Below are 72089 nucleotides of genomic sequence, written 5' to 3'. Positions count from 1 at the left end.
AAAGATAGTACTTTTCAGAGGTTTTAGCCAAGCTCTTGTCTACAGGCTCAATTTGATATGCTTTATGTTTTAAGGCTTTATTCAATGGGTTTGGTGAACACAATTCTGATTAATCCATTTGGTTTGGTGCTGGACCCATGCCACAATATCTGTTTAGTTTTGCTGCTGGTGAAATGACACCTTGTAATGACCATTGCCTTCACATCTCTTTTTCTGGAAGTTGTTCTCTGACCTTCCTTGGCAGACAGACAAAAAGGTTTTTGCCTTTGTGCATAGCATGATGTGGGAGGTAGTTCTCAGTTTGTCCAAACTTCCAAGTGGTTGAAAAATTCTCATTTGAATTCAATACCTAGTTCTTAGTCATTGACTCCTTCAACTTTACAAATTAACCTCAGATAATAAATGACACAATGTTTCAGAGAAATTGCTGACTTTGTACTTTAATGTTACATTCAGATGGACATCAAAGGTTAACTTGTGCCTTCCTTGAACTTGCAGATGGATATTAAAATTAGTTTGGAATATTTGTGTGTATTATTCTGACTCTCTTCCTCATTTTACTCAACATGCAACATAGAACAGTACAGCACAGGAACAGGCCCTTCGGCCCATGATGTTGTGCCTGCGCACATTCCTCCATTTCTTGCTTATTCATATGTTTATCTACAAGTGCCCTCAATGTCGCTATCATATCTGCCTTCACTACTTCCTCTGGCAGTAGGTTCCAAGCACCCACTAGACTCTGTGTGAAAAGCTTGCCCCTCACGTCTCCTTTGAACTTTCCCCCCTCACCTTAAATGCATGGCTGCTAGTATTAGACATTTCAACTCTAAGAAAAAGATTCTGACTGTCACCCCTATCTAAGTCTCTCATAATTTAATGAACTTCTTTCAGGTGCCCCCTTAGCCGCTGCCACTTCAGAGAGCACAAACTCAGTTTGTCCAGCCTCTCCTTATAGTGCATGCCCTCTAATCCAGGCAGCATCCTGGTAAACCCCTTCTGCACCATCTCCAAAACCTCCACATCCTTCCTGCAGTGTGGCGACTAGCAGTGAACACAATACTCTAAGGGCAGCTTAACTTTTATAAAGTTGCAACATGAGTTCCTGACTCTTGTACACAATGCCCCAACCAATTACAGCAAGCATGGCATATGCTTTGTTTACCACCCTATCTACTGTGTGGCCACTTTCAGGGATCTATGGATTAGGATCCTAAGATCTCTCTGTATATCAATGCTGTTCATGGTCCTGCAATTAACTGTACACTTTCCCTTGACATTTGATCTCCCAAATTGTAGCAACTCAGACTTGCCCAGATTAAACTCCATCTATCATTTTTCTATCCATATCTTCAATTGATCTATATCCTGCTGTATCTTTTGACAACCTATTTCCCTTCTTGAACAGAGGAACAACATTAGCTATTCACCATTCCTCCGGAACCTCTCCAGTAGCTAGTGAGGATACAAAGATCTTGGTTAAGGCCCCAGCAAACTCCTCTATAATTTGGGGTAGATCCCATCAGGCTCTGGGGACTTATCCACCTCAATGCTGTTCAAGAGAGCTAATACCACATCTTTCTTGACCTTAAAATGCCTTAGAATAATAGCATTCTCTACACAAATTTCACTATCCTGCATGCCCTTCATCTAGGTGAATACCGACGCAATGCACTCCTTTAGGATCTTGATCATATCCTCTGCCTCCAAGTAAAAGTTCCCTACTTTATTAGTGAATGGTCCCCATCTTCTCCCTAGTTATCCTCTTACTTTTAATGTATGTATAATATGCCTTGGGATTCTCTTTAACCCTCCCGCCAAGGACATTTCGTGTCTCCTTGCTCTCCGAATTTAATGCTTGAGAACTTTCCTACATTCTTTATATTCACTACAGACCCATCTGATTTTAGTTTTCTAAACCTTACACATTTCCTTTTGCTTTTTGACTAAATTCACAAATTCCCTCATCATTCAAGTGCCCCATACTTTGCTATCCTTGTCCTTCCTGCTTACTAGAACGTGCCGGTTCTGAAGGCATTTAAATAACTTCCACATGCCAAAAGAGGATTTGCCTGTGAACAGCTGCTCCCAGTTGAAGAGCGTGGTGCTGGAAAAACACAGCCAGTCAGGCAGCATCCAAGAAGCAGGAGAATCAACGTTACTTGCAAAAGTCTTCATCAGGAATTCAACAGCTGCTCCCAATTAACTTTCCTTAGATCCTGCCTAATTCTGACATAATTTATCTTCCCCCAGTTTTTGGACCTTCCCACAAGGTCCTGATTTATTCTCATACATAGCTATTTTAAAACTTAAGGAATTGTGATCATTGTTTCCAAAATGCTCTCCCACTGAAAGATAATAGTGACCAATACAAGATCCCTCCTCTAGTTCGACCATCCACATATAATTTCAATAAACCCTCTTGGATGCACTTAACAAATTTTGCCTCATCAAAGCCTCTTGCTCTAAGGAAATCCCAGTCAATGTTGAGGAAGTTAAAGTCACCAACTATGACAACCTGTTTTTTTTTGCATCTTTCCATGAGTTGTCGACATAGCTGTTCCTCAATGTCTCAGTGGTTGGTGGGAGGGCAAGAGTATATTCCCAGGTATGAACAATGACTGCAGATGCTGGAAGCCAGTGTCTAGATTAGAGTGGTGCTGGAAAAGCACAGCAGTTCAGGCAGCATCCGAGGAGCAGTAAAATCGACATTTCAGACAAAAGCCCTTCATCAGGAATACAGCTGCTGTATTCCTGATGAAGGGCTTTTGCCCGAAACGTCGATTTTACTGCTCCTCGGATGATGCCTGAACTGTAGTGCTTTTCCAGCACCGCTCTTATCTAGACTAGAGTATATTCCCATCATAGTGATTGCATGTTTCTCATTTTTGAGGTCTACCCATATTGCATTGCTGAATGAGGTCCTGAACCAAGAATTCAGGAAGTTAGGCAGTAGGTTAAAGAGCAAGCCCTCAAAAGTTGTAGCCCTCTAGTGTTTCCTCTCTGAGTGCAGTTGTGACATTCTCCCTGTTTAGTAATGCAACTCCTCCACCTCTTTTACCTCCCTCTCTATTTTAACTAAAACATTAAAACCCTGGAATGTTGAGAAGCCAGTCCTGTCCCTCTCTCAACCAGATCTCTGTGATGACCACCATAGCCTTATGTACTGATTCAGGCTGTAAGCTCATCTGCCTTACTCATAATACTTCTTGCACTGAAATAAACACACTTCATCCCATCAGCCCCCCTATGTGGTTCCCAGCACCCTGCCACTCTAGTTTAAACCCTCCCAAGTAGTACTAGTGAAACGTCCTGTGAGAATTTTGGTTCACGTCCAGTTTAGGTGTTGGAGGCGACTTCCTCAAATTCCAGGAGCAGCAATTACTGTTTTATATGCTGTTGCATTGTTTTGGAACTTTGGAGAAAAAAAAGTCACAACAACAGCACTTTTAAAAGGGAGAGGAACAGACAAAAGAAGGACATGGTGAGGTCAGTGCAGGAGACAGAGAGAAAGAAATCCACACTGCTAACTGACGAGCAGTGAACCTGCACAGTTATTGCCTTTGCTGTTTGAATTCATGTATCACTGGACATCAGAGTGGGAAAATGAACAAACAGTGAAATTCACAATTAATCTTGAGGAACCTGTTTGGGAGAGGTCATAGCACAGAAACAGATAATTGAATAAGTGACCTTACAGTAAGTCTGCAGTAGCGCATAGAGTGGTTTCTTTTTTGATTATATGTTTTATTAAGATATGTCTCTTGATTACATTTAAAATATAAGCCATAAGTATTAATTTAACTTGGAGCAGTGTTTTGTAGAGGAATAAGACAGTGCTATTTTCTGAGTCTGTAGATTGAATGAAACAAAAAGGGCCTTTAGTAGAGTGATGTGCTCTTCTTGTCAGATGTGGGAGTTTAGGGAGAGTTTACGGGTTACTGAAGGTTATATCTGCAATAAATGCCATTGGTTGCAAATCCTATCAGATCGAATGGATCAGTTGGAGAGACAGTTAGAGGCAGTGAGGAATTTACAAGAGCAAGGGGATGTGATGGATGGCAGTTATAAGAAGGGGGAAAATTCGCAGATACAGTCACATAAATGGGTTAACTCCAGGAAAGGTAAGAGAGGTAGGCAGTTTGTGCAGGAATCTTCTGTGGCTATCCCCATTTTAAACAAGTATGCTGTTTTGGAAAATGTAGGTGGTGATGGATTCTCTGGGGAACATAGCATGAACAGCCAAGTTTCTGGTATTGAGACTGGCTCTAATGCAACGAGGCATACGCCGGGTTCTAAGAGATTGGTTGTGTTAGGAGATTCTCTAGGCCAAGGTACAGACAGACATTTCCGTGGCCAGCAGCGAAAAATCAGAATGGTGTGTTGCTTCCCTGGTGCCAGGATCAAGGATGTCTCAGAGACAGTGCAGAATGTTCTCAAGGGGGAGTGGGGAGAGGGGATAGCAGGAGGTGATTGTACACATTGGGACTAATGACATAGAAAAGGAAAAGGTTGAGATTCTGAAGGGAGATTACAGAGAATTAGGCAGGAAGTTAAAAACAAAGCTCTTGAGAGTAGTAATATCTGGATTACTCTCAGTGCGACGAGCTAGTGAGGGCAGGAATAGGAAGATAGAGCAGATGAATGCATGGCTGAGGAACCGGTGTATGGGAGAAGGATTCACATTTTTGGATCAATGGAAGTTCTTTTCGGGTAAAAGTGACCTGTGCAAGAAGGCTGGATTGCATCTAAATTGGAAGGGCAAATATACAGCAGGGAGATTTGCTAGAGCTGTTCAGGAGGATTGAACGTAGTAAGGTGGAGGGGCTAGGACCCAGGGAGATACTGAGGAAAGAGATCAACCTGAGACTGGTACAATTGAGAACAGAAGTGAATCAAACAGTCAGGGCAAGCAGGGACAAAGCAGAGAACAAGGTAGAACTGATAAATTAAACTGCAATTATTTCAATGCAAGAGGCCTAACAGGGAAGGCAGATGAACTCAGGGCATGGTTAGGATCATAGGACTGGGATATCATAGCAATTACAGAAACATTGCTCAGGGATGGACAGGAAGGATAGAAAGGGAGGCAAGAGAAGAGAGGAAATGACGTTTTTGATAAGGGATAGCATTACAGCTGTACTGAGGGAGGATATTCCTGGAAATACATCCAGGGATGTTATATAGGTAAATGAGAAATAAAAAAGGAATGATCACTTTATTGGGATTGCATTATAGACCCCTTAATAGTCAGAGGGAAATTGAGAAACAAATTTGTAAGGAGATCTCAGTTATCTGTAAGAATAATAAGGTGGTTATGGTCGGGGATTTTAACTTTCCAAACATAGACTGGGACTGCCATAGTGTTAAGGGTTTGGATGGAGAAGAATTTGTTAAGTGCGTACAAGAAAATTTTCTGATTCAGTATGTGGATGTACCTACTAGAGAATGTGCAAACCTTGACCTACTCTTGAGAAATAAGGTAGGGCAGGTGACTGAGGTGTCAGTGGGGGAGCACTTTGGGGCCAGCAACCATAATTCTATTAGTTTTAAAATAGTGATAAAAAATGACAGACCAGATCTAAAAGTTGAAGTTCGAAATTGGAGAACGGCCAATTTTGACGGTATCAGGCAAGAACTTTCGAAAGCTGATGGGAGGAGAATTTTGCAGATAAAGGGACAGCTGAGAAATGGGAAGCCTTCAGAAATGAAGTAACAAAAGTCCAAAGACAGTATATTCTTGTTAGGGTAAAAAGAAAGGCTGGTAGGTATAGGGAATGCTGGATGACTGAAGAAATTGAAGGTTTGGTTAAGAAAATGAAGGAAGCATATGTCAGGTATACATAGGATAGATTGAGTGAATCCTTAGAACAGTATAAAGGCAATAGGAGCATACTTAAGATGGAAATCAGGAGGGCAGAAAGGGGACATGAGATAACTTTGGCAATAGAGTTAAGGAGAATCCAAAGGGTTTTTACAAATACTTATGGACAAAAGGGTAACTAGAGAGAGAATAGGACCCCTTAATCATCAGCAAGGTGGCCTTTGTGTGGAGCCACAAGAGATAGGGGCAGATACTAAACAAATATTTTGCATCAGTGTTTACTGTGGAAAAGGACATGGAAAATATAGAATGTAGGGAAATAGATGGTGACATCTTGAAAATTGTCCATATTACAGAGCAGGAAGTGCTGGATGTCTTGAAATGCATAAAAATGGATAAATTCCCAGGACCTGATCAGGTGTACCCTAGAACTCTGTGCGAAGCTAGGGAAGTGATTGCTGAGCCTCTTGCTGAGATATTTGTATCATCGTTAGTCACAGATGAGGTGCCAGAAGACCGGAGATTGGCTAACGTGGTGGCACTGTTTAAGAAAGGTGGTAAGGACAAGCCAGGGAACTATTGACCAGTGAGCCTCATGTCGGTGGTGGGCAAGTTGTTGGAGGGAATCCTGAGGGACAGGACATACATGTATTTGGAAAGGCAAGGACTGATTGGGGGTAGTCAACATGGCTTTGTGCATGGGAAATCATGTCTCACAAACTTGATTGAGTTTTTTGGAGAAGCAACAAAGAGGATTGATGAGGGCAGAGCGGTAGATGTGATCTATATGGACTTCAGTAAAGCATTCGACAAGGTTTCCCATTGGAGACTGGTTAGCAAGGTTAGATCTCAGGGAATACAGAGATCATCATTTATATATATGATTTGGATGTGAGCATAAGAGGTAGAGAGTCATAGAGTCATAAAGATGTATAGCATGAAAACAGATTCTTCAGTCCAACCAGTCCATGCCGACCAGATATCCCAACCCAATCTAGTCCCACCTGCCAGCACCCAGCCCATATCCCTCCAAACCCTTCCTATTCATATATCCATCCAAATGCCTCTTAAGTGTTACAATTGTACTGGCCTCCACCACTTCCTCTGGCAGCTCATTCCATACACGTACCATCCTCTGCGTGAAAATGTTGCCCCTTAGGTCTCTTTTATATCTTTCTGCTTACACCCTAAACCTATGCCCTCTAGTTCTGGACGCCGCGATTCCAGGGAAAAGACTTTGCCTATTTACCCTATCCATGCCCCTCATAATTTTGTAAACCTCTGTAGAGGACAACAAAATTTGAGGTGTAGTGGAAAGCGAAGGTGGTTACCTCAGATTACAACAGGATCTTGATCAGTTGGGCCAATGGGCTGAGAAGTGGCAGATGGAGTTTAATTCAGATAAATGTGAGGTGCTGCCTTTTGGGAAAGCAAATCTTAGCAGGACTTATACACTGAATGGTAAGGTCCTAGGGAGTGTTGCTGAACAAAGAGACCTTGGAGTGCAGGTTCATAGCTCCTTGAAAGTGAAGTCGCAGGTAGATATGATAGTGAAGAAGGTATTTGGTATGCTTTCCTTTATTGGTCAGAGTATTGAGTACAGGAGTTGGGAGGTCATGTTGGGAAATAGATGGTGACATCTTGAAAAATGTCCATATTACAGAGAAGGAAGTGTTGGATGTCTTGAAATGCATAAAAGCGGATAAATCCCCAGGACCCGATCAGGTGAACCCAGAACTCTGTGGGAAGCTAGGGAAGTGATTGCCGGGCCTCTTGTCTGTTCTCCTGACTAAAGAATCCCCTAACATCCTGAAACATCTTTGCCAATTTCTTTGTATCCCTTGCCTGACATTCATTTTCCATTTTTCAGTGTTATAACACTTTGCCTTATCTTTGTGACATAAGTAGATGAACCTCATTCTAAGTCTTTTTCGTTTGTATGTAATATAAGTTTGATCCTAGTGCTCTGTAACTTTTCCTATTCTTTCTGGGGATGTGAGTGTCATTGGTATATCTCGCATTTGCCATCCACGAAATGACTGTGCTTAAACTGAGTGGTTTCCAAGACCATTAAGAGTATAATTAAGATTTACCCACCTTGCGATAGATCTGGAATCACATGTGGAGAACAGGTAAAAGTGGCAAGACTCATTGTAGAACCTAATTTAATGTTAAAACAAGATCATGTTAAAACATAGCTATGTACTGAAGAAAAATACTTTAACTGATAAGCCATTGTTCTGTATCTTTCATGACAATGTTAACTTGGGCCATCAAATAGGTATAAAAGCATAAACAACCTTGTTTTTGACTTGGGCTATCTGCTTTCTTCCTTACAGAAACTGATCTTCAACTCAATTAAATGTGGCTTAAGTCCTCTCTAACTTGATCATTATATGTAAAGAAAGGATGTTATTTTCATCATGACAGTGTCTTACTATCAGATAGTTGTGAAACATTCAAATGAAGAATTTTGAGGTCATGGATTCTTAATAAAACAATCATAAGTATTTATTAAAATTCAGTTCTATTTCCAGTCATCAGATATTTTTATTATATTGCAGTTTAGTAAGAGCATTCACAATTATATCGATATGTATCACACGACTAAAATAGTTTAAGTCATCCGCTTTAATTAAGACATTTATAACTTTTATAATGGTCTAATGGAAATCCAGAACAAATTGACATTTAATGAAAATATGCCCGAGTGAAGAATGATGCTGGTGTTCTTCACAAACTATAGCATGTAAATAGAAACCGATTGAAATATACTATAATTCACTGAAACTTACTTATCCACTGGCACCGCAGGTGAATTATTTAATGTACAGTATAGGTGCTCTGTTGCAATGTAAATTACAGCATTCCAAATGCTGTTATATTTGTTTAAAATTCCTCTGATACAGAAAGATCAATTAAAATGAGCATGTTCACCAAGAGAAATCATGTAGCTCTTCTATCTTTTCAGAAATAAAAAAAGCTTGATCAATGCCAGCAATCCTTTTTCTGATTCTTAAAGTATGAGGTTTGAGTGAATTAGTCACAATGGAAAATTTCTGAGAATGTCTATATTAAAACTTTTGCACGTTAAGCTATGAAGTAAATTTCTAATCATTAGTTTTGTAAGATAGCTTTCAGAATCTATAAGCTGTGTAAATATCTAACTTTGAGGAGCTATTGGATAAATGAAAGTGTCATTTTTTGTGGAAGGTTTGAGCTGGTTGAATTTAGATTGAGAGGCGATCTTATTAACTATGTGAAATTTTGGAGGACTTGACTTGGCAGGGTAGATATTGCAAAGATGGGAGAGTCTAGAACTAAAGGACACAATTTAACAATAAGGGGCTGAATTTTCCCAGCCACTAAACAATGGAAGCTTTGGCGAGAATGAAGAGAGAATCGTGTGAGATCAGCAGTAAGGAAACTCCCGAGGTGGCATGCAGATAGACCCACTTTCTAACAAATCACTGGTGTGTTGAGATTCTCACCAGTGAACAGCGAGAGGCATATTTCCATGCAGTAACAAGCATTATTATTTAATTATTTGTTAATTTCATTTTATTGATATGCAGTTTTCCATTCTCTCACCTGTCAAACAGAAGCTAAATGGTGATAATTCCCAATATGAAAGTCAAAGCAGGAACTGAGCCACTCCAGCTCGCAGTTTGCTCATCTGGCCCTCCACCATAGCAACCACCAACTAATATCTTAGGCCTTGATCCATGGGCAGTGACTGGATGCAACCCTATCCACCAGTGCCGCAAGATCCTTCTCAGCAAAGCTGTGTGTCAATTTTCCTCGATCTGCCGTGTCTATGGAACCATGAAGGGCAGTTCCAGGTTGCCAAGCTTTGACTGGGTGCATGGCTAGACTTTAAAGATGGTGCTGGTGCCAGGAATCCCAGGAATTCACGGCAGAAGTCAATATTTCCCCTGTTGTGATCCAGAAGAAATAATGCATGGTGCATGGGTAAATAAATGAGTTTGAGAAGATAGTGTGTGAAATTTCACTCAGGCTTACTGAAAGAAACCGTCCATCAAAATAAAAATAAATGACGCAGCCAAAGTTTGGTAAAATCCATCTCAAGGTGACTGCCATTTAAGATTCACATGGCAGAATGGCCTGCTGCAGGTCTTAATTCTTGAGTTCTTTTGCCCACATTTGACTATTTAAGATTTAAAACATGAAGAATAAAACCTCTCGAGTGACACTGCAGTGCAGCATCGAGAGAGAGAGGAAGAGAGCACTAAGTTGATATCTTTTAGATATTGTGTTTACCCAAGACACACCTTCTATATTTTATAGTATTCATAAAAGAATCTGAAGGACTACTTATGGAGAGGGTTGGGGAGGCGTTCAAGCCACTTGAAGACAGATTAAGACAGGCTATCTGGTTATTACTTAAATGCTAATTCTGAGATTAGTTTAAGTGCTTTGTTAGCTGTTTTATGCTTTGGACCTAAAAGATAATAATGCAGTGCAATATTAATGTGCTTTATGGTTATACCCCTCATTTAAACTCTGTGAGATGACTTTCTTTAGATTTCTAATCCTTTTAAAACATTACAGCCACATACTTGGTTAGTCATCACTCCTGCACTATGAATGCTGCCTGACCTGCTGTGCTTTTCCAGTTTCTGGATTAGTGGTGCTGGAAGAGCACAGCAGTTCAGGCAGCATCCAAGGAGCAGCGAAATCGACGTTTCGGGCAAAAGCCCTTCATCAGGAATAAAGGCAGTGAGCCTGAAGCGTGGAGAGATAAGCTAGAGGAGGGTGGGGATGGGGAGAAAGTAGCATAGAGTACAATGGGTGAGTGGGAGAGGGGATGACGGTGATAGGTCAGGGAGGAGAGGGTGGAGTGGATAGGTGGAAAAGGAGATAGGCAGGTAGGACAAGTCCGGACAAGTCATGGGGACAGTTACTGTGCCATCCTTTTTGACTCTGACTCTCCAACATCTGCAGTCCTCTCTTTCTTCTGGTCATCACATTGATCACACTACCTCCACTGTAGAGCCAGCTAAAATATGTGAAATTGGAGGAGCGTAGCCTCCTTACGCCATAGCAGGTACATGCATTGAAGTAATCTAAGATACTCGGTTGCCTCAAGCTGATCACAAGCCTGGCCTTTGCTAATACAATGGAATAACACTCAAGCTCAGCCATTGATACTCCTAGATATATTAGGAGCAAAATAAACACACTATAAATTATTTAATAACAATTCCTGAACCATTATGGTGATTGCCAGCTGTATCCGGAACTTTAAAATGTCTGATTTGGTAACCAAGTCTCTGTTCTTCAGCTTTAATCCTGCAATGTCCATGGATAGTCTTGTCAACTTGCCACTAATTGAGCACCTTAAGTGGATAACTTAAGCTGATTTTAATCCAACAGTGGGCTATGGGCATATCATGTAGGGAGCCAACAAGTGAAGCTATGTAGGATTGCTTGCTGTTTTACTCCTTCAAAAGCACTCAGTGCTTGATCAAGAAACACGTTGAGTATGTGGGAGCAGCTGAAGCCATTTCCCCTGCTCTTGATTTTTGGCCCTCAAATGTCTTCCCTCCAACCTCACCCTGTGTACCCTGCCTACCTTCAATAGCCAGTGATCTGGGTCCAGGACAATCCTGGACCTCAGGTGTATGGTGTACTGGCAGCAGCCGCTGCTACACCCGAGATACAATTGTTCAATGGAGATGTACGCCTCAGGTTGGCTAGCAGCACTCAACAAGTAGGACATCTGCCCCAGTCTCCTTGATTCCAAAAAATATCTGCCACTGTCCATTTAAGTGACTGATTGAGCTTTAATACAAGGAAACATCTCAAAAAGAGAAATGTAGACTCTTGCCAGCTCACCTGTCAGTGAGTAAGACTCACACCACCTTCATTAAATCCAACCTGTTGATCTAAGTTGCCTCCTTTGCTGCTGTGCTCTGATATATTTTTATGAGATTATGAGGAGTAGTTTGAGAAAGGATGTCCTGTTGTAACTCGACAGAGTCATAGAGTCATAGAGATGTACAGCGCAGATGTACAAACCCTTCGGACCAACTCGCACATGCCGACCAGATATCCTAACCCAGTCTAGTCCCACCTGCCAGTTCCTGGCCCATATTCCTCAAATCCTTCCTATTCATATATCTTTGGTGAGCTCATATATTATGTGCAATTTTGTTCTCCTTAATTGAAAAAGGATATATTTGCCATAAAGGAGATCCAGTGAAGGTTGAAGTGTAAGGTGATACACTTTGGTACAAAGAACATGTACTGAAAATATACCACAAAGGATAATCTAAAGGATGTGCAAGAGCAGAGAGCCCTGTGTGTTTTTATGCATAAGACCTTAAAGGTGGCAAGATAGTTAGAAGGAGTCGTTAATAAATATTCCTTTGTTACTGAGAACACAGAGTACAAGAGCAGGGAGATTATGTTGAACTTATACAAGACATTGGTTTGACCTCAGATGAAATATTGAGTACAGTTCCAGGTACCACACTTTAGAAAAATTGTGATTGTATTGGAGATAATACAGATGATGTTTATCTGAATGATTCCAGGGATGAGAAATTTCAGGTATGAGGATAACTGAGAAGTTGGGGCAATCTTCCTTGGAGAAATGTATTTTGAGGGAAAGTTTACAGAAGTTTTTAAAATGACAAGGAACATGCACAAAGTAGATAGGGGGAAAAAAACCTCCTAAATGAAATAACTCCAAACACTGGAGTTTAAATTTCTGCAGCTAATGATACGTGCTGTACAACTGATACTGGATGCTATTCTTCAGCCCTGAGGGCAGTTGAGAGTCAACCACATTGCTGTAGGTCTGGAGTCACAGGCCAGGTAAAGATGGTTGATTTCCTTCCCTAAAGGACATTAATGAGCTACTTTTTTTTCTCTGATCATCGACAATGGCTTCATAGTCTCATTAGATTTTTTAATTCCAGATTTTTACTGAATTCAAATTCCACCATCTGCAATCTCCAGAACATTACGTGGTTCTCGAGATTACTATCTAATGATATGCCATTAGAACATTGTCTCCCCCTGTACTCACATTCAGTACAACTGAGTGGCATACATTTCACTTACATGGATCCTTAACAGTTAACTTGAAATGATTTACAGAATTAGTTTCCTTACAGATTACGATTTCTATTGCAATGGAAAAGGGAACATGCCTTATCAGCAACATCCCAACAATTATAATGATAAAGAGACCTTTGTGCTTTCTTTGGAATTAATTGAGGGTAGGAACTTGTCAGTTGTTGTTCAACAGTTGTTTCATTTCTTTCATCCAAACTGTTGTCTAAAAACAGAATCCAATGCCTTCAGCCAGGCAACAAAGAACAGGCCCTTCAGCCCATTAATACTGTGCTGACAACATGATGCCTTTTTAAACTAAAAACCTTTTACTTCCAAACCATCCATATCCCTCTTTTTGCTGCCTATTCATGTTTTAGTCAAGATGCCTCTTAACTGTCATTGTTGTATCCACTTCCATCACCTCCTCTGACAACATGTTCCAGGGCCTTCTGTTTAAAATATCTGCCCCCTCATGTCTCCTTTCAATCCATCCACTTTTACATTAAACCTGTGTCCCCTAGTAATTGACATTTCTACCCTACTATCCATTCTATTCATGCCTCCCATAATTATGTAAACTTCTATCAGGTCACCACTCATCCTTCAATGTTCAAGTGAAACCAAACCAAGTTTGTTCAATCTTTTCTTATTGCTAATATCCTCCAAACCAGGCAATATCCTGATAAACCTTTTTGGTACCCTCACCAAAGCCTCCATATCCTTCTGATAGTGTAGTGGCCAGAATTGTATGCAATATTCCAAATGTGGCCTTAGTAAAAGTTCTATACAACTGCAACATAACTCACCAACCTTTAGACTTTGTGCCCTAACCAACGAAGACAAGCATGCCATTTGCCTCCTCGATCATCTCCAACTCTGTGTTGCCACGTCCGGGAACTGTGGACCTGTACACCTAGATCGCTCTGTATGTTGATGCTGTATGTTCTGCCATTTACAGTGTACTTGCCTCATGCATTAGACCTTCCAAAATGCATCACCTCACTTTTGCCTTGATTAAACTGCATCTGATATTTCTCCGCCCATGTCTCCAACCTATTTATATCCTGCTGAATCCTGGCATTCCTCCTCATTATTTGCAGCTCAGTTCCCCGAATCGTTGTGTCAGCAGTAAACTTAATAATCAAGCCATCTATATTTTCCTCCAAATCATTTATATATATGTTACAAACAACAGCATTAATCTGTGCAGAATACCACTGATCACAGATTTCCAGCCAGAGAAACACTCTTCCATTGCTACTCTCTGTTTCTATGACCAAGCTAGTTCTGCTTCCATCTTACCAACTCACCGTGGGTCCCATGTGACTTCACCTTCTGTATCAGCCTGCCACGAGAGACTTTGTCATGATCCAACAGGTTTATTTGGAAGTACAAGCTTTCAGAGCACTGCTCCTTTGTCAGGAAACCTGAAATCCATTCTAAGTGATTGAAAATTTAACAGCAGTCTAGGTTTGTTCAATACATCACATCAGTTGTAAGAGACTTTGATCTTTTACTCTAAATTTTGTGTCCTATGATCCTGCCCCGCTAGCCATCTAACGAAGGAGCACCGCTCCAAAAACTTGTACGTCCAAGTAAGCCTGTTGGATTATAACCTAGTATTGTGCTATTTTCAACTTTGTCCACCCCAGTCCAACACTGGCACCTTCACATCATGAGAGACCTTGGCAAAGGCCTTGCTAAAGTCCATGTAAACCAAACCTGCCGGTCTGCCTTCATCAATTGTCTTTGTCACTTCCTCAGAAATCTCAATCAAGTTTGTGCATCTCAAACTTCCCCACAATATTCAAGATGGAGGTGGAGTAGCTAACATTCAGGCGGCAACAGCATCGGTGACAATGAGGTGTTCCCAGCACAGACTCATGGCAATCGCATCGGAAATGAGTTTGGGTTCCTGGTGGCATATGCATTGATGAGATAGGCCCAATGTGGGCTCATGGCAGAGGTGACAGAGTCAAGTTTGGGCCTAGTGCAGACCCAGCAGAATCAGTGGCGGTCACATCAGTGAGATTGGCGCAGCACAGACTCATGGTGGCAGTGGCATCAGCAGAGATGAGATGCTGCCAAAGAGTGGCCAATGTGTTCCAGTGGTGGTGGAGAAAATGTAGAGAATCACCAGGAGACGCAGAGATTTCTTCAAGGAGAAGGTCTTTTATTTGCCAACAAAAAACCATGACACTCAGAAAGCAAATTCTTGAATGCCCCTGAACCTCAGCATCCGTGGCTCTTTATATTTTTTTTATGTTTTTGTTAGCTTATCAGCATGTCCAACTGTGTTAATCAAAATTACCTCACTCCAGCTACACAATAAACCAATGATGTTAATTCCCATTATCTCTTTAGTTCTGCCACGATAGTTTTTTTTCCCACATTCTACTTAATGCTTTCTAATGTCACAATTAGACACTTTCCTGTCAGCTCTGCAACAATGGTCTTTCATCCCAGACCCTACTTAATATTTTTCTAATGTCATGATTAGATATTTTACTGTCAAGGATCTCAAGCAGGTGAAGAGATTCGAGGCTGGCTGACTGCTTTGAGCTGTTGGAGGAGCTCAGATCCAAGCCCAGTGGAAGGACTGTAAAATTGCACATTATTTCTTTATTTTCTGCCTTGATATATGTGTTAATCAGTACTGCTGATAAGAATCTCCTACATTCCAAAGAAAAAAGTCTGAGCTTGTCCAACCTCTTCCTATAACTCAATCCCTTAAGTTCTGGCAACATCCTTGAAAATTTCTCCTGTTTAATAACATCCTTCCTAAAACAAGGTGACCAAAACTGAACACAATACTCCAAGTGCAGTCTCACCAATATCCTGTACAACTGCAACATTATTTCCAACTTGCTTTACTCAATGCCCTGACTAATGAAGGCTGATGTATCAAAAGTCTTCTTCACTGCCCTGTCTACCTGTGACTCCACTTTCAGAGAACTGTGAACCTGAACTCCAAGGTCCCTCTGTTCCACTGCACTCCTTGAAGGTCCTACCATTCACCATGAAATTCCCACCTGGATTTGACTTTCCAAAATGCAACACCTCACAGTCATCTATATTAAACTCCATTTGCCATTTCTTAGCCCACTCCCAACTGATCAAGATCCTGCTGCAATTTCCTCACTGTCCATGATACCTCCTATTTTAGTGTTATCTGCAAACTTACTGCCAGGAGCATCCAAAATAAGGTGGGTGAATTTTCAGCATGGGTTGGTACCTGGGACTCCGATGTAGCCATTTCGATAGAGCAGGGTCAGGAATGGTTGTTGCAGGTTCCAGGATTTAGATGTTTCAGTAGGAACAGGGAAGTTGGTAAAAGAGGGGGAAGTGTGGCATTGTTAGTCAAGGACAGTATTATTGTGGCAGAAAGGATGCTTGAAGACATATCTACTGAGGTATGGGTTAAGGTTAGAAACAGGAAAGGAGAGGTCACCCTGTTGGGAGTTTTCAGAGATGTAGAGGAAAGGATAGCAAAGATGATTCTGGATCAGAGCAACAGTAACAGGGTAGTTGTTATGGGAAAGTTATATTAACTGAATATCAACTGCAAATCTGATGGGTCAGCTTTTGTCCAATGTGTGCAGGAGGGTTTCCTGACACAGTATGTAGACAGGCCAACAAGAGGAAAAGCCATATTGGATTTGGTACAGGGTAATGAACCAGTCCAGTTGTTAGATTTGGAGGTAGGTGAGCACTTTGGTGATAGTGACCACAATTCGGTTATGTTTACTTCAGCAATAGAAAGGGATAGGCATATACCGCAGGGCAAGACTTATAGCTGGGGGAAAGGCAATTATGATGCAATTAGACAAGATTTAGGATGCTTAGGATGGGGAAGGAAACTGCAGAGGATGGGCACGATTGAAATGTAGAGTTTATTCAAGGAACAGCTACTATGTGTCCTTGATACGTATGAACCTGTCAGGCAGGGAGGAAGTGGTCGAGCGAGGGAGCCGTGGTTTACTAAAGAAGTTGAATCTCATCTCAAAGGAAAAAGAAGGCTTATGTAAGGATGAGATGTGAAGGCTCAGATAACGTGCTTGGGAGTTACAAGTTAGCCAGGAAGGACCTAAAGAGAAAGCTAAGAATGCGAGGTGTTGCATTTTGGGAAAGCAAATCTTAGCAGGACTGATACACTGAATGGTAATGTTGTAGGGACTGATGCTGAACAAAGAGACCTTGCAGTGCAGGTTCATAGCTCCTTGAAAGTGGAGTTGCAAGTAGATAGGATAGTGAAGAAGGCGTTTGGTATGCTTTCCTTTATTGGTCAGAATATTAAGTATAGGATTCGGGAGGTCATGTTGCGGCTGTACAGGACATTGGTTAGGCCACTGTTGGAATATTGCATGCAATTCTGGTTTCCTTCCTATCGGAAAGATGTTGTGGAACTTGAAAGGGTTCAGAAAAGATTTACAAGGATGTGGCCAAGGTTGGAGGATTTGAGCTATAGGGAGAGGCTGAACAGGCTGGGGCTGTTTTCCCTGGAGCGTCAGAGGCTGAGGGATGACCTTATAGAGGTTTACAAAATTATGAGGGGCATGGATAAAGTAAATAGGCAAAATCTTTTCCCTGGTGTCGGGGAATCCAGAACTAGAGGGCATAGGTTTAGGGTGAGAGGGGAAAGATATAAAAAGGACCTAAGGGGCAACTTTTTCACGCAGAGGGTGGTACGTGTGTGGAATGAGCTGCCAGAGGAAGTGGTGGAGGCTGGTACAATTGCAACATTTAAGAGGCATTTGGATGGATATATGAATAGGAAGGGTTTGGAGGGATATGGGCCGGGTGCTGGCAGGTGGGACTAGATTGGGTTGGGATATCTGGTCAGTATGGACAGGTTGGAACGAAGGGTCTGTTTCCATGCTGTACATCTCTATGACTCTATGACTCTATCTAAGAGCTAGGTTGGGGGGGGAGGTGGGAAGTATGAGAAGTCGTTAGCAACTAGGAACAAGGAAAACCCTAAAGCTTTCTATAGGTATGTCAGGAATAAAAGAATGACGAGAGTAAGATTAGGCCCAATCAAGGACAGTAGTGGGAAGTTGTGCGTGGAGTCAGGGGAGATAGGAGAGTGCTTAAATGATTAATTTTCATCAGTATTCACACTAGAAAAAGACATTTTTGTCAAGGAGAATACTGAGATACAGGCTACTAGACTAGAAGGTGTTGAAGTTCACAAGGAGGAGGTGTTAGCAATTCTGAAAAGTGTGCAATAGGTAAGTCCCCTGGGCTAGATGAGGTTTATCCGAGGATTCTCTTGGAAGTCAGGGAGGAGATTGCAGAGCTTTTAGCTTTGATCTTTATGTCATCATTGTCTACAGGAATAATGCCAGAGGACTGGAGGATAGCAAATGTTGTCCCCTTGCTCAAGAATTAGAGACTCGGTAATTAGAGACTTGTGAGCCTTACTTCGGTTGTTGGTAAAGTGTTGGAAAGGGTTTTAAGAGATAGGATTTATAATCATCTAGAAAGGAATAAGTTGATTAGGGATAGTCAACACAGTTTTGTGAAGGGTAGGTTGTGCCTCACAAACGTTGCTGAGTTATTTGAGATGGTGATCAAACAGATGGATGAGGGTAAAGTGGTTGATGTGGTGTATTTGGATTTCAGTAAGGCATTTGATAAGGTTCCCCATGGTAGGTTATTGCACAAAATATGGAGGTATAGGATTGAGGGTGATTTAGCAGTTTGGATCAGAAATTGGCTCGCTGAAAGAAGACAGAGGGTGGTAATTGATGGGAGATGTTCATCCTGGAGTTCAGTTACTAGTGGTGTACCGCAAGGATCTGTTTTGAAACCATTGCTATTTGTCATTTTTATAAATGACCTGGCTGAGGGGGTAGAAGGATGGGTTAGTAAATTTGCAGATAACATAAAGGTCAGTGGAGTTGTAGATAGTGTAGATAGTGCCGGGGGATGGGAACTGGAGGTGTAGCTGCAGTCCACAGGAGGATGAAAGTAGGAAGGACAGGGACAGAATTTCAGGGTCACAGGAATGTGCTGGCAGACAGCGAAGTGGTTTGAAGTGTGTCTACTTCAGCACCAAAAGTAACCAAATTAAGGTAGGTGAGCTTACAGCATGGATACGTACCTGGGACTTCGATATTGTGGCCATTTCAGAGACCTGGATAGAGCAGGGTGAGGAATGGATGTTGGAGGTTCCAGAGTTTAGATCTTTCATTAAAAACAGGCAAGGCGGTAAATGAGGGGGAGGCGTGGCCTTGTTAGTCAAAGATAGTATAACGGTGGCTGACAGAAATTTTGATGAGGACTCATTTACTGAGGTGGTGGGGCTGAGGTTAGAAACAGGAGAGGAGAGGTCACACTTCTTGGAGATTTTTATAGGCCTCCGCAGAATTCCAGGGAGGTGGAAGAGAGGATTAGCAACATTATTGTGGGTAGGAGTGAAAGGAACAGTGGGTCATTATAGGGGACTTTAACTTCCCCAACATTGATTGAAAATGTTATAGCCCGAGTATGTCGGATGGATCAGTTTTTGTCCATTGTGTACAGGAGGGTTTCCTGTCACAGTATGTCGAAGGGCCGACAAAAGGGGATGCCACACTAAATCTGGTGCTTGGTAATGAACCAGGCCAGGTATTTGATTTAGTTGTAGGTGAGCACTTTGGAGACGGTGACCATAATTCAGTTATATTTAGTTTAGCAATGGAAAGGGATAGGTATGTGCCACAGGTCAAGAGTTATCAATGGGACAAGGGCAATTATAATGCGATTAGACAAGAATTAGGATGCATAGAATGGGGTAGCAAAATGCAGGGGATACAGACAATTGAAATGTGGAGCTGGTTTAAGGAACAGATATTGCATGTCCTTGATAGATATATCCCTGTCAGGCAGGGAGAAAGTGATAAGGTAAGGGAACCATGGTTTACTACAGAAATTGCATCTCTTGTTAAGAAGAAGAAAGAGGCTTATGTGATGATGAGACGAGATGGTACAGATGAGGTAATGGAGAGTTACAGATCAGTTAGGAAGGGTTTAAAGAGAGAGTTAAGAAGAGCAAAGAGAAGACACGAGCAGTCTTTAGCAAATAGAATAAAGGAGAACCCTAAAGCTATAGGTATGTGAGGAATAAAAGGATGATTAGGGTAGGAATAGGGCCAGTCAAAGACAGAAGTGGGAAGTTGAGTGTGGACCCTGTAGAGATCGGAGAGGTGCTAAATGAACATTTCTCATCGGTGTTCACTCAGGAAAAGGAGAAAATTATAGAGGAGAAGAATGAGGTACGAGATATTAGACTAGAAAGGATCGAGGTTATGAATTCTAGAAGGAGTGAAAGTAGACAAGTCCCCTGGGCCAGATGGGATTTATCTGAGGATTCTCTGGGAAGCTAGGGAGGAGATAGCAGAGCCTTTGGCTTTGATATTTGAGTCGTCATTGTCTCCGGGTTTAGTACCTGAGGACTAGAGGATTGAAAATGTTGTGCCCTTGTTCATGAAGGGCAGCAGAGATGACCCAGGTAACTATAGACCAGTGAGCCTTACTTCTGTTGTAGGAAAGGTTTTGGAAAGGATCATAAGAGATAAGATTTATAATCATCTAGCAAGCAACAATTTGATTTCAGATAGTCAACATGGTTTCATCAAGGGCAGGTCGTGTCTCACAAACCTCATTGAGTTTTTTGTGAAGGTGACCAAGCATGTAGATGAGGGTAGGGCAGTTGATGTGGTATGCATGGACTTCAGTAAAGCCTTTGATAAGGTTCCACATGGTAGGCTGATGGAGAAAATGCAGAGGCATGGAATTAAGGGTGATTTAGCAGTTTGGATTAGAAACTGGCTTTCTGGAAGAAGGCAGCAAGTGGTGGTTGATGGAAAATATTCAGTCTGGAGTCCAGTTACTAGTGGTGTTCCACAAGGATCTGTTTTGGGACCACTGCTCTTTGTCATTTTTATAAATGTCTTAGACGCAGGCATTGTTTTTACCTTTTTACCTTGTGAAAGACTTTTTCCTAGGATGATGACATCAGCTTGTATGAGAGGGCATAACTACAAATTGAGGGGTGATAGATTTAAGACTGATGTCAGGAGCAGGTTCTTTACGCAGAGAGTGGTAAGGGTGTGGAATGCTCTACCTGCTAAGGTAGTCAACTCAGCCACATTAGGGAGATTTAAACAATCCTTAGATAAACTCATGAATGACTTTGGGATAGTATAGGGGGACAAGCTGAGAATAGTCCACAGGTTGGCGCAACACCAAGGGCCGAAAGGCCTGTTCTGCGCTGTATTGTTCTCTGTTCTATGTTACAGACCCAGTCGTAGCACCACGAACCTGGTTACTACTGCTGTGTTGGAGTAAAATTCAAGAGGAACTGGGGATGGACAATACCTGCTGGCCATCCAGTGATGCTCCCATTCCTCAAATGATTTTTTAAAAAGATTTTGCTGCCGTTAATGGCCCACTGCACCCCATGGATGGCCAGTCTTAATTTGCTAGATCTGTTTGAAGTCTATCCTATTTAACACGGTGATAGAGCCATACAATACAATGATGGTTATTCTCAATGAGACGGCAGGACTTTGTCTCCCCAAGGATTATGCAGTGGTAGCTCTTACCGCTACTGTCATGGACAGATGCGTCTGCAGCTGACTGATTGTTAAGTGTAAGTTTAAGTGTGTTTTTCCCTCTTGTTGATTAGATTAGATTCCCTACAGTATGGAAACAGGCCCTTCAGCCCAACAAGTCCACACCGACCCTCCAAAGAGTAATCCACCCAGACCCATTTCCCTACCCTATATTTACCCCTGAATAATACACCTAATACTATGGGAAATTTAACATGGCCAATTCACCTGACCTGCACATCTTTGGATTGTGGGAGGAAACCGGAGCTCCCGGAGGAAACCCACGCAGACACTGGGAGAATGTGCAAACTCCATACAGACAGTCACCCGAGGCATAAATCGTACCCAGTGCTGCTGATGCTGAGCCACTGTTGATGGTGGACATTGAAATCCTCCACTCAGAATACATTTTGTGCCCTTGCCACCCGTAGTGTTTCCTGTAAGCACTGTTCAACATGGAGGAGTACCAATTCATCAGCTGAGGGAGGACAGTATGTGGTAATCAACAGGAGGTTTACTTGCCCATGTTTAACCTGAAGCCACAGACTTCACTGGGTCCAGAGTCAATTTTAAGGACTCCCAGGGTAATTCCCTCCTGGCTGTATACCACTATGCTGCCACTTCTACCCTGCTGGTGGGATAGGACATATTCAGGGATGCTGATGGTGGTGTCTGGGACACTGTCCGTATGGTATGATTCCGTGAGTACGACAATGTCAGGCTGTTGCTTGACTGGTCTGTGAGACAGCTCTCCCAGTTTTGGCACTAGCCCCCAGATGTTAGTAAGAAGGGTTTTGCAGAGTCAACAGGCCTATTTCTGCTGTTGTCTTTTCCAGTGCCTGAATTCAATGCCAAGAGATCGGCCCAGTTTCATTTTTTCGAGACTTTGTAGCGATTGGTACAACTGAATGGCTTGCCAGGCCATTTCGGAGGGCAATTGAGAGTCAAGCACATTGCTGTGGGTCTGGATTCACATTTAGGCCAGACCAGGTGAGGATGGCAGATTTCCTTCCTGAAGGATATTCGTGAACCAGATGGGTCTTTCCAACAATCAAACTCATTGCTGATTATTGGAAAAACCCATCTGTTTCACTAATGTCCTTCAGGGAAGGAAATCTACCATCTTCATTTTGATCTGTGCAAATTTGTCTCTACATTAGATGAAATAATGCCTAAAATCCAGAATAAATGTGACAACTTCATAACAGATAATGGCCATGGAAAACTCTTCCAAAGGTTAATGTCAGGAATTCAATGGATAGTTTCTAATCAACTTCTGGAACAAGTGAGACTTCAACCTGTATTGTCATGGCCAGAGGTAAAGACACTATCACTGCACCACTAGAGCCCCTTAGAAAGCAAAATGATACACTGCCATACATCACATTAGACCAGTTACAAATAATTGTGACTGCAAAAAGGAAAACATTTTTCTGTTATTAAGTTTAATAAATGATTGTAATTCTTGATCGTGGAATTATTTTGCAAACTATTCCCTCTGAAATGCTGACCTGAACCTCTATCTGAATCCAGGCTGACTGAATTTGGTGGCGTTGTCTCCTGTGGCAGTCACAGAATAAACCACTATTGCCTCTCTACCACTACATCCACCAGCTCCTCCAGGTCCTTCTTCACAAAATAGGGAGCTAATTTGTCTTTTTGGGTCATTTCCTCTGTGATATTGCTGGAGCACCACAGCGGCTAAAATGGTGTGTAGTTGGGCTTTAAATATGGCACCAAATGTGTGAAGACCAAAGGTCCCAGGAGTGGTGAACACATCCGCCTCTCAGCTGCACAATAGTACAAAAATGGCACCAAATAATCTATTTGCATAATTAATTAGTTGAAGAGCAATAGATTGCATGAAAAAAGTTGCTTTGAGCCACACTGGACTCAGCGCCATGAACCATACTTGACAAAACACTGACTGAAAATGTGAAGATTCAACCTCATGTCTTTGTAGATTAACTACTCAAATTAACTAAATCCTCAACTAAAATGTCAAACCCAGAACAATGTACGCTCTCAAAACTCTGCATTTTTTTGAATGCTGCCATTAAATCTCCCTTAACCTTTTCCACTCTTTGTTTCACTACTTTCTCCGTAAACTGAAGAATTACACTCTACATTTGAATCTTGAAATCTACATTAAGTCTTGAAATCTTTCTTAAAATACTGGATATAGTGTTCCAACTGGAGCCTAATCCGTGATTAATAAAGGTTTTTCATTACTAAATTTAACTTACCGGCTTTTGTACTTCACGCCCTTCCTTATAAATCAAAAACATACTGTAAGCTTTTTAACAGCTTTCTCAACCTGTTCATGTCTACCTGTATATACACACCTCTAGGTCCCTCAGTACCTGATCCTTAGCTCCTTTAATGGCTGCTCTATCCATTTTAAATAAGATTAATTCCTGAAAATGGATTTTATATCATTTAAGATTGTGCTGTTGCCTTAGTTACCTTTGTGGAGTAAAGGGCCAAGGAACAGGGTGTGGTAACAAGGGTTGAAAAGGAGGGTATAAGCAGTCATAGGGGAGGTGTGGAGGTCAGTGAGAGGGTAACTCTATCGAGACTGTTGTCCCATAAGCTGTCTTGCTATGACAGAAATAAGAACTTAGGAATTGTGCTGTACTGCTGCACTGCCCATGATGGACAATTATTCAAAATAATAACATCTATTTTTTTAAACATCTTTTCTTAGAAAATGAGTGCCACTGGAATATATTAGGGGCGGCACGGTGGCACAGTGGTTAGCACTACTGCCTCACAGCGCCAGAGACCTGGGTTCAATCCCAGCCTCGGGCGACTGACTGTGTGGAGTTTGCATGTTCTCCCAGTGTCTGCATGGGTTTCCTCCGGGTGCTCCAGTTTCTTCCCACAGTCCAAAGATGTGCAGGTCAGGTGAATTGGCCATGCTAAATTGCCCGTAGTGTTAGGTAAGGGATAAATGTCGGGGTATGGGTGGGTTGCGCTTCGGCGGGTTGGTGTGGACTTGTTGGGCCGAAGGGCCTGTTTCCACACTGTAATCCAATCTAATCTAATATGCTATTTGTATCCTTTTGGTAAAAGTGTACATTGTCACAATACAATGGCAACACTCATCCAGAGAACCAAGGTAGACTCATTAACCAGCCCATCCCAACATTTGGACATCATGTGGCCAATCAACACTCCATTTGCAAAGGCAGAGGGTTCCAGCCCACAATAATCCAACCCCCTGAAGCAAACAGCGCACCATTTAAAGACCTTAACAATTCAAACTACCCACCTCAATAGCAAACATCCAGTCCTATATCTTTCACAAAGACCATCGTGTACTACTGTTATGACACAACATTGGAGCAGGTGGGACTTGAACCTGCCTCTACCTCTCTGTACTACAAAAAACCTGAAATGTTTCTGTAATCTGACTGAGAAATCATAAGAAGAGGGGTTTTGCTACTTAATATGCTGCTGTACTATGTAACAATAAGCAGACAGAATATCCATTGAAGCAGATGTCACTCAATCAGACATTCAATTATAAAAATTATTGAAAAGGATAAATGACAGCTTTCTGAATTGACTCTGTTTTTCTTGTTTTTATTGCACAGCCTCTAACTGAAAAATGTTACCTCCTTCATATTAACTTTCAGTTCCAGGGTGCTGGTATATAGCAGATCAGTTAGCTCAGTTTGTCGGTTTGCGATACAGAGTAATGCATGAGTTCAGTTCCCACACCAATTGAGGTTAAACCACCACCAGTCATTGGTCTCCTAATGAGAGAGCAGCTCTACAGTCCAGTAGGACAATGATGATTTTGTACATCTGCGTTTCCTTTTATAAAACTTAGGTTATCTTGATTTTTACCACACTTCAGGAAGAGTTAATAACATTATAACTTCAAGTCTATCTCCATTCTCTAGGAGTACTTTAATCAATCAGAACTATCCTCTGATGGATTTACAGTAGACACCTTCAGATAAGCTCATGCAAAAAGATTTATTTGCTGTGCAGCAGGCATATAACTTTATCAGGTCATCATAGCTGAAATGACAAGTTGCTTAATGACGTAGAAACATTTCTGTATTAAAGGTTAAATTTGCTTTTAATACCAGTGATAATTGCATATTGTCCATTTTTAATAAATGCTGAGCACTAGAAAATATTTTCAGTATACCATACTTGTAAAATATATTTACCATTAGCAAAACATAAGCTTTCATGCCTCCTTAATTGTTATGGGTAGGTGATAGGAATTGATGAATTGACACTGACGGTGCCTTTATTTCACATCCTTGCTGACCATTTTGTTTTCCTGTTGCTTGATCCCTGCCACATGCAGATCACCCATTGTCACATTGTGTTTATCATTGCCACAGATGTGTGAAATTCTGACTCTGATGCTCACCTACCTTAATCTATCTGGCTGAAACGACTCAATCAGCATGGCTCTGTTTTCTTGTGTGACGAAGTACAGACAGGAGGAAGTGGCACTGGCAAGTTCTGGGCTCACAATCATTGCGGCCTGGGTGATCCAATAAATATCATCACCTTCAGTAAGAAGCTACAGTCAGGAGGTTACTTCTACAAGGGTGAGGTAAGATCTGATATGGTGAATACATGTGATAAATATTTGGAAATGGTTTGTACAGTGCCATCCAACCAAGGAAGGAGCTTTTTTACCTGTAACATAAGACCATAAGACCATAAGATATAGGAGGAGAAATTAGGCCATTCAGCCCATGGATTCTGCTCTGTCATTCAATCATGGCTGACAAGTTTCTCATCCCCATTCTCCCACTTTCTCCCTGTAACCCTTGATCCCCTTGATATTCAAGAACCTATCTCTCTCGGTCTTAAATATACTCAATGACCTGGCCTCCACAGCCTTCTGAGGTAATGGATACCATAGATGCATCACTCTCTAGTTCAAGAAGTTTCTCTTTATGTCTGTTTCCCTTTACTCTAAGGCTCTGGCCTCGGGTCCTAGTCTCTCCTACAATTGGAAACATCTTCACAACATCTATTCTGTCCAGGCCACTCAGTATTCTGTATGTTTCAGTTAATTCCTCCCCCCTCATCATTCTAAACTCCATTGACTATAAACCCAGAGTTCTCAAATGTCCTCTTGTTGTTAAGCTTTTCATTCCTGGGACTATTATCGTAAATGTCCTCTGAACACATTCTAGGGTGAGTATGTCCTTCCTGAGATTTGGGGTCCAAAACTGCACACAATATTCCAAATGTAGTCTGACCAGAGCATTATGGAGCCTCAGAAGTACATCCCTACTTTTATGTTCATTACATTTGCCTTCCTAACTACTGATTCAACCTGCAAGTTTACCTTGAGAGAGCCCTGGACTAGAACCCCCAAGTATCTTTTGCACTTCAGACTTCTGAATTTTCTTTCCCATATTCTTACTACAAAAATGCATGACCTCACACTTTCCCATGATGTACTCCATCTGCCACTTCTTTGCCTACTCTCCTAACCTATCCAAATCCTTCTGCAGCCTCCTGTCTTCCTCAATGCTACCTATCCCTCTACCTGTCTTAGTATCATCTGCAAACTTGGAACTTGGCCAGAATGCCCTCAGTTTCTTCATGCAGATCTAATGTATAAAGTGAAAAGTTGTGGTCCCAGCATTGAGTCTTGCAGAACACGACTTGTTACCAGCTACCATCCCGAGAAGGACCCTTTTATCCCCACTCTCTGCTTTCTGCCAGATAGCCAAGCTCCTATCCATACTAGTGCCTTGCCTTTAACACCATGGGCTTTTATCTTACTCAGTAGCTTCCTATGAGGTACCTTGTCAAAGGTCTTCTTGATGTCCAAGTACATAACATTCATTGGCTCTCCTTGGTCTAAGTTGTTTGTTACTTCATGAAAGAATACTAGCAGCTTTATCAGGCATGACTTCCCCTTGATGAAACCATGCTGACTTTGCCCTATTTTACCATAGTTTTCAGAAATCTCATCCTTCACAATGGATTCCAGGATCTTACCCACGACCGAGGCTAGGCTAATTGGTCTGTAATTTTATGACTTTTGCCTTTATAAAGAGGGATGTAATGTTAGCAATTTTCCAGTTCTCTGGAACCCACCCTGATTCTAGCTTTTAACAGGGATGTAAGCTTAGCAATTTTCCAGTTCTCTGGAACCCAGACAATTCTAGCAATTCCTAACTAATGCCTCCATACCTCTTCAATTATCTCCCTTAGATCACTGGGGTGTAGTCCATCTGATCCAGGTCCAGGTGATTTATTCACCTTCAGGCCACTCAGTCTTTCTAGCACCTTCTCATTGGTGATGGTCCCCATAATCTGCTCTGCCCTTCACTGTCTTGAATTTTTGGGATATTACTGGTGACTTCTACTGTGAAGACTGACGCAAAGTTACCATTCAGTTCCTCAATGATTTTGTTGTTCCCCACTACTATCTCTCTAGCATCATTTTCCAGCAGTCCAATGTCCACTTTTGCCTCTCTTTTGCCCTTTACATATCTAAAGAAACTCTTACATTCTTCCTTTATATTACTGGCTAGCTTAATCTCATCTTTAATCTCCTCCCTCTTTATTTCTTTTTTTGCTGTCCTCTGTTAGTCCTTGTAAACTTCCCAATCCTCAGGTTTCCCACTGCTGTTCGCCACATTATATGCTTTCTCTTTTGCTTTTATGCTATCCCTGACTTCCCTAGTCAGCCATGGTTGCCCCATCTTCTCTGAACCATGTTTCTTTTCCCTTGGGATGAATGTCTGCTGTGTTTCCTGAATTACTCTCAGAAGTTCCAACCATTCAATCATTATTTAATATAGAAACAAGATGTGTTAAGATACATCATGAAGAGGGCTTTTATCTCTTCATGATATAAGCAGACAGGTGGGCCAGAGAGCAAAGTCACATTGCCAGCACGATCCTAGGACAAGGTCCTTTTCTCTTAGAGGTGGATGGGGGTGGTTGATTAGTTTGACGGGGATGGGGGTTTAACAGGACAGCAGGTCCACCCGGTCAAAAGTTGCAGGTGGCCAACTGAGCTTGCTAAAATATTATTAAGGCCTATTGTCAGAGCCTTCCAGCAGCAGATATGGTGGGTAATGCTCTCAGCCTTTGGCCCTCTCCACCTGCCAGCTTTGAGCTGCAGCCACAGGCTTCTTCATAGACATGTTCCCCACTATAATGGGAGGTCTGTTCCCAAGGGTATTTTTGCATTTTAATTGTTTTATTGTAAAATTAAAGAAGATGGAGAGAAGGAGCCTCCATTTAGGATGCCCTTCTTGAAAAGATAGCTTGCTGGACAGCATCGAATTGGTCCAGCTTGAAGACTCTGCCTGTCATCCCTAGTTTCATAGAAATCCTGCCCTCTGGCATTAATTGTCCTGTTCAGGGAATCTCTTTACTGGGTGACTGTTCTTCTCATATTGTAACTTCTTAAACTTAGCCCATACATTAAAGGTCATGAAGCCCCTGGAAAATATCTGGCCCCTAGTTTCTTTAAATTCTAATCCATTGAAAGGAATTAAAGGAGATAAGGACAACACCTAAACAGAGAACCATCAACAATGTTAATTAAGAGGAAATTGGATGGTCAACAGTTTAATGAGAAGAGGCAGCATTTTGTGATGGATCTCAACTTAGAGAAAGCATGAGGGAAGATTGGAGAGAAACTGCAGAAAGATTTGAGTTCCAGACTCAAACAGTGGTTCCTCTGGGATAGTGAAAGGGAGGGAAGGCTAGCAGCTGCTAATTGGATGGTCTCAATCTTAATAACAAAGAAATTATTAAGCTCTTTGCACTTACTGTAAGGTATGATTGTGTCAGGCTATTGCTTAATTAGTCTGTGAGACAGCATTAGCCCCTGGACTTGGAAAGGTTGACAGGGCAGTTTCTATTGTTGTCTTTTCTGGTGTCTAGGCCAATGCCAAGTGATCCATCCAGCTTCATTTCTTTTAGACTTTGTAGCGATTGATACAACTGAGTGGTTTGCTAGGCCATTTGGGAGGGCAATTGAGAATCAATCACATTGCTGTGGGTCTGGAGTCACATGTAGGCCAGACCACGTGAGGATGACAGATTTCCTTCCTGAAGGACATTAGTGAATCGGATGGGTTTTTCTGACAATTGACAAGATTTCATGGTCATCAGTAGGTTCTTAATTCCAGATTTTTAAAAAAATGAATTTAAATTCACCATGACAGGACTTGAACTCAAGTCCCTAGCCCCCAGTTTCTGGATTAATAGTCTAGCAGCTAGAATCAATGAAATTCACAGAATTAATACTGAAACTTGATTCAGTTGGATCAAAGAGATCCTGCAAAGCTGTGGGAAATGCTAGAAGATCAACTTCAAGGAAAAGTGAATTCTAAAATGCACTGTCTAGATCTTACAGGCAACTGACACAAGAATCAAGTGATCAATTTGTCGCCTGATGCCATGTCAAGGAGGAGGCAATGATTTTTCAGAGGATGAGCTGTCTGAGCAGACAATGGAGCTAGTTACAGCTTATACACTTATCAAAGCAAACCAAAACAACCTCTTGAAAAAGATGAAAGGTCATGTCATTGAAGTATTAAAGCTGGTAGAAAAGGCTTTCCAATTTGTGAAACCCTATTTCCAACTGTGATCAGTTTTGGAAAAAAAAACACACTTCCTTTTAATTACTTTTACACTGGAGATTCCTGGACAGGAGCCTCTTTTTATAAACCTGTCCAGGAATCTTTGAGTCTGGAAGATTAGAAAGTTATCATCAAAACCACAGCCCAATTTTAAAGTACTGAGTGCCATATTGCAAAGTTTAAACATCCAGCAGACACTTTGAAAACTACTGTGAAAGAGTGTGTAAGTTAAGAGTGGGAGTAGAGTGAGGAGTTAGCTATGGCATGTGGTTGAGGGTCAGGTATTGGGAGGTATGGAAGTGTCCAGCTGGAGTGAAGGGCAGGTCAGCTCTGGTGGGATCAGATTGGTTGTGGATTAGGTGCTCATTCCAAGAGGGTTGGATTGGGTTGCATTGGTTAATAGAGTATTGGCTCATAGGGGAGGCAATGGTCCTAGGTTAGAGAGTGGGGAGTGTCAGATCCAATTGATGTCAGTGGTCAAAGGGGTAAAGTTAAGGGGAATCAATGATAAATCAGGGATTTAATTCAATAGTTATCCAGGAGTTAAAGTGTGTAAGGTGCACAGTGAGTATGCAGGCGACTGTAGCAGAACAAGATGAGTGAGTTTACTCTTATAATTTTTGTTCAAAGTGGGTATTTGTTGTAAATGGGAACAGCAGTGCTCTAATTCCAAGGTTTACCAAGAGGAGGTAAATGCATGGTTCAAAAACTGATGTGGAATTGAAATTAAGATAAAGAAGCAAAAGTGCATTTACGGCAAGTGCCTGGTAGAAAATAAAATTGAGAATCAAGGGGAATATCAAAGATTTGGGATGGGGGATGACGTAGCAAAGAACAGAAGGAAACAGTGATTATGAGAAAATAAGGGAGCCAACATAAAGTAATGTCCCAACGTTGTCTATGGCCATATAAATAGTAAAAGGCTGCTAAAAGGAGCATTAGTGCCAACTGGGGACCAAACAGACATAGAAGATAGAACATAGAACAGTACAGCACAAGGACAGGCCCTTCAGCCCACATGTCTGATGCCATCCTGCAGTAATCCCACCTGATTGCACTTAGTCCATATCTCTCTATTCTCTGCCTGTCCTTGTATCTGTCTAAATGCCTCTTAAACTTTGTTGTCGTATCTGCTTCTACCACCTCCCTTGGTGTCATGTTCAAAGAACCTACCATCCTCTGTGTAAAAAACTTTTCTTACGCATCTCCTTTAAAATTTTTCCCTCTCACTTTAAACATATGTCCCCTATTATTTGACATTTCCACTCTGAGAAAAAGACTCCAATTTAAAAAAAAGATTTTCACTCAGAGGCAGGGGTCATGGTTGACAGGTTAAATGAATGCTTTACATCTGTCTTTACCAAAGAGAAAGATGCTACCCAGGCTATGGGGAGGGAACTTACTTACTAAAAGGGTTTATAACTACTAGGTAAAATTGCTTGCTATATTGTTGATACTTAATGTTGACAAGGCACTGGGACCAGATACGGTGCATCAAGGATTTTACAGGAAGTGAGCTTGCAAATGCACGGGTATTGGCTACAAAATGTGTCTAGACTCTGGGAAGTGTCTGAAGGCAAGAAAATTGCAAACATTATGGCCTTGTTCAAGAAAGGTGGTAAGGATAAGCCCAAAAATTACACGAACAATGTATTTTTAAAAAGCGGTATGGCAAGAGACCAGGAAGCTCAGAGGAATAGAATGATCTTGGAGAGCTTGACCATAGATCTCAGACAATGGAAGAGTATTTTATTAAGAATGCATAGAGGACACTTTCCTTTATCAGTAATGACACCGAGTATAAGAATGGGAAGGTCTTGATAGACTTGTACACAATTTTGGTTAGGCCACAGCTGGAGTACTGTGTGTACTCTGGGCACCACACAATAGGAGGGATACTATTACACTGGAGGGGGTGCAAAGAAGTTTCTCCAAGATGCAGCCTGGGTTGGCACTTTTTAGCTCTGAAGAGAGGCTGAATAAGCTTGGGTTGTTTTATTTAGAGAAAATGAGGACTGTAGATGCTAGAGATCAAAGTCAAAAATTGTGGTGCTGGAAAAACACAGCTGGGCAGGCAGTGTCCAAGGAACAGGAGAGTTGACCTTTCAAGCATGAGCTTCCTGATGATGAGCTCATGCTCGAAACATTGACTCTCCTGCTCCTCAGATTCTGCCTGACCAACTGTGCTTTTCCAGTACTACACTTGTTTTACTTAGAGCAGAAAATGCTGAGAGAGAACCTGGTTGAGGTCTATTAGATTACAAGGGAAATAGGCAGAATGATTAAGAAGCAGATGTTCCCCTTAGTTGAAGAGTCAATAACAAGGTGCTATAATTTTAGGATGAAGATCAGGAAGATTAGAGGGGAAAATGTTTTCACCCAGGGGATGGTGGGACTCTGGAATATACTGCTTGGGAAGGTGGTAGAGACGGGAAATCTCATAACATTTAAACTGTACATGGATGTGGTGGTCAGGATAGATCATCTATTCAGCAATCCTGGCTGCAAACCCTTATGGATGATTACATATTGGATTCTGCACCCACACCTGCTGATGTTCCTGTCACTGTATTGAAGATCAAGATATGTGGAAAGGTTTACTATCCTTATCCACCAGTGTAGTGATTTTAACCAGGTGAATCTCATTGACAATGAGATCCTTGTTTTGGGTTTTTATACTGGGCTAAAGAGGGAGCTCTGGCTGACAAATATAAACAGGAGATCCAGCATCTTCTCAATTCAGGGACAGATTCTGAGCTGGCGGACCACAGCTAGTGTACTGTGTACAAGTGAATGAAGGTTGATTTGGGCCTCAGTGCAGTTATTTCAGTCTACTATCCTGATCTCCCATCAAGGTAAACCTGCCGAGACAAACATATTGTGGCTTAAAATAACAACCAAGAAATTTCATATTGTTAATGAACTTAGTCAGAGCTTTAGACTAAGTCCTGTAATGAAATATCCTCGTTCTCATGAGCTTTCAAATCAACAAAATTATCTCAGGGTAGAATGTATTTACAGGTATGGTATAGCAGAAAAAGTTATTTTTAAGTCCACTTACATCAGATCTTACACTCTTAACTTAAGAATTCTAGAATATTGTCATCTAAATGTAAGCTTATGAATATATAAATATGAGACTAAAACATTTATAACTGCTAGTGAATATTAATTGTATAAATTAATTCCTAATTACTTTGTAGTGAAATGAACTCAGCATTGTAGAATATATAACACTTGGAGATAACCACTTCACTTACATAGGTAGTGATGACTCTAAGAAAAGTAAATATTCAATGCTCCGTTCCGTTAATAACAATTGATATAAATATAGACAATCAAAAATAGTTATAACATGACTCTTCCACTTTAAATTGATACACAATGTTTAAATCCACTGCAAGGTCCTTTTGGATGTTCAGACAAATAAAATTTGAAAGAAATATACATCCAGGCCAGTATAATTTCCTTCTGTTGTGGTGGATCCTTTCCCTATAACCCTGCACAGTATTTAACTTATCATCTAAAGATCTTAATTAAATCTGTGTCCACCATATTTCCAGGCTATGCATTCAGAATATTGCATAGGTAGTATACTAAAATTTGCTGGGGAGTCAAAGTGAAATGATAAAAAAAAACAATCAAACCTGCTTTATTGAAAAGTTAGTTGATTTAGTTGATGACCTAATGATTGAAAAGGTCACTGGTCTTAAATGTTTCTTTACCTGAAGGAATGCGCAGGTTTAAATTAAGTGGTTTAAAGCAATCGCTATAAACTGCAGAGTGATAACTGAACTATTACAGTGTTTGGCTGAAGTTCTCTTTGAAACAGACCAGGGCATCAGATATGCACATAATTTGACTATTTATCAGCTAAACTGGAGCTAGTATCCACAGGAGTGCTCTGTGTAAATATCATACAGTTGACTGGCAGCAGCACCAAGAAGTTCAATGTTTGTTCAAACAGAGCCAACCTTGTTTCCAGGGAGATAAATGGTTTAATGAGCAATAATTAAACCAGGTGTGGTAGATGACAAATTTGTGATGTTAGCCAGTGGTTAAACTGATTAATTGCTGGAAACTGGACAGGATCACATACAGAATACCAAATTTATTGGTAGAGAGATCAATGTTGTTATTTAACTATTGATACTTTACTCACACCACTAACATCCTTGGTCACCTGCAGACCACTCACACCATTTGTATGACGTTTTGAGCTCTCTGCCCTTGATCTTCTGTGTTCTTTTTTTTTCTTTTTTTTCTTTTTTTTTTCTTTTTTTTTCTTTGCAAAACAGTGGAGGGGAGGGTAGGGACTAAATCAAAATAGAGTTGGAGGGGGATACTCCTGTTTATCTCTTTTTTGTTTTTTCTTTTTTTTCCCCTTTTTTCTTTTTCCCCCACACTACCGCCTAAGTGCGGTAGTGCTTATTTTTTTTTTCCCCCGCACCCATGGTGTGTGTGTGTGCAGGTGTAAAACACAGTGAAGGACACAAAGTGCACGAATCTTTATTCAATTTCCACCACCAGGAAGATATGAAAAACACCCGAGTGGCTAGTGACAAGCACTGCCCTTCACATCAAAGGGCAATGCTGTGTGATCAAAACAGTGAAGGGGAGGGTAGGGAATCTTCTGTGTTCTATGTGCTTCCCTCTCACTTAACCTGACAAAGGGGCTATGCTTCAAAAGCTTGCTATTTCAAATAAACCTGTTGGACTGTAACCTGATGCCATGTGATTTCTGACTTTGTCCATCCCAATCCAAAACCTGCACTCTACATCTCTGCTGAAGAATGATAGCTCAATGTGCTGATGCTAATGGGTACACAATGTTCAGCATCATTTGTGACTCATCTAATAGTGAAGCAGTCATTGTCTAAATGCAGCAAGAGCTGGACAATATCCAGGCTTGGGCTGAAAAGTGGTTACACAATTGCCAGGCAATATCCTTCTCCAATAAAAGACAATCTAACCACCGCCCATTGACATTTAATGGTGTCACCATCACTAAATCCCCTTAAATTAATATTCTGGGGAATACCAGAAACTGACAGAACTTGCCTTTATAAAGAGAGTGGCAACAACAACAAGTCAGCAGCTAGGAGCATTGCAGCGAGTAACTCCCCTAAGTCTGTCCATCATCTACAAGGCACAAGTCAGAAATGTGATGGATGAGTACAACTCCAAGAACAGTCAAGAACTTTGACACCTTCTAGGACAAAGTAGCCCTCTTTATTGGCACCACATGTACAAACATCTACTCCGTCCAACATGAATGCCCAGTAGCAGCGGTGTGCACCATATCCATGATGCATTGCAGAAATTCACCAAGGCTCTTTGACAACATTTTGTGTTAGAAACATTAACATTTTAGAGTTCAGAAAGCAGAGTGCTTCTCGAAGACAGCACATAAAACTAACTATGGGCAAGTTAGCTGACCCTCTGTCATAGAGAATATGCTCAGAATAAGCAGGATATTTAAAAAATGACAGCAATCAGACAAAGCCAACATAACTTGGTGAAAAAGAAGTCATGTTTAACTAATTTTTTAGGTTTTTTTAATGAAATAAGATCCACGTTAGATAGATGTGAACTAGTGGATGTGGTGGACTTGGATTTCCAAAATGCTTTTTGCTAAGGAGCCACATCAAAGATTGTCACATGGGATAAGAGCACATAATGTAATTAGCAAGGATAAGGACTGGTTAGCTGACAGAAAGCAGGAATAAGTTGTCTTTGCTAGATTGTTAAACTGGTTTTAAGTGAATTACCAGAGATCAGTGCGACGTCCTCAAATACTTAGCAGCTTATTGTTTTGGCTAAGTCCAAGGCGCATCGAGTTTTTTTGAAGCATTTTTTGGTAGGCCTAGTAAATTATCTTGTCATATTGTACCAAATACATCATAATAATTAGCTACCACATGCCTCATAATTAATTCTGGCCCCAAATTACCATGTACCTTTCCCAAACCAACTTGCTACTCAGCAGATTTCCACCTAAAGGCTAGCAACCATGGCATGTTCAATTGCCCACTGAGCACCCAGATAAGCACTGTCCGCCTCGAGACATCCTGCACAGTTTCAGCAGTATGGCAGACAGGAGGAAATCAGAATCCTGCTTTATGCTGAGACCAGAAGATCCTGCTGGATGGAATTGTATGGTGGCAGGAGTCCCTCTTCTTCCAGGCCAGGAGTGGCTGCCATGACACTAGAACATGCTAGGTTGACACCCATGTTAAAGCAATTTCAGCCATTTGGAGGAAAGCACAGCACTGGAAGAAGGATAATGTCCTTCTCTCACTGCAATGTTAATGCTACCTTCTTCTCTCTGAAAGCTCATGCTCAGTTGGGTGAAACCTTGAATGAATTGAGAAATCCACTGCCGAATAAAGACCAGGCATGCAGCATTCAAGTCGGATGACCCATACCTATGCAGAAAGTCCAGATGTGACCTTTGCAAAGCCATCAAAGATGCCAAGAAGTAGTACTGGACCAAGTTAGAGGCCCAAATTAACCATGTAGATGACCATCATCTGTGGCAAGACCTACACAATATAATGGGATACAAAATGAACAGAGCAATATAGTGGATAAAACCTCGTCCCTCCATGATGCACCCAATGTTTTCTATGCTTGGTTTTAGCAAAAGTCCTGGATGCACCTTTTCAGTCCGTCACCATTCCAGACATCAGATTGGTCTTCCTGAGAGTCAACCCAAGGAAAGCGACAGGCCCAGATGGAGTCCCCAGCTATGAACTTAGCTCCTGCATGGACCAGCTGGCAGAAGTATTCACTAACATCTTCGATCTCTCCCTCTTACAAACCAAAGTCCCCACCTGCTTCAAGAAGACCACTTTCATCCCACTACCAAAGAAAACACATGCAACATGCCTTAATTATTACCACCCAGTGGCTCTGACCTCAATAATCATGATGTGCTTTGAGCGGCTGATCATGACCCACATCAACTCTAGCCGTCCAGCTTGCCTTGATTCCCTGCAATATGCCTAGCAACAAAAATGGTCCACAGCAGATGCCATCTCCCTAGCCCTACACTCATCCCTGGAACATCTGGATATTAAGGACACCTATGTCAGATTCCTCCTTATTAATTACAGCTCTGCTTTCGACACAAATATCCCCTCTAGACTGATTTCAAGACCTAGCTCCGCCCTCTGCAAGTGGATTCTCAGCATCCTGACCCATGAACTGCAGTCTGTGAAGATAGGCAACAGCACCTCCTCCACGATAACCCTCAACACTGCAGTCCCCAAAGGATGCATTCTCAGGCCCTTACTTGTACTCCCTGTACATCCACAACTACATAGCCAAATTCCGAATGAATTCCATTTACAAGTTTGCTGACAACACCAGTGTGGTAGGACAGATATCATACAACGATAAGTCAGATACAGAAAGGAGATAGAGGGCTTGGTGTCATGATGCAATGATAATAACGTCTCTCCCAATGTTGGTCAAACAAAAGAACTGATCTTTGACTTCAGTAGGAAAGGAGGAGAACATGCTCCCATTTACATCAACAAAGCTGAGGTGGTGAGGGTCGAGAGTGTCATGTTCCAAGGAGTAACAATAACTGACAACATGTCCTGGGTCATGTAGAAGTGCTGGTCAAAAGACAAAACAATGCCTCTTCATGCAGTTTCAAAATTTCATCAGGACCCTCACCAACTTTTACAGATGCACCACAGAAAGCATACGATCCAGGTGTATAACAGCCTGGTACAGCAACTGCTCTGCCCAGGACTAGATGGTGGTGTGCACAGTCCAGACAATCACAGAAGCCAACCTCCCATCCATGGACTACATTTACACAGCTCGTTGCCGCAGAAAGGCTGCCAACATCAAAGACCCTTGCCACCCCAGTAGTGTTCTCTTGCAATTTCTTCCATCAGGCAGAAGATACAGAAGCTTGAATACATGCACCAACAGGTTCAGGAACAGCTTCTTCCCTGCTGTTATTAGACTGATGAATGGATTCTCTAACTTCAAATAATGTTGATTTTGCTTTGTACACCTCCTGTGCAGTGTAACCTGTATGCCTCAGTCTGTCTAAGCACCCTTTGATTTCTATATCTTTGTTTGCTATGGTCTGCCTGCACTGCTTGCAAATCAAAACTTTACTATTCTTAGGTACATGTGACTACAAGCAATCAAATCAAGTCAAATGTTGAGGTAGTTCAGGACATTAACAAAGCCTCTTCTGGAGTACTGTGTCCAGTTCTGGTCGCTCAGTTATAGGAAGAATATTATTAAGTTAGACAAGGTTCAGAAGGGATATACCAGGAAGTTGTCGGTATGCAAGTTATAAAATAAAGGTGGATAGGCTAGTTGGAGTGTAGAAGGTTGAGAAGTGACCTTATAGAAATTTAGAAAATCATGGTTACTGGTAGGTGTCTTTTCCCTAGGATGGGGGATTTTAAGATTAGGGGGCATATTTTTAAGGAGAGAGGAGAGATATTTAAAAAAAGATATGAGTGACAATTTTTTTATGCAGAGGCTGGTTAATTTGTGGAATGAACGTCCTGTGGAAGTGGTGGATGCAGGTACAGTTACAATGTTTAAGAGACACTTAGAGAAGTTTGGAGGGACATGGGCCTGCAGTAGGCAGATGGAACTAGTTTAGTTCAGGATTATGTTCGGCATGGACTGTTGGATCAAAGGCTCTGTTTCTGTGCCATATGACTCTGACTCTATGACTCTATAAATCAAAGACAGGTTGTGCAAACATTTGTCCACTTATTTCAACCATTCCCACAATCCTGTAGAGCCCTGTAACATCTTTGAGTGACAAAAATTCTCATAGTGTTTTTGTTTTCAGTAATCCTTGTTTCTTGGAATTTGTGGTCTAAATATTTTACAATACACAGAACCTACGCTTCTCATTTATGTTATTCAAGCATCTTGGAGTGTTTGCAGTTCTTCTCATACTCTCCTGACATGTTCTGATTTCATTGAACCGCAGGGCAAAACATCGTCCATTTGGCAAATGACACCATCATCCATTCCATCTAAAATAGCTATTTATTTCTCTGGTTCATCTCCGGTGTGGATGAGATTCCTAAAGATTGACAGCTGAAACAGTAATGACTGAAAAGTGATGATGAAATCAGTTAGAAGTTTTGTCTCAGCACCCAGTGGTAACTATCAGAGTTCCCTGTTTGCACCAAGTTTTGTAAATATAGTACTATTCACAAGTTTAGCCAAACTTTTGTCTACAGATGGCGTTGGATATGCTTTATGTTTTATGGCTTCATTCAATGGCTTAGGTAAATACAACTTGGTTTCGAACTGGACTCATGTCACAATGTCTGATTGGTTTTACTACTGGTGAAATGACATTTTACAATGACCATTGCCTTCACATTTCTTTTTCTGTTTTGTGACCTTTGCATCTGTTTTTTAGTATATTGTGGGATGTAGTTCGCAGTTAGCCCAAGGCTCTGGATAGTTTGGGGATTTCTTTTTTGAATTCAATACCTGGCTCTTAGCCATAGAATTATACAACATGGAAACAGACTCTTCAGCCCAATGCCAACCAGATATCCTAAACTGATTTAGTCCCATTTAACTGCATTTGGCCCATATCCCTCTAAACCCTTCCTATTCATGTACCCATCTAAATGTTTTTTCAATGTTGTAATTGTACTCATCTCCAACAGCTCCCCTGGCAGCTCATTCCAGACCCACACCACTGCCTGTGTGAAAAAGTTGCCTGTTTTAAATCTTTTCCCTCTCGCCTTAAACCTTTGCCAATTAGTTTTTCCCCTACCTTGGGAAAAGGACCTTGACTATTTACCCTATCCATGTCCCTAATGCTTTTAGAAACTTCAAGGACTTATTCAACTTTAAAAATTAACCTCGGATCTATACAAGCTTATCTCTTGTAAAATAAGCAAATTTGTTTCTGATTGACATAATGCTTCAGAGATATTGTTGTCTTTATTTCTCAATGTTGCATTCAGACCACAGAATCCCTACAATGTGGAAGCAGGCCATTTGGCCCATCAAGTCCACACTGACCCTACATAAAGCTTCCCACCAGCACCCCTCTTCAAATATTGTACTTTTGTACTTCAAATATTAACGTGTTCCTTCCTTGAAATTAAAGTCATTGAGATGTATAGCACGGAAACAGACCCTTCGGTCCAACTCGTCCATGCCAACCAGATATCCTAACCTAATATAGTCCCATTTGCCACTACCTGGCTCATATCCCTACAAACCCTTCCTATTCATATACTCATCCAGATGCTTTTTAAGTGTTGTAATTGTACCAGCCTCCACCATTTCCTCTCGCAGCTCATTCCATACATGTACCACTCTCTGATGAAAACGTTGCCACTTTGGTCTCTTCCTTATCTTTCCCCTCTCACCCTAAACCTATGCCCTCCAATTCTGGACACCCCACCCCCAGGGAAAAGACTTTGTCTATTTATCCTATCCATGCCCCTCATAATTTTATAAACCTCAGCCTCCGATGCTCCAGAGAAAACAGCCCTAACCTATTTAACCTTTCCCTATAGCTCAAATCCTCCAGCCCTGACAACATCCTTGTAAATCTTTTCTGAACCCTTTCAAGTTTCATAACATCTTTCCAATAGAAAGGTGACCAGAATTGCATGCAATATTCCAACAGTGGCCTAACCAATGTCCTGTACAGCCGCAACATGACCTCTCAACTCCTGTACTCAATACTCTGACCAATAAAGGAAAGCATACCAAACGCCTTGTTCACTATCCTATCTACCTGCGACTCCACTTTCAAGGAGCTATGAACCTGCACTCCAAGGTCTCTTTGTTCAGCAACACTCCCTAGGACTTTAATGTTAAGTGTATAAGTTTGATTTCCCAAAATGCAGCACCTCACATTTATCTAAATTAAACTCCATCTGCCACTGCTCAGCCCATTGGCCCATCTGATCAAAATCCTGTTGTAATCTGAGGTAACCTTCTTTGCTGTCCACTACACCTCCAATTTTGCAGATGAATTTTAAAATTACTTTGAAATATCTCTGTGTATTATTCTTGCTCTCTCCTTTATTTTACTTAACATTCAGAAACATCTTTGCTAATATTCATTTCCTGGTTTTTTTTCAGCTTTATTACACTTCTCCTTATCTTTGTGACATAAGCAGATGAGCCTCAACCTAAGTCTTCTACTTGTATGTAATATAGGTTTGACCCTGGTACACTGTAACTTTTCTTATTCTTTCATGGGATGTGGGTTTCAATGGCACAGTCAGCATTTGTGTTTAAACAAGAGTAGCTTCCTCATCCATTAAGAGACTAATTAAGAGTAAGCCATCTTGTGTAGGTCTGGAGTCACATGTAGAAACCAGGTAAGAGTGGCAAAATGCACTGCAGAACCTAATACCACAGCTACATCACCATATGCTACTTAAATAATTTAATTCTAAAATAAGTCCATGCTAAAACATAACTATGCACTGGTGTAAAAGCATGTTGGTCTCAAAGCATTTGTCCTGCATCTCTTCACTACAATGTTTGTATCAACTTGGACCATAAAATACCAATAAAATCATACACTTTCATTTTGATTTGGGCCTTCTGGATTACTTCCTTACAGAAACTAGTTTTTCAACTCAATAAAATAGAACTTATATCCTCACTATCTTGATCATTATGCATAAAGGAAGAATCAATTATTTCCTTATGACAGTGAGATAATTGTGGAAAATTCCAAAGAAGAATATTGAAGTCATGGATTCTTAATAAAACAACCATTAATTTTATTAGAATTCAATTGTATTCCCAACCACCAGATATTATTTATTACATCATAGTTTGCAACCACATTCACAATTATATCCGTATGCATCATATTACGAAAATAATTTAATTTGGCCTTCTTAAAGAAGACGATTATAACTTTTATAACACATCCAGTTGAAAATCCTGAACAAATTGACATTTAATGAAAATATGCCTAAATGACGAATGATGCAAACAAATTGTGATCCTCACAGGCTATAACATGCTAATAGAAGCTGATTGAAATGTACTGTAATTCACTTAACCATACTTATCCACAGACACAACAGGTCAATTGTTTATTGTACAGTGCAAGCATTCCTTTGCCACATAGATTTTCAAAACAATCTTCACAAAACCCTCATTGCTGCTATATTCATTTAAAATTCCTCTGATGCAGAAAGGTAAAATACACATGTTCGTGAAGAGAAATAACATAGCTCATCCATCCTGCCAGCAATCAATCAGCTCACATTGAGCAATATGCCAAAAATCCTTCTCTGATTCTTAAATTATGAGATTTGCACAAAAACCAAGATGGAAAATTTCTGAGAATGTCTATGTCATGTTATATGCAGGTTAAACAATGAAATAAACTTCTAATTATTAGTTGAGTTAGATAGCATTCAGAAACTGTAAGCTGTGTAACTATTGAACTCTGAGCAACTAAAAAAAACAAAGAGCTGCGGATGTTGGAAGTCAGAATCAAAATCAGAAATTGCTGGAAAAACTCAGCAGGTCTGGCAGCATGTGGAGAGAGGCAGAGTTAACATTACGAATCCAGTGACCCTTCTGCACTTGAAACATTAACTCTGCTTTCTCTCCGCAGATGCTGCCAGACCTACTGAGTTTTTCCAGCAATTCCTATCAAACTCTGAGTAACCATTCTGAATGGAATTGCTGGAAAAGCATTTTCCACACATGAAAATGTTAAATTCTCCTTCATTAGGGTAACTAAGTGTAACTATTTTACAATTGGGTGTATTCATCATCTGTATCACTCAGAGATTTGCTCTCGAAGTGTCGCACAGTTATGTTTCCAATCTGTGGCTGAACAGTACTTTTCTCTTCAAGTAACGACACCACAGTATGTATCGTAGTCTTTGGATCAAGCAATGTTACCATTGGCAAGCTGATGTGTTTTTCCTCATAAATGCGATTCTGCACTGTCATACTCAGCATGGAATCAAGGCCAAAGCTGGAGAGATTTGATTCTTTTGTAAAATCTGCAGGATCAGCATTGCTGACTTCAGACAACAATGAAATAACATACTGTTCCGGTGTCACTGCTGAATTACTAGATACAATTTGCTCTTTATTGACTTCTAAATTACTAATTTCATCCTTTACAATTGAAAAGAATCGTGCTTTGAAGGATGGATTTTCATCAAATCTATATAAAATCAAGAAATTAAATTTGCATATAGCTTGTTGTGGATTATTTAGCACCAAGCATTGCTTAAGGCATTCAGAAACTTCTGAAGGTTCCATCATCATTATTCCTTTTGACTCCAGAAACTTTTGGGTTCTAAACTTATTGTGTAACAGTCCAAGGTTTAGTGCACCCCAGTTTAAAGTTTGCCCCACAAGCCCTTGGTTTCTTCTATAGTGGATAAAGAAATCAAGAAATGAGTTTGCTGCAGAATAGCTTGACTGGGCAGAACTTCCACTAAATGATGCAATTGACGAGTAACATACAAAGTAATCCAACTGGAGGGATCGTGTTGTGTGGTGAAGATTCAGGACTCCTGCAACTTTGGGATTCAGAACTTTTTCAAATAATGATTTGTTCAGAATTTGAAGAAGGCCATCGTGCAATACCACAGCACTGTGAAAAACCCCTTTAATTGCAACCTTTGGAAAGGAGTGACGAAAGGCATTGATTGCTTTTTCAACATTTGAAAGCACTGAAACATCACAGGCTATGCTAACTACATTAGTCCCAAACTTATTCTGGATATTTCTAAATTCTTCCTGCATCTCATTAGATGGAGTCCGTCTTGACAGAATAATGACATATCCACCACCGTGTTTTGCAATGAAATTTACTGTCAGAAAGCCAAGCCCTGAAAGTCCCCCTGTGATTATATAGGCTGCATCATTTCTAAAAAGTTGATTTTGACTAAGATACACTGGTATCTCTGGCATCAGGCTAATTGATGCATGCACATTCTTCAGATCTACAACTGAAACAGCTTTGCAGGTGAAGTATGACTCTTCCCTGTATTCATTCACATTCAAGACAATTTGTTGAAAATTAATTTTTGGTAAATCAAGATGTTTCATTTTTAAATGCATTGATCTCATCCACTTGTAAACATCATGTGCAGATTTTACAAGATATCCTTTCTGAAATATGTTAGCTACCGGCAAAGTGTGAATATAAACATTGTCTCTTTCACAACCAGGAATGCTCTGAGAAGTGCCAAGCACATGATTGTTGTCAAAGAGGACAACAACATGCTGAGCAGAAGAGCTGTTGACATACTTTGCAACCAAGGATGTCTTAATAGGAGGCAGAAAAAGTAGTGCATCAGAATGAGTTGAAGTATGTGAAATGCCATTGTATTCAATTTGAACTCTCCAACCAAATGCACTGGCTGCTACAGACAACACTTGACTCAAACACGATTCAGGTACACTGGAAATAATTACCAATTTGTGATGCTTATTTCGAGGTAAAGTGTTATGGAGTATTTCCCATGCAAGTATAAAGTATGAAACACATGGTGTCTGTTTCAGTACTGGAATTTTACTGCTTTTGTAACAAACAGAAGCAGAAAGGATGACTGTTGAAAATGCAGCAACTGGATAACATGCAACAACATGATCACCTACTTTGCAGGTCTTTACATCATTGCTGACTGCAGTGATTGTACCACTGAAGTCAAGAGCAAGTAGATTATGTCCTTCTGTTACAGATTTGTTCCAGTACATTGTCCGTCCAATGTTCATATCTGAGACACTGACTGGAAAATAGTCTGATGAATGGATGCAAATGTTATCAATTTCAACACATACAGTTTGTTTTGTAGGCTTGTTCATTTTGCTTTGTTGTGGCTTTGCATGAAAATTTACAACTTTATATGGATCCATTGTCTGGAAAACAACATTTCCAAAACTAGAGTAAGGAACCATGTTCTGTACGTTGTCAGAAGTTTTAATGGGAACTCGTCTGATGTGAGATGTATACGTCTTTCCTAGTTTAATCATTACTTCAGGGTAATTAGCAGGCAGGGTAACAGCATTTGCTAATGCTACTATATCTGCATCAAGAACAGAGCTGATATCAATCAGGTGAAAAGTTACCTCATGAAGTTCTGCAGCACATGATCTGGTCATACCCCATAAGGCAAAGCCTGGAGTGATTTGATCCACTGTTTTTTCTGATGTTCTGTATGTGATTGTTCTGATGGACTTTGTGGATTTTTCTCTCTGAAGTAGTTGAAGGATTTGACGATAAATCTCACAGCAACTACTGACATGCTCCACCACTGCTTCACTGCTCTGACCAGTTATATTTTGCATTCCCCAAAAAAATAATACTTCATCAAAGTTGTTTAAATTACTCACATTGTACTGTCTTAGAACTTGTGTAAGTTCTATGTCCATCATTGTCTTAGGTTCCTTATAAGGAATATATGAGGACTGAGTGTGTAAGTACTTCTGAAGGCTTTTAGCAATTCCATAGTTATCTGCAAATACCAATGATTTGGGGGCTGAAGCTATACCTTTGGGGAGGTCAACAATTTGCTCCCAGTCATTCTGGTAGAAAAGATTGTTCAATTCTGTGGAATTGTGATAGCTCAGAAATGTAATTCTGACATTTTTTAGTTCTGCAATGAGGACTCCCTTTGTATCAGTAAACCCCCCAGAGACCTCAAAGAATTCTGTGGTACATTTACATGTTCTCATATACATCATCATTTCCGGCTGCATTGGTCGACATACTGTCAAACTCCTAATGGATGTTGGGAATCCTGCTCTAGAGTCTGACATTTTCATTGCTATAATAGCTGTCATTTGCATATAATAATCTAAAATGACTGGATGAATGTGATATTCATGCATCTGCAACACAATCTCATCAGGGACTTTAATACATGTAATAGCTTCCTTTAGTTCATCCCCAAAGAACACATCCCCAAGGTATCTGTAAACTGAGCCATACTGGAAACCTAAAGAGGAGAGGTTTTCGTAGATGTCTTCTGCCTTGATCTTTTCTTTGACTCTTTGCAAAATATGTTGAACAGAAATAACATTTTCTTCAACTATGCATTCATTTGCATAATGAACCTCTCCCTCTGCATAAGTGGCAGTAGATGCCAAAACAGTAAACTTGGTCACTGTGCCTTCATTGCTGAGCTGCACTTTGAGCTCAGTTGACTTTGGGTGCACAATACAGGGATTTAAAAAAGTGATTTGGGTTTGGCACAAACTGAGAGGTATCTTTGGCTTAATATTTGCCAGGGCAGATGCTAAGCCAAGTTCCACATAAATTGAACCAGGTAATATAGGAATATTGTTGTTTTTGTGCTCCAATATATATGGCATTATGGCTAGTGTTAGGATGTAGTTGAATTCTTTACGATCTCTGTTTGAGCCACAGAGGAAAGGATGAGAGGTAGATATTACATTTTCATGGCTTTGTCTAAAGTCTTCAAAATTGACCTGAAGTTTAGTACGATCAAATTTATAGCAAGGATACAATGTTGGAACAGTCTCACGTTCTACATACATATTTTGCCAGTTAGGATTGAATCCTAGTTCAAAGAGTGTTGATAAAACAGAAAGCAGTGTTGCATAATCTTTCTCTGGCTGTACGGCAGACAAAACCAAAGCCTCATTCCCTACAATTTCTTTGATATATCTTTGTAAAGCCCTTCTTGGACCTATTTCTACAAACACAGCACTCTTCATGCCTGCAACAGCAGTTCTTATGGCTTGTTCAAAAGCAACAGGATTGCGAATATTTCTGGCCCAATATTTGCCTGTGACATAGTCATCCCGTGTAACCAACTGACCAGTAACTGTGGAAACTACTTTTGTCTCTGTTTTTTGTGCTTCTAAGTTGCCTATGTTCTCTTCCACCTGCCTTAAAATTGGATCCATCAAGTGACTATGATATGCTGCAGGAACATCTAAAATATGAAGCAATACATTTTTGTTACCAAATGAACTGGATAATTCCGCGTAAAACCTGTCTATTGCTTTGGCATCACCTGCTACTGTACATGATGAGGGACTATTGAATGCAGCAATGCACAGGTCCCCTGAATAGGAATCAAGTCTGTCTGACACTATTGACACAGATAGGTTGCTAATTACCAACATCCTACCTCCTGTCACTGTTAACTGCAATACACTTCGGTGGTAAACTACTTTTACAGCATCTCGTAATGAAAGCATCCCTGCACAACATACTGCAGCAACTTCCCCAACTGAATGGCCAATGACAACATCAGGCTGCACTCCCCAAAACTTCAAAAGAGAGACAACTGCAACCTGAATGGCAAACAGCAGTGGTTGTGCTATGCCAGGGTTTGTGAAGTCACCACAATCATTTTGAATTAAATCTAGCAATTTGACATCGGAATATTGTTTGAATATTTGTTCTATCTCCTCAATTTGTGCCCTGAACACTGCTTCTGTTTGCAGTAGCTGTTTGCACATACCTTGATATAAAACACCATTGCCACAGAATACAAATATTAGCTTCACCCCTGTCTTTATCTGAGCCACTTCCGTACCTGTGGCTGATTTAAGTTGTTGTTGTAGATGCCTGAGAGAATATGTCACAAATGCCTTTCTGTATTTGTTATTTTTATGGCTTCTTCTGCAAGCAGATGTATATGCCAGGTTCTGGAGCACAATGTCATCATTTTCCTTTATTTGGTGACTTGCATCTTCCAACATCATTCTAAGTGAATTCTGGGAGGCTGCAGAAAGCACAAATATTTCCAACGGTTTTTGTACACAGTTTTGAACAGAACTCTGTTTGAACTGCCTTACCACTGCATGAGCATTTGTTCCCCCAAATCCAAATGAGTTGATCCCTGCCATCCTCTCTTTCATCCAACCCTCTTCCCATTTTTCCACATGAGTTGGAATATGTAGATTTAAAGCTTTTGCATTGATGCTTGAATTCTCCTCAGAATAGTGCAGTGATGATACAATTTTGCCATGATACATCATGAGGAGCACTTTAATTAAACCGGCTGCTCCTGCAGCAGACTCTGTGTGACCGATGTTTCCTTTGACAGAACCCGTGATGAGTGGAGGGGAGTTTGAATGTCTGGATTTTCCAATAATATTTGATATACTGGCTGCTTCTGTAGGGTCACCAGCTGGAGTTCCGGTTCCATGAGCCTCCATGTACTGAACCTGTGATGGGTCGACATTGTTTGGGTAAATACTTCTCAATAGTTCTTCTTGCTGCATTTGTGAGGGTCTGGTGATTGGTGTGATTGTCCTACCATCCTGATTGACTGCACTACAAACTATTACTCCCCAAATATGATCACGATCCTCCTGTGCCTGTCAACAGGATTAACAAATATGGTAATTTTATTACAAACATTGGAGTCAGGACCCATTTGTAAGTAAATATTTTGGAGAAAACAGTAGGGAAAGATGTGTAATAATCATACCCCACCTTTGTAAGTTTCTTCAATAGAAGAATTCCACAGCCTTCTCCTCTTCCATATCCATTGGCATTACTAGAGAATGGTTTGCTGATTCCATCTGGTGATATCATTTTTGCTTTGCTTAGTGCTACATTGACTCTTGGCTCAATGATACAGCTTACTCCCCCACAAATAGCCATCTCACAATCACCTGAAAGATGAAAATGGGTGTTTCAATGGAGTCATAGAGATATACAACAGGGAAATAGATGCTTCGGTCTAACATGTCCATGCCGACCAGGTATCCAGTATAAGTCTAATCCCATTTGCCAGCATTTGGCCTGTATTCCTAAAACCCTTCCTATTCATATATCTATCCAGATGCATTTAAATGTTGTAATCATACCAGCCTCTGCCACTTCCTCTGGTAGCTCATTCCGTACGTATGCTACCTCTGTGTGGAAACATCTTCCCTCAGGTCCCTTTTTATATTTTTCCCCTCCCACCTTAAACCTATGCCTCCTGGTTTCGGACTCCCTCATCCTATGGAAAAGACCTTGCCTTTTACCCTATCCATGCTCCTCATGCTTTATGAACCTCTAATTTCACCCCTCAGCCTCCAACGCTCCAGGGAAAGCAGACCCAGCCTATTCACCCTCTCCCTATAGTTCAAACCTTCCAACCCTGGCAACATCCTTGTAAATCTTTTCTGAACCCTTTCTGGTTTCACAACATCCATCCTATAGTAGGGGACCAGAATTGCATGAAATACTCCAATACTGGCCAAACCAATGTCCTGTACAGCTACAACATGACCTCCCACCTCCTATACTCAATACACTGACCAATAAATGAAAGCATACTAAACACCTTTTCACTACCAACTTTCAACGAACCATGAACCTGTACTCCAAGGTCTCTTTGTTCAGCGACACCCTCCAAGACCTCACCATTAAGTGCATAAGTCCTGCCCTGATTAGCGTGTCCAAAATGCAGCACCTCACATTTATCTAAATTAAACTCCATCTGCCATTGCTTGCCCATTGGCCCATCTGATCAAGATCCTGCTGTACTCTGAGGTAACCTTCTTCATTGTCTGCTACACGTCCAATTTTAATGTCACCTGCAAACTTACTAACCATACCTCCTATGTTCACATCCAAATCATTTATATAAAAATGACAAAAAGTTTTTGTGGATGATCATAAAAATAAAAGATGGTAATAAGATATTGACAATACAAGCCATGAGCAGCTAATAGCATCTGTGATATATCAAGTTGGTTTAATGTTCTTACTTTCTGCTGGGTCTATAATATTTCCTGTATCTACTGCACTGGCCAATTTCCCTGAAGAAAATTGAATGAACCAAGAAAAATTGTATTCCATACACAAGTGCACATATCTATACCCTAACACATGCACTTATATTGTTCAATTAACCCAACTATGTGTCTGTTCTATCTTCCTATCTTTCTGATGAAAGGCTAATGCCCAAAACTTTGATTCTCCTGCTCCTCGGATGCTGCCTGACCTGCTGTGCTTTTCCCAGCACCATACTCTTGATACTATCTTCCTATCATATTTGATTAATTAAACCTGGGTGTGGTTACTGTTAACAAGACATAACACTGTAGCCACCCAACTATAAGATGAGTGGAGACAATTAAAGCATCAAATAAAACTTTTAGTGTACATATAGAAACTGAAATGTATTATCCTTGCGTATCTCCGTGGCATAAAACATAACAGCTACAGATTGGAATGGCACGGTGGTTCAATGGTTAGCACTACTCCATCACAGTGCCATGGACCTGGGCTCCATTCCACTCTTGGGTGACTGTCTTTGTGGAGTTTACACATTCTCCCTGGGTGGATTTCCTCCAGGCACTCTAATTTCCTCCCATCATCCAAAGATATGCCAGCTAGGTGGATTAGCAATGGGAAACATAGGGTTACTGGGATGAGGTAAGGGATGGTCTGGGTGGAATACAATTAGCTGACTGGCCTGGTTCTACACTGTAGGAATTCTATGATCAGCAATTCCATACTAGCTTTCATTAGCACCACTGAGATCTTGAGGCTATTGGTTGTTTGTATTCATTATTTTTATTTGAATAAAATGTTTCTATCTCCAAATTATTGTCTTCAATTTTGTTGTTTCAGTCAGAGTTCTAAATGTTTACGACTTCTGGGAGGCAAAAGAACAAAACTCTAAAGTAGTACCTCATAGAATCATAGACCCTACAGTTTGGAAGTACGGCATTTGGCCCATCATTTCCACACCGTGATCCTCCAAAGAGCATCCCACCTAGATCTATTCCCACCATTCCTGATGAAGGGCTTTTGCTGGAAACATCAATTTTCCTGCTCCTCGGATGCTGTCTGATCCTCTGTGCTTTTCCAGGACCACTCTAATCTAGACTCTGATTTCCAGCATCTGCAGTAATCACTTCTGCCTATTCCCACCATGGCCAATCCACTTAATCTGCATATCTTTGCATTGTGGGAGGAAACCAGTGCACTCAGAGAGCATCCATGCAGACATGGAGAGGATCTGCAAAGTCCACACAGGCAGTACCTAAGAGTAGAATCAAACCCAGGTCCCTGGTGTTGTGAGACAGCATTGCGAGCTACTGAGCCACTGTGTCACCCTTAACTCACTAATTAAAGCATTCAGCATTTTAATTTAGCAAGCAAGGGTAACTGTGTGGAGTTTGCACATTCTCCCCGTGTCTGCGTGGGTTTCCTCCGGGTGCTCCGGTTTCCTCCCACAGTCACAAAGATGTGCAGGTCAGGTGAATTGGCCATGCTAAATTGCCTGTAGTGTTAGGTAAGGGGTAAATGTAGGGGTATGGGTGGGTTGCGCTTCGGCGGGGCGGTGTGGACTTGTTGGGCCGAAGGGCCTGTTTCCACACTGTAAGTAATCTAATCTAATCTAATAATTACAATTGCAGAATACTAATAACAGACATCCAACCACATCTCTATTTTATACAATCTTGCACATCATTATTTTCACAATTTGCTTCTTCCTTACCCATACCATTCCACCATAGCAGCATTGAACTCTAAAACCTATGTTGGTCTGTCCAATAATGATTGAATCACGCTATATGTTTCAGAGAACATTTAATTCCTTTGCCACAGTCTGTTAGGCATATCTTGTCTTCCAAGAGGAAAATTCAGAAATCTGATCCAATCCGCTAAAGTCACCAATAAATGTGAACAAACTCAGTTAAGAAACAGCTGACAATCACTTTTGACACTATCATATAAATCTATCAATATCCATCCAGGTTAGCCAACTGTCAATCAATAATACATTAAATCTTGGTATGATAGGTTTATGTCAAAAAAGTGACTGCAAGCAATTTGAAATAATAATGAATAATTGGCTAGCACGCCAATAGTACCCAGCACAGCTGTGCGTATTGGACAAAGAAGTCAAGTGCATGCTTTTTTTGAATGTATTATCATCTAATAATAGCATATATATATTCCAAATAAACACAGTCAGCCTTTTAAGATTGGCATGAAGAGAAATTTATTTTATGTGGATCATTAATCTTAGAAATTCTTCACCTCAGAGAGCAGTGGAAGCTCATTGAATATATTCAAGACTGGCTTGGACAGAGTTTTGTTAACAAGAGAAACAAGTATTATGGAATTGGATGAAAATGGACGGGGCAGGAAAATTGAATTAGTTCATTACCAATCAACCACAAAGTTCCTGAATGGCGGAGTAGATTTGAAAGGACAAATAGCATATTCATGCTGCTATTTTCGAAGTTATTTAATATTATTTTTAAAAAAGTAAAATAATTTCTTGTACCTTGCTTGATGCTGTGAAAAGCATAGTGTAGAGCAACAAGAGATGAAGAGCATGCTGTATCAATAGCTAATGATGGTCCCGTTAGGTTGAAAGTGAAAGAAATTCGATTTGCAGCTATACTCATTGATGTCCCTGTTCCATTATAATGGGTGATTTTGTTGGCAACACTATTTACAATCCTTTCATAGTCACGATTCATAAGTCCTAAAAAAAAGCCAAGAATAAAATGTCATTTAACTGGCATGTATATCTGTGCTTACACATTGAAATGAAGTATCAATGCTGTGCGAAAGCGAGAACATTTTTTTCTGGAATCGAGTTCAGATACTTGATTTTGATCTCTTACATATTATTCCCAACCTTTCCTCATATCTTTTATCACTGATATATCTCCATACCCTTGCAAATCAGTTCCCTTTGTATCTATCCCTGGGAAAAGCTCTCTCTCAAGTAGTTTACACATTCAAATTCTTATCTGCTTTGATGAAATATTTGTAGATAATGACTAGATTTTGCTTTTGGATATAGAAGTTTTAATCTGGCAACAACTTCCAGGATTCACACATTTGCAGTTAAAAGCTGAAAGCAAAAGGTTGATTTGCGAAATGATGATCTCCTTCAGAAGCCAAACAGTTCAAGATAACAAAAATTCGACTATGTGGAACAACATTCACGTACGCAGACATTAAACTCATCAGTAAAAGCTTTAAAGTTTGTCTTTTCTAAAGTAAGCACCATTTTAATCTGTTAAAGAACTTCTCTGGAAATTAAAACTAAATTTAAACAGTGAGCCACTTCTTCAAATATTAGTCATCTTTATAATTTCCACAAATTCAAAATTTGTTAAATAGTTTTCTTGGACTCCTCTCTATTAATCCAATCTTATTTTCCCCCACATTATTTTATTTCCTGCTCTTGATTTGATATTGAATTAAGTTTTCTAACAGACATTCATGCTGCGTCCATTTACAATCCTTCAATCTGATAAATAAAGAAGATGCACAGTTCGTTGTCCTGTTGAAATGAGGTCCAGATGCTCAACAGTAGGGCATACTAGATAAGCAGGAGGCTGGAAGAACACAGCAAACCAGGAAGTATCAGGAGGTGGAGAAGCTGACATTTCGGGCATAACCCTTGTTCAGAAATGGAGGTGGGAGTAGGGAAGGCTGAAGATAAAGAAAGTTGGGGGCGGTGGATTTTGGGTTAGGGGGCAGAATGGTGAGGTAGTGATAGGTGAACACAGGTGGTAGGTACGATGTGGTTAGTTGACAGGAGGAATGAATCTGGTTGGTAGCTGGAAGGAAGGGTCGGCAGGAGGAATAGAAGGGAGGAGGGGCTGGAAAGGGGGTCAGGGAATGGGAAGGGTGGCTATTTGAAATTGGAGAACTCAGTCCTATGGGCTGTCGGCTGCCCAACCGGAAGACAAGGTGCTGTTCCTCGAAGTTGGAGTCTGATTCACTGTGACAATGGAGGAAGCAGAGGATGGACATTGAGTCATAGAGATGTACAGCATGGAAACAGACCATTCAGTCCATCCGGTTCATGCCGACCAGACATCCAACCCAATCTAGTCCCACCTGCCAGCACCCGGCCCATATCCCTCCAAACCCTTCCTATTCATATACCCATCCAAATGCCTCTTAAATGTTACAATTGTACCAGCCTCCACAACTTCCTCTGGCAGCTCATTCCACACACGTACCACCCTCTGCATGAAAATGTTGCCTCTTATGTCCCTTTTATATCTTTCCCCTCCCACCCTAAACCTATGCCCTCTAGTTCTGGTCTCCCCGACACCAGGGAAAAGACTTTGTCTATTTACCCTACCCACACCCCTCATAATTTTGTAAACCTCTATAAGGTCACCCCTCAGCCTCCGATGCTCCAGGGAAAACAGCCCCAGCCTGTTCAGCCTCTCCCTATAGCTCAAATTCTCCAACCCTGGCAACATCCTTGTAAATCTTTTCTGAACCCTTTCAAGTTTCACAACAGCTTTCCAATAGGAAGGAGACCAGAATTGCACGCAATATTCCAACAGTTGCCTAACCAATGTCTGGTATAGATTCAACATGACCTCCCAAATCCTTTACTCAATACACTGACCGATAAAGGAAAGCATACCAAACACCTTCTTCGCTATCCTACCTACCTGCGACTCCACTTTCAAGGAGCTATGAACCTGCACTCCAAGGTCTCTTTGTTCAGCAACACTCCCAGGACCTTACCATTAAGTGTATAAGTGCTGCTAAGATTTGCTTTCCCAAAATGCAGCACCTCGCATTTATCTGAATTAAACTCCATCTGCCACTTCTCAAGATCCTGTTGTAATCTGAGGTAACCCTCTTTGCTTTCCACGACATGTCCAATTTTGGTGTCATCTGCAAACTTACTAACTCTACCTCTTATGCTCACGTCTGAATCATTTATATAAATGACAAAAGGTAGAGGACCTAGTACCGATCCTTGTGGTACTCCAATGGTAACATGCCTCCAAACTGAAAAACAACCCTCTACCACCACCTTCTGTCTTCTACCTTTGAGTCACTTTTGTATCTAAATGGCTAGTTCTCCCTGTATTCCGTGAGATCTAACCTTGCTGACAGTCTCCCATGGCGAACCTTGTTGAACGCCTTACTAAAGTCCACGTAGATCACATATACCACTCTGCCCTCGTCAATCCTCAGTTACTTCTTCAAAAAACTCAATCAAATTTGAGAGACATGATTTCCCACACACAGTCATGTTGAACATCCCTAATCTGTCCTTGCCTTTCCAAATACATATACATCCTGTCCCTCAGGATTCCCTCTAACAACTTGCCCACCATCGATGTCAGGCTCACTGGTCTATAGTTCCCTGGCTTGTCCATACCCCCTTCAGTGGTACTACATTAGCCAACCTCCAGTCTTCCAGCACCTCACCTGTGACTATCGATGATACAAATATCTCAGCAAGAGCTATCTGTAAGAATAATAGAGTGGTTATGGTAGGGGATTTTAACTTTCCAAACAGACTGAGACTGCCATTGTTAAGGGTTTAGATGGAGAGGAATTTGTTAAGTGTGTATGAGAAAATGTTCTGATTCAGCATGTGGATGTACCTACTAGAGAAGGTGCAAAACTTGACCTACTCTTGGTAACTAAGGCAGGGCAGGTGACGAAGGTGTCAGTGGAGGAGCACTTTGGGGCCAGCGACCATAATTCTATTAGTTTTAAAATAGTGATGGAAAAGGATAGACCAGATCTAAAAGTTGAAGTTCTAAATTGGAGAAAGGCCAATTTTGACGGTATTAGGCAAGAACTTTCAAAAGCTGATTGGGTTCAGATGTTCGCAGGTAAAGGGACGGCTGGAAAATGGGAAGCCTTCAGAAATGAGATAACGAGAATCCAGAGAAAGTATATTCCTGATAGGTTGAAAGGAAAGGGTGGTAGGTATAGGGAATGCTGGATGACTAAAGAAATTGAAGGTTTGGTTAAGAAAAAGAAGGAAGCATATGTCAGGTATAGACAGGATAGATCGAGTGAATCCTTAGAAGAGTATAAAGGCAGTAGGAGTATACTAAAGAGAGAAATCAGGAGTGCAAAAAGGGGACATGAGATAGCTTTGGTAAATAGAGTTAAGGAGAATCCAAAAGGTTTTTACAAATACATTAAGGACAAAAGGGTAACTTGTTGGAGAAAGAGTGGGAAGGAGAATTGAAATGGGTGGTGACCGAGAGGTCAGGCTGGCCCTTATGGGCCCAACTGAGATGCTTGGCAAAATATGCCCTTAGTTTACATTTCATCTTATCGATGTAGAGAAGACCACATCGGGAGCACCGGATTCAGAAAACTCGGTTGGAAGATAAGCAGGTAATCCTGTTTTGTTTTGAAGGACGATTTGGGGCCCTGGATGGAGGTGAGGCAGGTGTGCTGGCAAGTTTTGCATTTTTTACTTTTGCGGGGGAAGGTACCGGGAGGGTTGGGGAGGTTGGTGGAGAGTGGCATGATATGGTTGCAGGAGGTTGTCAGATTTTTGATGGCTACCAAGACAGGAACAAATAAAAAGCCACCAGGAAGGAAAGTCCAGATATGAAGTATGTTCATTCCCATTTATTCATTATTAACCACGTTGGCTTGCACTGTAGCGCTGTGTCTTTTTTTCCCATCTTTAGCTTTTCTTCTTTCCAGTAGTTTCATTCCTTTCTTTGGGAGGTGTGTGAAGATTCCAATATCCCTTTAAGATACTCTTTCATTTATCCAAATTTGCTGGTGGCACAAAGTTAGGCAGCATTGTATACAGTGTAGATGATAGCATAAAATTACAAAATGATATTGGTAGGCTGGGTGAAAGGACAAATGGTGGCAGAAGGAGTTCAATGTAAATAAGTATTTGATTATCCACTTTGGATAAAGGATAGATCAGTGTACTTTCTAGATAGTATGAACATAGAACATTAAAGTGCAGTACAGGCCCATTGGCCCTCTATGTTGTACCAACTTGTGAAACCAATCTGAAGCTCATCTAACCTATACTATTCCATTAGCATCAATGTTTATCCAATGACAATTTAAATGTCCTTAAAGTTGGCGAGTCTACAACTGTTGCAGGCAGGCCATTCCACACCCTTACTATTCTAAGAACCTACCTCTGATATCTGTTTTATATCTATCAACCCTCAAAGTCCCCTCATGCTAGCTATTGCCATCTGAGGAAAAAGGCTCTCACCGTCCACGTTATCTAACCCTCTGATTATCTTAAATGTCTCTATTAGGTCACCTCTTAGCCTTCTTCACTCTAACGAAATTATTCTCAAGTCCCTCAGTCTTTCCTCATAAGACCTTCTCTCCATACCAGGCAACATCCTGGTAAGTCTCCTCTGGACCCTTTCCAATGCTTCCACATCCTTCCTATAATGCAATGACCCAGAACTGTACACAATATTCCAAGTGTGGCCGCACCAGAGTTTTGTACAGCTGCAACATGACCTCATGGCTTTGAAACTCAATCCCTCTACCAATAAAAGCCAACACACTGTATGCCTTCTTAACAACCCTATCCACCTAGGTTGCAACTTTCAAGAATCTATGTACATGGACACCAAGGTCTTTCTGCTCATCCATACTGTGAAGAATCTTACCATAAGGCCAGTTCTCTGTATTCCTGTTACTCCTTCCAAAGTGAATCACCTCACACTTTTCTGCATTAAACTCCATTTGCCACCTCTCAGCCCAGCTCTGCAGCTTATCTATGTCCCTCTGTAACCTGCAACATCCTTTGGCAATGTCCGCAACTCCACCAACCTTAGTGCCATCCACAAATTTATTAATCCATCCTTCTTCGCACCCATCTAGCTCATTTATAAAAATAACAAAGGCAGTGGCCCCAAAACAGACCCTTGTGGTGCTCCACTTGTAACTAATCTCCAGGATGAACATTTCCCATCAACCATCACACTCTGTCTCTTTTCAGCTAGCCAATTTCTGATCCAAACCACTACGTCACCCTTAATCCTATGCCTCCGTATTTTCTGCAATAGCCTATCATGGCACACCTTATCAAATGCCTTACTGAAATCCATATACACCACATCAACCACTTTACCCTCATCCACCTGTTTGGTCACATTCTCAAAGAACTCAGAAAGGCTTGTGTTGACTATCCCTAATCACATTATTCCTATCTCTTATCATCTTTTCCAACACTTTGCCCACAATCGAAGTAAGGCTCACAGATCTATAATTACCAGGGTTGTCTCTACTCCCCTTCATGAACAAAGGAACAACATTTGCTATACTCCAGTCTTCTGACACTATTTCTGTAGACAATCGCGACATAAAGATCAAAGTTAAAAGTTCTGCAATCTCCTCCCTGGCTTCCCAGAGAGTCCTAGGATAAATCCCATTCGACCCAGAGGATTTATCTATTTTCCCACTTTCCAGAATTGCTAACACTCCATCCTTATGAACCTCAATCCTGTCTCGTCTAATAGTCTTACCTCAATATTCTCTGACAATATTGTCTTTTTCCAGTTTTAATACTGACAAAAAATATTCATGTAGCACCTCTCCCATTTCCTTAGACTCCATGAACAACTTCTGACTACTGTCCTTGATTGGCTCTAATCTTAACCTAGTCATTCTTTTATTCCTGACATACCTATAGAAATATTTAGAGCTCTCCTTGATCCTACCTGCCAAAGACTCCTCATGTTCCCTCCTGGCTATTCTTAGCTCTCTTTAGGTCTTTCCTGGCTAACTTTCAACTCTCAAGCACCCTAACGTGATCCTTCACGTTTCATCTTTCCATAAACCTCCTTCTTCCTCTTGACAAGAGATTCAACTTCTTCAGTAAACCTCGTCTCTCTTGCTCGACTGACAGGTACATACTTATCAAGGACACACAGTAGCCGTTCCTTGAATAAGCTCCACATTTCAAATGTGCCCATCCCCTTCAGTTTCCTTCCCCATCCTATGCATCCTAAATCTTGCCTAATCGCATCATACCATATATACTCATGTAGAGGTCGATCTTATGTATAAGTCGATCCCTTATTTTTGGCCAATAAATCATGCATTTTCCATATATCTCATGTATTGTCGAACCTACTAACTGCATGTTCTCATTAATTAACCCACTTAAACGAAATTGCATTCATTCACTCTACTCATCGCTCTTTGTTTACTGTGCTGCATCTCTATTCATTCATTCATAACTCTACTTACCGCGCTTGATTTACGACAGCACGGTTTGATTCATTCATTCATTCATATCAGTCTATCGGTACTTATCGCACTTTGTTCAACTATCTATCCAAAAGTTAACATCATTAAAAAAAATTAATTATTTTAATCGTGCCATTACATCTGAATAAAAGTGAGATATACTAACTACATACTGGTATATCTTTAATTTTTTGACAAATGTGTTACTGTTGCTGAGGTTCATAATATATGAGAGTAAATGGGACAGAAACAGAAAAATTTAGTGGGAAAATTCAAGATGTTTACACATTCAGAATTTAATAAATGTTTCATTTTAAGTGTGCCTTTATACCAGACCATGATGATGTTGGACAATGTGATTTTGCAGGAGTTCAATGAATCTTTAACATGTTAAATTTTCATACCGTTCTCTTGCTTTTATCCAGTAATTACCCTTTACCGTAATTCATTGTGTGTTTCTTCTATACCTGGGATTAGTTGTGCGATCAAATCAATATTTGCTAATAGCACGGTGTTTCAAACTACAGCATGAATTTCAGCCTCTCAAAACTTATGCCTATGTATTATTCGACCCCCTAATTTCAGCTTTTAAAAAGTTTCCAAAATTTGACCGATACATGAGTATGTATGGTAATTGCTTTTCCCCTAGCTATAACTCTAGCCCTGTTGTATGCAGTATAACTTCGATTATCCGAATGCAACAGGCGGGGTGTATTTTGTTTGGATAACTAATCTGATCGTAAACAAATGATTATTTGAGCGCCGATTAATGCCATTTAACTGATTACTGAATGCTGAGTTGCCTAATACCGTTTTTATGGAACCTTGAGATCTTATTCAGATAATCCAAAATTTGGATAATTGATGTTCAGATAATTGAGATTGTAATGTATACCTATCCCTTTCCATCGCTAAAGTAAACATAACCGAATTGTAGTCACTATCACCAAAGTGCTCAGCTACCTCCAAATCTAACACTTGATCTGGTTCATTACCCAATACAGTGGATATCCAAACAGACTTTGGGGTTCAGGGGTGTAGGTCCTTATAGTGGCACAAATAAGTGCTGAAAATTATCAAAGCGGCTAATGGAATACTGGCTGCTATATTTAAAGGACTGGAGTATTTTTGGGAACTGTGGTTATGTATAAAACCCTAGTGAGACCCCATTCGGAAACCTACAAGAAGATCTACGCACCGCATTTCAGGAAGGATGTATTGTCCTTGGAAGAGTGCCAAGTACATTTACAGGAATCATGATGAGAATTTGTACAAATTAAGTCTGTTTTCTCTAAAATTTAAAAGGTTAAGGGGTGGCCTGTGCCAAATCTTCAAAATATTAATAGGAAATGACAGAATAGATAACAATAATCGATTTCCACTGATGAAGATTTTAGAAACGGGGACATAGTCTGAAAATTAGGGCCACATGTTCAGAAGAGCTGTAAGGAAGCACTTCTACACACAAAGGGTGATAGAATTTTGGAACTCTTTTCCACAAATGGTAGTTCATTCTAGATCAATTGCTAGATTTAAATCTGAGATAGATAATTTTTTGTTAAGGAAAGGTTTTAAGGAATATTGCTGAAAACAGAGCTAGGCCAAAGATCATCCTTGAGGGGCTGAATAAGCTCCTCCTGTTCCTATGTTTCTTAAAAGTTCTCTCTCAGCCCTTCCCCTTCAAAATGTTCTCCTTTTGCTTCCAATTTATTTATTTCCTTCATTCTCCTTGAGGTCTTCTTATTTTAAAGACATTAAATAAATGTAAGAGGTCATTCGCATTGTGAAGTAGTAGTTAACTCATTTATATACTCATTTAAATTCAACTACTATTTATTAATTGATCTAATTATTTACTCAAAAGCTGAGGGTTTACATTTACCTGGGTGAGAGAACAGAATGCAGACTTACAATTATGTACTTTGGAGACAAAGAGATAATAAACTGAAATCCACTACAGTTTAAAAAAAGCAGAAACGAAGTGATGTCACATCAAAGTTGTAAGTAGATTGTAAATAAATACTGGATATTTTCCAACCAATGTACTATATTCACTGGAACTGATTACTTTCTACATTTTAGTCTCAGTTTAAAACCATCCTCTTTAAACTATGTCCCAGACTGAAGATACGTTCTGTATTTTTCCCTTTGAAGAATTAACATCAAATGGTTTAAGAAGCCAATTTCAAGTCTACTGGGATGCACTAGTTAGGCTAAATGTTCTAGTGCGTTGCGACCTGGGTTCAGGTATTAGTTTGTTGTGAAGGTCACACATGAAGGATTATCCCCTAATCGACTATCAACATCAAACTACCTGTAACCTCTACTGCCACTGCTATGACAGTTAACTATCTGTTGCTTATAAACAGTTCAGAGACTGATCCATATATCTGTCCCTTTTCACTTTTATCCTTTGGACAATCCACTTATTTCTAATCTGTGTGCATGTGTGTTGTCTAATTCTCCAATGTTTAACAAACTCACTCTTTTTGTTTACTCAAAAAAGCCTGGTTAAACTGGCTCCTTTTAAAGCATAAATGTTTGTGATATGTGAGAAAGGTATCTAGCAGGGAAAGGGATCTTTTTTTAAATTAATCTTATTGCAACCAACCAAATAACTGAATAAATAAAGAAGGTGAGCCAGTCCATCCTTCCTCACCAGGATCTTAACAGTTGGGGGTGTCCCATCAGGACTACATCAAATTAGGGAACTTCACCTATGATGTGGTCGTACCATCATGTAGCATCAGATGCCTACTCACCAATGAAAACTCCTGTTTTGCTGCCACTGATGTCTTCCATAGGCATCCCAGCATTTTCAAATGCTTTGTATGTGCACTCCAACAGAAGCATATGCTGTGGATCCATACTGTTCACTTCTGTTTGACTTATGTTAAACAGTTTGTGGTCGAATTCATTAAACCTATTAATTTTTTAAAAAATCACAAGTTCATGATAACTGCATGTAAGAAAATTTACAATGGGTGGAAAGTTTTCCCTTTCATAAGCTAAATCTTCAGCTGAAAAGCCATCAAAGCTCAGGAAAATTAGCTGAATTGCTACTTATCATTTTTCCAGGGATTTTGTGGTTCTTCCGCTGAAATTAACGACACTGTACAGAAAATCACTCCATTTGTAGTCTCATTAAAAATGTGAGAGAAATGTGAAGCAATGTATTTTGAGACTGAGAGTAAGGAGAGCTAATGTACGCAAAATTACACAATTTTTAAAGAATGTAGGAGCAGAGTTTGAGTTCAGGATAATTTATAATTAAATTCTTTGATCTCTTAATTATGGTGTCAGTGGGGGAGTACTTTGGGGCCAGGGAACATAATTCTATTAGTTTTAAAATAATGATGGAAAAGGATGGACTGATCTAAAAGTTGAAGTTCTAAATTGGAGGAAGGCCAATTTTGACGGTATTAGGCAAGACCTTTCAAAAGTTGATGGGGTTGGGGGGGGAGGAGCAGATGTTCCCAGGGAAAGGGATGGCTGAAAAATGGGAAGCCTTCAAAACTGAGATAATGAGAGTCCAGAGACAGTATATTCCTGTTAGGATGAAAGGCAAGGCTGAGAGATGTAGGGAATGCTGGATGACGAGAGAAATTGAGGTTTTGATGAAGGAAAAGGAGGAAACATATGTCAGGTATAGACAGCAAAGATCAAGTGAATCCTTAGAAGAACATAAAGGCAGTAGGAATATACTTCAAAGTACTGGGAGGGCAAAAAAAATGACATGAGAACAGTTTTGTCAAATAGGGTTAAGGAAAATCCAAAGGGATTTTATAAATATTTTAAGGACAAAAGGGTAACTAGGGAGAGAATAGGGCCCCTCAAAGATCAGCAAGGCAGCCTATGTATGAAACTGCAGGGGATGAGGGAGATACTGAACAAGAATTTTGCATCAGTCACTGTGGAAAAGGACGCGTGGGAAAGATATAGAATGTGGGGAAATATATGGTGACATCTTGAAAAATGTGGATCGAAAAGTGTGGTGCTGGAAAAGCACAGCCGGTTAGGCAGCTTCCAAGGAGCAGGAGAGTTGATGTTTCGAGTATAAGCTCTTCATCTGGAATGAGGGGAGGCCCCAAGGGTGCTGAGAGATAAATGGGAGGGTGGTGGGGCTGGTGGGAAGTTTGCTGGGAATGTGATAGGTAGATGAAGGTGAGGGTGATGACAGGTTAGAGAGGAGGGTAGACCAGGTAGGTGGAAAGGAAGATACATGGGTATGACAATTCAAGAGAGTGGTGTCGAGATGGAAGATTGGATCTGGGATAAGATAGGGAGAGGGGAAATGAGGAAACTGGTGAAATCAACATTGTTGCAAAGTTGGAAGATGAGGCATTTTTCCTCATGATCATCGGGTGGCTTGAGTTTGGCGGGGAAGAGGTCCAGGACGTGCATATCCTTGGCGGAGTTGGAGGGGGATTTGAAGTGCTTATGTGCCCCAAAGATGTTCTCTGAAATGTTCCCCAAGTTGGCGTCCTGTCTCTTCGATGCAGAGGAGGCCACATCGAGAGCAACGGACACAGTAGATGACGCATGTGAAAGTACAGGTAAATCTCTGTCGGATGTGGAAGGATCCTTTGGGGTCATGGAAGTGGTGGGGGTGGGGGAGGTAGGTGTGGGTGCAGGTTTTGTACCTCTTGCAGCAGCAAGGGAAGGTGTAGGGAGTGGAGGGTGGGTTGGTGGTGAGCGTGGACTTAACAAGGGAGTCATGGAGGGAATGATCCCCATGGAACACAGATAGGGGTGGGGAGGAAAATATATCCATGATGGTGGCAGAAATGGTGGAGGATGATGCGTTGTATGCGGAGGTTGGTGGAGTAGAAGGTGAGGACCGGGGGATCTATCCTTGCTGTGGTTGGAGGGGACGGGGTCCAAGGATGGAGTTGTGGGAAGGGGAGGGGATGCGCTGGAGGGCATCATTGACCATGTGGGAGGGGAAAATGTAGTCCTTGAAGAAGAAGGCCATCTGGGATGTTAAGGTGGAATTTGTTCTCCCGCGAGCAGATGCAGCGGAGGCAAAGTAATTGGGAGTAAGGGATAGCATTTTTCCAGGAGGCAGTGTGGGAGGAGGTATAGTCCAGATAGCTGTGGGAGTCGGTGGGTTTGAAGTAGGTGGCCGTGTTGAGTCGGTCGTAGGAAATGGAGATGGAAAGGTCTAAGAAGGGGAGGGAGGTGTCTGAGATGGACCAATTGAACTTGAGGTCAGGGTGGAAGGTGCTCGTGACATTGATGAACTGTTTAACTTCCTCATGGGAGCACCAGATAGCGCCGATACAGTCATTGATGTAGTGGAGGAAAAGGTAGGGAATGGTGCCAGTGTAGCTGCGGAAGATGGACTGTTCCACGTACCTGATGAAGAAGCAGGCATAGCTGGGGTCCATGCGGGTACCTATGGCTACCCCTTTGGTCTAGAGGAAATGGGAAGATTTGAAGGAAAAATTGTTGAGGGTGAGGACTAGTTCAGCTAATCGAACATATGTGTCAGTGGATCTCTAGCATCTCCAGTCCTCACTTTCATCATCTTGAAAAAAATGTCCATATTACAGAGGAGGTGGTGTTGGATGTCTTAAAATGCATAAAGCTGGATTAATCTCCACGACCTGATCAGGTGTACCATAGAACTCTGTGGGAAGCCAGGAATGTGATCACTAGGCCCCTTGCTGAGATATTTGTATCATTAACGGTCACAGGTGAGATGCCTGAAGACTGGAGGTTGGCTAACATGGTGCTACTGTTTAAGAAAGGTGGTAAAGAAAAGTCAGGGAGCTATAGACCGGTGAGCCTGACATCACTGGTGGGCAGGTTGTTAGAGGGAATCCTCAGAGACAGGATTTACATATATTTAGAAAGGCATGGACTGATTAGGGATAGTCAACTTGCCTTTGTGGGTGGGAAATCATAATTCACTAAGTGGGCAGCATGGTGGCACAGTGGTTAGCACTGCTCCCTCACAGACCCAGGTTCAATTCCTGCCTCGGGCAACTGTCTGTGTGGAATTTGCACATTCTCCCCATGTCTGCGTGGGTTTCCTCTGGGTGCTCTGGTTTCCTCCCACAGTCCAAAAATGTGCAGATTAGGTGAATTGGCCATGCTAAATTGCCCATAGTGTTAGGTGAAGGGGTAAATGAATGGGTCTGGGTGGGTTGCTCTTCGGAGGGTTGATGTGGACTTGTTTGGCCGAGGGGCCTGCTTCCACACTGTAAGCAATCTAAACTTGATACAGTTTTTTGAAGAAGTAACGAAGAGGATTGATGAGGGCATGGTGGATGTGATGTATATGGTCTACAGTCAGACATTCAACAAGTTTCCTCATGGTAGACTGCTCAACAAGGTTAGATCACATGGAATACAGGGAGAACTAACCATTTGGATGCAGAACTGGATCAAAGGTAGAAGACAGAGGTTGATAGTGGAGGGTTGCCTTTCAGACTGGAGGCCTGTGACCAGTGTTGTGCTACAAGGATCGGTGCTGGGTCCACTGCTTTTCATCATTTATTTTAATGATTTGGATGTGAACATAGGAGGTATGGTTAGTAAGTTTGCAGATGACACCAAAATTGGAGGTGTAGTGGACTGCAAAGAAGGTTATCTCAGAGTACAACAGGACATTGATCAGATTGGCTAATGGGTCGAGGAGTGGCAGATGGAGTTTAATTTAGATAAATGGGAGGTGCTGCATTTTGGAAAGGCAAATTAGAGCAGGACTTTTGCACTTAACAGTAAGGGCCTGGACAGTGTTGCTGAACAAAGAGACCTTGGATTGTATGATCATAACTCCTTGAAAGTGGAATCTCAGGTAGAAAGGATAGTGAAGGTATTTGATATCCTTTCATTTATAGGTCAAGGACTGAGTATAGGAATTGGGAGGACATGTTACAGCTGTACAGGACATTGGTTGAGCACTTTTGGAATATTGCATGCAATTCTCGTCTCCTTCCTATAGGAACGATGTTGCAAAACTAGAAAGGGTTCAGAAAACATTTACATGGATGTTGCCAGGGTTGGAGGGTTTCAGCTGTAGGGACAGACTGAAAAGGCTGGGGCTGGAGTGTTGGAGGCTGAGGGATGACCTTATAGGCATTTATAAAATCATGAGGGACATGTCATAGGGTAAATAGATAAGGTCATTTCCCTTAGGTGGGGGAGTCCAGAGCGAGAGGGCATGTGTTAGGGTGAGAGGGGAAAAATTTAAAATGGATCTAAGAGGCAACTTTTTCTTGCAGAGGGTGGTGCATGTATGGAAAGAGCTGCCAGAGGAAGTGGTGGAGGCTTTTACAAAAATTACATTTAAAAAGCATCCAGATGGGTATAAGAATAGGAAGGGTTCAGAAGGAGATGGACCAAGTGCTGGCAAATGGGACTAGATTAATTTAGGATATCTGGTCAGCATGGTTGAGTTGAACCAAAGAGTCTGTTTCTGTGCTGTACGCCTCTATGACTCTATGTTGACATGTTTATTTTTCATATTTGTTTCCAAGTTCAATATCTCTAAATTAAGAATAAGATATTTCAGTTGGCTGAGCGTTGAACTTATTACTTGTACAGTATTTATAAATTGTTACCCATCAATAAAACATCCACGTTTTGTGATCATTTTTCCAGCTTTGGTTTCATCTGTGTCATGCCAGAACTTCGTATTGAATCGATCTGGTGGAATGTCTGCCACACAGTTTCTTCCTTCATGCAGAACTTTCCAGAAATTATCAATACCTTCTCCTGATTACAAAAACCAGAAGATTAAGACAGGAATTACCTGTGTTAGAATTCATTCCGAATACATCATTAGTCAAGATCACTGAAGGAAGACACATATCTGGTTATGACAGCTCTCCTGTAACCTGCCTACATTGCCATTACTCACATTTCTCTCTGGACAGTGGAGATTAATGCCTATTTAATAATAGGGTCATCACGACAAAGAAAAAGTGAGGACTGCAGATGCTAGAGTTCAGAGTCAAAAGAAGTGTGGTGCTGGAAAAGCGCAGCAGGTCAAGCAGCATCCAAGGTGCAGGAGAATCGACATTTCAGGCATAAGCCTTTCATCAACGTGGATGGTAGCAGCAATGTTCAAATGAAGCAAGTCGTACGATGAGATGGCAAGCCCATATAAAATTTCCCAAGACCAAATACAGCTTCCTCTTTGAGTAAACATTATAAAATATTATTATAGAGGTGAAAGAGTAGCAGTGGAAAACAAGGAGAAGGAAACGGAGCTGGTATTTAAGGAGACAAGGTATCTCTCCACTCTGCAGGCACCCTGCCTCTATTCCTGATTGAAAGGCTTTTGCCCGAAACATCGATTTTACTGCTCCTCCGATGCTGCCTGAACTGCCGTGCTTTTCTAGCACCACTCTAATCTAGACTCTGGTTCCCCCAATACTATCTTATGCAGATCATAATGAAGAGTGCTGTATTCAAAGGTTGCACTTTACTAAGGGATAATAGCACAAGCTATTGTTTGTGAACATCTACATGAGCCGTCACTATGAAATTGAATGTTTATTGAATTCAATATTTTAGTCGGTTACAGTAAGTTTCCATAACATCTGCAAAAGCATTATACGGGCATGGTCCATGAGGTGTCAGATATATTTCAGAATTATGGGAATTAACTACCTGACACTGAAGTATATCAGCAATGAGAAAGGAATATCCTGTTTCATGGGACTGCTGGATTCCCAAGATCCAGTTGGCTCGTGAAATCCTACAGTCAGCTCCTCAGCAGCCCCTTACTCTTCAGATTATTTGTAAAAATATCAAAGAATCCGGCATGTTTATGTGAAATTTGCTGCAAGTTGTCAGAGTGCATTCAAGTTAAAAAATGCAGCCCTCCCTTGAATTGATAAAGAAAAAATATCTGTTAATGAATGCTTTGTGCGAAAACAATCCACCCTTATGAATAATAACCAAACTAGGATTCGCCCAAAATAAACTAATGACTCAGAGGGCAATCTGCATCTCTGACTAGGCAGATCAGAAGAACTCTGCGATATTCTCCAACTTGTATATCCTGCACTGCTGATCCAGTTGTGCTCAGAATATCTTCACCATACCGAAAAGCCTGAGCTTGAACATTTCTGGGGACATAAGATATAGCTGTTGCAGAAGCAGATGATAGTGAGGAAGACTATCAGGATCACCATCGCTCAGAGACTTACCAAGTAACTGCTGCAAGCATCAGAGCACAAACAATAGTCAAAATCTTTCTTTGTATTTACTTCCATTTACCTTAGTCACCATCATTTCTTTGCACCCCCTTTCAAATTTATCAATTTTCAACCTGGATCATGACCATGTCATCATCATTTGGCTGAATAGTTCAGCATCACATTTATGCAAACTATTCAATCTGCATGAGAAAACTAACTAGAACTAACCACGAACCAACCTATTCCTTCCTGGCCCCTAAGTGCACCTTCTTTTTGATGTTCTGCACTTCTCCAATGTGCAAACAGAGGACCTTCATCCCAAAAGGGCTCCTCTGGCCCGACATACTTTGGCAAATAGGATTAAGGAGAATCCAAAGGGTTTTTACAAATACATTAAGGACAAAAGGATAACTAGGGAGAGAATAGGGCCCCTCAAAGATCAGCAAGGACATGGAGGATATCGACTGTAGGGAAATAGATGGTGACATCTTGCAAAATGCCCAGATTACAGAGGAGGAAGCGCTGGATGTCTTGAACTGCACAAAAGTGGATAAATCCCCAGGACCTGATCAAGTGTAACCTAGAACTCTGTGGGAAGCTAGAGAAGTGATTGCTGGGCCTCTTGCTGAGATATTTGTATCATCGATAGTCAAAGGTGAGGTGCCGGAAGACTGGAGGTTGGCTAATGTGGTGTCATTGCTTAAGAAGGGTGGTAAGGACAAGCCAGGGAACTATAGACTGGTGAGCCTGACCTTGGTGGTGGGCAAGTTGTCAGGGAATCCTGAGGGACAGGATGTACAAGTATTTGGAAAGGCAAGGACTGATTAGGGATAGTCAACATGGTTTAATGCATGGGTAATTATGTGTCACAAACTTAATTGAGTTTTTTGAGGAAGTAACAAAGAGGATTGATGAGGGCAGAGCAGTAGATGTGATCTATATGGACTTCAGTAAGGCGTTTGACAAGGTTCCCCATGGGAGACTGATTAGTAAGGTTATATCTCACGGAATACAGGGAGAACTAGCCATTTGGATACAGAACTGCCTCAAAGGTAGGTGGTGATGGAGGGTTGTTTTTCAGACTGGAGGCCTGTGACCAGTGGAGTGCCACAAGGATCGGTGCTGAGTCCTCTATGTTTTGTCATTTACATAAATGATTTGGATGCAAGCATAAGAGATACAGTTAGCAAGTTTGCAGATAACACCAAAATTGGAAGTGTAGTGGACAGCGAAGGGGGATACCTCAAATTACAACAGGATCTTGACCAGATGGGCCAATGGGCTGAGAAGTGGCAGATGGAGTTTAATTCAGATAAATGCGAGGTGCTGCATTTTGGGAAAACAAATCTTTGCAGGACTTATACACTTTATGGGAAGGTCCTAGGGAGTGTTGCTGAACAAAGAGACCTTGGAGTGCAGGTTCATAGCTCCTTGAAAGTGGAGTCGCAGGTAGATATGATAGTGAAGAAGGTGTTTGGTATGCTTTCCTTTATTGGTCAGAATATTGAGCAGAGGAGTTGGGAGGTCATGTTGCGGCTGTACAGGACATTGGTTAGGCCACTGTTGGAATATTGCATGCAATTCTGGTCTCCTTCTTATCGGAAAGGTGTTGTGAAACTTGAAAGGTTTGGAGGATTTGAGCTATAGGGAGAGGCTGAATGGGCTGGGGCTGTTTTCCCTGGAGCATTGGAGACTGAAGGGTGATCTTATAGAGGTTTACAAAATTATGAGGGGCATGGATAGGGTAAATAGGCAAAGTCTTTTCCATGGTGTCGGGGAGTCCAGAACTAGAGGGCATAGGTTTTGGGTGAGTGAGGAAAGATGTAAAATAGACCTACGGGGCAACTTTTTCACACAGAGGGTGGTACATCTATGGAATGAGCTGCCAGAGGATGTGGTGGAGGTTGGTACAATTGCAACATTTAAGAGGCATTTGGATGAGTATATGAATAGGAAGGGTTTGGAGGGATATGGGCTGCGTGCTGGCAGGTGGAACTAGATTGGGTTGGGATATCTAGTCAGCATGGACGGGTTGAACTGAAGGGTCTGTTTCCATGCTGTACATCTTTATGACTGTATGACTCTATAAAGGTCATGGGTCTAAGAAGATTCTCCTCTAATGCCATTGGCTCCTGGAGGAAAATGCCATGGTGTGCTATGGTGGTTTCTCCTCTATGCCATGATTCTCTAAAACATGTGTATGGTTTGGCATCTATTGCTGTTCTGAGGAGTGATACTAACAGGAATGTCAACTCCAGCTGTTGTACTCAGCCTTTGAGCAATGCCTCTAACATTGGGTTGCTATTCAAATTACAGTTATCAGATCATGAAAACTCTGAAAAACAACAGCGTACATCACAGTCATCAAATTCTTATTCTATCCTTTGAAATCACTAGAGCAGCAAAAATGCACCAATTCATTTGATTCATGGTGTTCTGCACAATTGAAAGTGAATAACTTTTGGAATGAAGGTCCTCTGTTTGCATATTGGAGAAGTGCCAGAATATCAAAACGCAGGTGCACTCAAGAGTCAGGAAAGAATAGTTTGGTTTGTGTTCACATTCTAGTTAGTTTTCTCATGCAGATTAGAATATACATATTAAAAATTTCCAAATCATTGTTTGTCATATTACACATGGGTATAATGAATGACCAGGGTCACATGTCGATAGTAATGCGGCAGGGGGAGGTGTACCAAACCTTATCAAAATAAGTGGATAGAAAATGAGGCAATCTCTTATGGGTATATAATTAGTTTCACATCATTTTCTTCAATTTGCTGTTGTATGTAGTTCTTTACACCCAAACATTAGAGGAAAATCTCTTAGTCTTGAATGCATAATGTTAATTATGATAACATTAATAAATGTTTAATTCCAATCCTTATCTATTTACCTCCAGGAAAATTGCATCCTATTCCAACGATTGCTATTTCTTCACCTTTATTTTCCATTTTTCACTATTTTGTCTATTGAAAAAGAGAACAAAGATTGGATCAGTTCAGACTGTACTCACTGAAATTTAAAAGAATGAGAGGATTCTCAGAAACCCATGAAATCCTACAGGGCTAGACAGAGTGAACAGAGGAAGGCTGTTTCTGGTGACCCGAGGGTTCCGAATCAAGGGAAACAGACTAAAAGATACTGTATAAGGACAGTAATTTGGGACTGACAAGATGAGAAACTTGTTCATCCAGAGAATGGTGACCCTGTGGAATTCTCTGCCTTGGAAAGCGATTGAGGCCAAAGCATTAAATGTTTTCATTAAGGAGTTAGGTATATCTCTTAGGGCCAAAGAGATCAAAGACTGTGGGGAGAAAGTGGGAACAGGGTACTGAGTTGATAATCAACCCATGATCATATGGAATGGCCTGTAGGACTGAATGGCCCAATTTCTGCTGCTCCCAATTTCTGTTTCTTTTCTATGCTTGGATGTTGAGATGGGTTAGATAATTCAGATAAGATTTTATTGTCCCCTGGGAAGAAAGGGAAATAAGTTGAAATTGGAGATGTGGCCAGGAAAGGCTGGGAAGCATTGTTCGGAGGGGTCCTCAAAATAGGTCTGATGCTGGGCCAATTCACTGGTGGCAGGACCTCCGGTAGCTCAGTTACCTAAAGAACAGGAATACTTTATCAACTGTGGAGCTGTACTCTATAAGAAGTCACAGTAATCATTTTTTAAAATCTTCCAAGAAATACTGTGGGTAGAGTGCTTTCTCTTTCTCCCTTGTAAGGATAGCTCCCATACTAGCTTCCCAATTTGCTCATTCCTCAGGTAGAAATCTAAAGATTGTTGACTGGAGGTTCTGTTTCTCAAGTCAGCATTTACCTGTTCAAAATCTTTCAGCAGCATATCCTATCCAG

At 41.0% G+C, this 72089-nt stretch overlaps 1 protein-coding gene across 1 annotated transcript; it reads right to left on the bottom strand.

The window, feature by feature from the left end:
* Positions 1-42871: 42871 nt before the first annotated feature.
* Positions 42872-71179, bottom strand: LOC140480283 (phthioceranic/hydroxyphthioceranic acid synthase-like). Its single transcript, XM_072574990.1, has 6 exons — positions 71122-71179; positions 66639-66792; positions 61830-61990; positions 52364-52567; positions 48559-48740; positions 42872-48440 (listed from the first exon to the last, which is right to left on the bottom strand). Exons 1-6 carry the CDS (start codon positions 71177-71179, stop codon positions 42873-42875), a joined length of 6327 nt encoding a protein of 2108 aa, XP_072431091.1. The 3' UTR covers position 42872.
* Positions 71180-72089: the final 910 nt, after the last annotated feature.

The sequence above is a fragment of the Chiloscyllium punctatum genome, chromosome 8 (genome assembly GCF_047496795.1).
Source record: "Chiloscyllium punctatum isolate Juve2018m chromosome 8, sChiPun1.3, whole genome shotgun sequence".
NCBI lineage: Eukaryota > Metazoa > Chordata > Chondrichthyes > Orectolobiformes > Hemiscylliidae > Chiloscyllium > Chiloscyllium punctatum.
Note: the sequence above shows the minus strand (reverse complement) of the source record. Positions and strands in the feature narration are given on the sequence as shown.

Coding starts and splice junctions, on each gene's coding strand:
- LOC140480283 (XM_072574990.1), bottom strand. CDS start 71,179: ATGGAAAATAAAGGTGAAGAAATAGCAATCGTTGGAATAGGATGCAAT. Junction 61,991..66,638: donor CGTGGATGTTTTATTGATGG/GTAACAATTTAT, acceptor AAAAATTAATAG/GTTTAATGAATTCGACCACA. Junction 52,568..61,829: donor CAAAACAGGAGTTTTCATTG/GTGAGTAGGCAT, acceptor GCTTTTTTTTAG/GACTTATGAATCGTGACTAT.